The sequence below is a fragment of the Apostichopus japonicus genome, chromosome 9 (assembly GCF_037975245.1).
Source record: "Apostichopus japonicus isolate 1M-3 chromosome 9, ASM3797524v1, whole genome shotgun sequence".
NCBI lineage: Eukaryota > Metazoa > Echinodermata > Holothuroidea > Aspidochirotida > Stichopodidae > Apostichopus > Apostichopus japonicus.
The window spans coordinates 25178589-25250677 of record NC_092569.1 but is presented as its reverse complement, the minus strand read 5'-3'; the positions used below and the strand labels follow the sequence as shown (position 1 = coordinate 25250677).

The 72089-nt window shown below is 43.1% G+C and overlaps 1 protein-coding gene across 1 annotated transcript; it reads left to right on the top strand.

Moving 5' to 3' along the window:
* Positions 1–44448: 44448 nt before the first annotated feature.
* Positions 44449–70948, top strand: LOC139973436 (uridylate-specific endoribonuclease B-like). The gene is made up of 5 exons (XM_071980115.1): positions 44449–45039; positions 53506–53641; positions 55227–55429; positions 65339–65559; positions 70694–70948. Exons 1-5 carry the CDS (start codon positions 44778–44780, stop codon positions 70811–70813), a joined length of 942 nt encoding a protein of 313 aa, XP_071836216.1. The 5' UTR covers positions 44449–44777; the 3' UTR covers positions 70814–70948.
* The last annotated feature ends 1141 nt before the right edge of the window (positions 70949–72089 follow it).

The window sequence follows — 72089 nt, the reverse complement described above, 5'->3', positions numbered from 1 at the left end:
CTGTAAAAGATCGGCAGCAAAAGACGTCATCACCGGGGTTCGAACCACCGATGCAAAAGAGAGCCTCGCTCATCAGCTCGTACAGTGCGCCAAGCCATCGCGCCACTGTATGGACTGAGATATTAGGCCGATTAACTAATACATACAACTGCCCATGTAGGCACCCGCTGTAAAAGATCGGCAGCAAAAGACGTCATCACCGCGGTTCGAACCACCGATGCAAAAGAGAGCTTCGCTCATCAGCTCGTACAGTGCGCCAAGCCATCGCGCCACTGTATGGACTGAGATATTAGGCCGATTAACTAATACTTACAGCTGCCCATGAAGGCACCCGCTGTAAAAGATCGGCAGCAAAAGACGTCCTCACCGGGGTTCGAACCACCGATGCAAAAGAGAGCCTCGCTCATCAGCTCGTACAGTGCGCCAAGCCATCGCGCCACTGTATGGACTGAGATATTAGGCCGATTAACTAATACAGCTGCCCATGAAGGCACCCGCTGTAAAAGATCGGCAGCAAAAGACGTCATCACCGGGGTTCGAACCACCGATGCAAAAGAGAGCCTCGCTCATCAGCTCGTACAGTGCGCCAAGCCATCGCGCCACTGTATGGACTGAGATATTAGGCCGATTAACTAATACTTACAGCTGCCCATGTAGGCACCCGCTGTAAAAGATCGGCAGCAATAGACGTCATCACCGGGATTCGAACCACCGATGCAAAAGAGAGCCTCGCTCATCAGCTCGTACAGTGCGCCAAGCCATCGCGCCACTGTATGGACTGAGATATTAGGCCGATTAACTAATACTTACAGCTGCCCATGAAGGCACCCGCTGTAAAAGATCGGCAGCAAAAGACGTCATCACCGGGATTCGAACCACCGATGCAAAAGAGAGCCTCGCTCATCAGCTCGTACAGTGCGCCAAGCCATCGAGACACAGTATGGACTGAGATATTATGCCGATTAACTAATACTTACAGCTGCCCATGAAGGCACCCGCTGTAAAAGATCGACAAAAACGTCATCACCGGGGTTCGAACCACCGATGCAAAAGAGAGCCTCGCTCATCAGCTCGTACAGTGCGCCAAGCCATCGCGCCACTGTATGGACTGAGATATTAGGCCGATTAACTAATACATACAACTGCTCATGTAGGCACCCGCTGTAAAAGATCGACAAAAACGTCATCACCGGGGTTCGAACCACCGATGCAAAAGAGAGCCTCTCTCATCAGCTCGTACAGTGCGCCAAGCCATCGCGCCACTGTATGGACTGAGATATTAGGCCGATTAACTAATACATACAACTGCTCATGTAGGCACCCGCTGTAAAAGATCGGCAGCAAAAGACGTCATCACCGCGGTTCGAACCACCGATGCAAAAGAGAGCCTCGCTCATCAGCTCGTACAGTGCGCCAAGCAATCGCGCCACTGTATGGACTGAGATATTAGGCCGATTAACTAATACTTACAGCTGCCCATGTAGGCACCCGCTGTAAAAGATCGGCAGCAAAAGACGTCATCACCGCGGTTCGAACCACCGATGCAAAAGAGAGCTTCGCTCATCAGCTCGTACAGTGCGCCACGCCATCGCGCCACTGTATGGACTGAGATATTAGGCCGATTAACTAATACTTACAGCTGCCCATCAAGGCACCCGCTGTAAAAGATCGGCAGCAAAAGACGTCATCACCGGGGTTCGAACCACCGATGCAAAAGAGAGCCTCGCTCATCAGCTCGTACAGTGCGCCAAGCCATCGCGCCACTGTATGGACTGAGATATTAGGCCGATTAACTAATACTTACAGCTGCCCATCAAGGCACCCGCTGTAAAAGATCGGCAGCAAAAGACGTCATCACCGGGGTTCGAACCACCGATGCAAAAGAGAGCCTCGCTCATCAGCTCGTACAGTGCGCCAAGCCATCGCGCCACTGTATGGACTGAGATATTAGGCCGATTAACTAATACTTGCAGCTGCCCATCAAGGCACCCGCTGTAAAAGATCGGCAGCAAAAGACGTCATCACCGGGGTTCGAACCACCGATGCAAAAGAGAGCCTCGCTCATCAGCTCGTACAGTGCGCCAAGCCATCGCGCCACTGTATGGACTGGGATATTAGGCCGATTAACTAATACTTACAGCTGCCCATGTAGGCACCCGCTGTAAAAGATCGGTAGCAAAAGACGTCATCACCGGGGTTCGAACCACCGATGCAAAAGAGAGCCTCGCTCATCAGCTCGTACAGTGCGCCAAGCCATCGCGCCACTGTGTGGACTGAGATATTAGGCCGATTAACTAATACTTACAGCTGCCCATCAAGGCACCCGCTGTAAAAGATCGGCAGCAAAAGACGTCATCACCGGGGTTCGAACCACCGATGCAAAAGAGAGCCTCGCTCATCAGCTCGTACAGTGCGCCAAGCCATCGCGCCACTGTATGGACTGAGATATTAGGCCGATTAACTAATACTTACAGCTGCCCATGAAGGCACCCGCTGTAAAAGATCGGCAGCAAAAGACGTCATCACCGGGGTTCGAACCACCGATGCAAAAGAGAGCCTCGCTCATCAGCTCGTAGAGTGCGCCAAGCCATCGCGCCACTGTATGGACTGAGATATTAGGCCGATTAACTAATACTTACAGCTGCCCATGTAGGCACCCGCTGTAAAAGATCGGCAGCAAAAGACGTCATCACCGGGATTCGAACCACCGATGCAAAAGAGAGCCTCGCTCATCAGCTCGTACAGTGCGCCAAGCCATCGCGCCACTGTATGGACTGAGATATTAGGCCGATTAACTAATACTTACAGCTGCCCAGGAAGGCACCCGCTGTAAAAGATCGGCAGTAAAAGACGTCATCACCGGGGTTCGAACCACCGATGCAAAAGAGAGCCTCGCTCATCAGCTCGTACAGTGCGCCAAGCCATCGCGCCACTGTATGGACTGAGATATTAGGCCGATTAACTAATACTTACAGCTGCCCATGTAGGCACCCGCTGTAAAAGATCGGCAGCAAAAGACGTCATCACCGGGATTCGAACCACCGATGCAAAAGAGAGCCTCGCTCATCAGCTCGTACAGTGCGCCAAGCCATCGCGCCACTGTATGGACTGAGATATTAGGCCGATTAACTAATACTTACTGCTGCCCATGAAGGCACCCGCTGTAAAAGATCGGCAGTAAAAGACGTCATCACCGGGGTTCGAACCACCGATGCAAAAGAGAGCCTCGCTCATCAGCTCGTACAGTGCGCCAAACCATCGCGCCACTGTATGGACTGAGATATTAGGCCGATTAACTAATACTTACAGCTGCCCATGTAGGCACCCGCTGTAAAAGATCGGCAGCAAAAGACGTCATCACCGGGGTTCGAACCACCGATGCAAAAGAAAGCCTCGCTCATCAGCTCGTACAGTGCGCCAAGCCATCGCGCCACTGTATGGACTGAGATATTAGGCCGATTAACTAATACTTACTGCTGCCCATGAAGGCACCCGCTGTAAAAGATCGGCAGTAAAAGACGTCATCACCGGGGTTCGAACCACCGATGCAAAAGAGAGCCTCGCTCATCAGCTCGTACAGTGCGCCAAACCATCGCGCCACTGTATGGACTGAGATATTAGGCCGATTAACTAATACTTACAGCTGCCCATGTAGGCACCCGCTGTAAAAGATCGGCAGCAAAAGACGTCATCACCGGGGTTCGAACCACCGATGCAAAAGAGAGCCTCGCTCATCAGCTCGTACAGTGCGCCAAGCCCTCGCGCCACTGTATGGACTGAGATATTAGGCCGATTAACTAATACTTACAGCTGCCCATGTAGGCACCCGTTGTAAAAGATCGGCAGCAAAAGACGTCATCACCGGGGTTCGAACCACCGATGCAAAAGAGAGCCTCGCTCATCAGCTCGTACAGTGCGCCAAGCCATCGCGCCACTCTATGGACTGAGATATCAGGCCGATTAACTAATACTTACAGCTGCCCATGAAGGCACCCGCTGTAAAAGATCGGCAGTAAAAGACGTCATCACCGGGGTTCGAACCACCGATGCAAAAGAGAGCCTCGCTGATCAGCTCGTAGAGTGCGCCAAGCCATCGCGCCACTGTATGGACTGAAATATTAGTCCGATTAACTAATACTTACAGCTGCCCATGAAGGCACCGGCTGTAAAAGATCGGCAGTAAAAGACGTCATCACCGGAGTTCGAACAACCGATGCAAAAGAGAGCCTCGCTCATTATCTCGTACAGTGCGCCAAGCCCTCGCGCCACTGTATGGACTGAGATATTAGGCCGATAAACTAATACTTACAGCTGCCCATCAAGGCACCCGCTGTAAAAGATCGGCAGCAAAAGACGTCATCACCGGGGTTCGAAACACCTATGCAAAAGAGAGCCTCGCTCATCAGCTCGTACAGTGCGCCAAGCCATCGCGCCACTGTATGGACTGAGATATTAGGCCGATTAACTAATACTTACAGCTGCCCATGAAGGCACCCGCTGTAAAAGATCGGCAGCAAAGGACGTCATCACCGGGGTTCGAACCACCGATGCAAAAGAGAGCCTCGCTCATCAGCTCGTACAGTGCGCCAAGCCATCGCGCCACTCTATGGACTGAGATATTAGGCCGATTAACTAATACTTACACCTGCCCATGTAGGCACCCGCTGTAAAAGATCGGCAGTAAAAGACGTCATCACCGGGGTTCCAACCACCGATGCAAAAGAGAGCCTCGCTCATCAGCTCGTACAGTGCGCCAAACCATCGCGCCACTGTATGGACTGAGATATTAGGCCGATTAACTAATACTTACTGCTGCCCATGAAGGCACCCGCTGTAAAAGATCGGCAGTAAAAGACGTCATCACCGGGGTTCGAACCACCGATGCAAAAGAGAGCCTCGCTCATCAGCTCGTACAGTGCGCCAAACCATCGCGCCACTGTATGGACTGAGATATTAGGCCGATTAACTAATACTTACTGCTGCCCATGAAGGCACCCGCTGTAAAAGATCGGCAGTAAAAGACGTCATCACCGGGGTTCGAAACACCGATGCAAAAGAGAGCCTCGCTCATTAGCTCGTACAGTGCGCCAAGCCATCGCGCCACTGTATGGACTGAGATATTAGGCCGATTAACTAATACTTACAGCTGCCCATGTAGGCACCCGCTGTAAAAGATCGGCAGCAAAAGACGTCATCACCGGGATTCAAACCACCGATGCAAAAGAGAGCCTCGCTCATCAGCTCGTACAGTGCGCCAAGCCATCGCGCCACTGTATGGACTGAGATATTAGGCCGATTAACTAATACTTACAGCTGCCCAGGAAGGCACCCGCTGTAAAAGATCGGCAGTAAAAGACGTCATCACCGGGGTTCGAACCACCGATGCAAAAGAGAGCCTCGCTCATCAGCTCGTACAGTGCGCCAAGCCATCGCGCCACTGTATGGACTGAGATATTAGGCCGATTAACTAATACTTACAGCTGCCCATGTAGGCACCCGCTGTAAAAGATCGGCAGCAAAAGACGTCATCACCGGGATTCGAACCACCGATGCAAAAGAGAGCCTCGCTCATCAGCTCGTACAGTGCGCCAAGCCATCGCGCCACTGTATGGACTGAGATATTAGGCCGATTAACTAATACTTACTGCTGCCCATGAAGGCACCCGCTGTAAAAGATCGGCAGTAAAAGACGTCATCACCGGGGTTCGAACCACCGATGCAAAAGAGAGCCTCGCTCATCAGCTCGTACAGTGCGCCAAACCATCGCGCCACTGTATGGACTGAGATATGAGGCCGATTAACTAATACTTACAGCTGCCCATGTAGGCACCCGCTGTAAAAGATCGGCAGCAAAAGACGTCATCACCGGGGTTCGAACCACCGATGCAAAAGAGAGCCTCGCTCATCAGCTCGTACAGTGCGCCAAGCCCTCGCGCCACTGTATGGACTGAGATATTAGGCCGATTAACTAATACTTACAGCTGCCCATGTAGGCACCCGTTGTAAAAGATCGGCAGCAAAAGACGTCATCACCGGGGTTCGAACCACCGATGCAAAAGAGAGCCTCGCTCATCAGCTCGTACAGTGCGCCAAGCCATCGCGCCACTCTATAGACTGAGATATCAGGCCGATTAACTAATACTTACAGCTGCCCATGAAGGCACCCGCTGTAAAAGATCGGCAGTAAAAGACGTCATCACCGGGGTTTTAACCACCGATGCAAAAGAGAGCCTCGCTGATCAGCTCGTAGAGTGCGCCAAGCCATCGCGCCACTGTATGGACTGAAATATTAGTCCGATTAACTAATACTTACTGCTGCCCATGAAGGCACCCGCTGTAAAAGATCGGCAGTAAAAGACGTCATCACCGGGGTTCGAAACACCGATGCAAAAGAGAGCCTCGCTCATTAGCTCGTACAGTGCGCCAAGCCATCGCGCCACTGTATGGACTGAGATATTAGGCCGATTAACTAATACTTACAGCTGCCCATGTAGGCACCCGCTGTAAAAGATCGGCAGCAAAAGACGTCATCACCGGGATTCAAACCACCGATGCAAAAGAGAGCCTCGCTCATCAGCTCGTACAGTGCGCCAAGCCATCGCGCCACTGTATGGACTGAGATATTAGGCCGATTAACTAATACTTACAGCTGCCCATGGAGGCACCCGCTGTAAAAGATCGGCAGCAAAAGACGTCATCATCGGGGTTCGAACCACCGATGCAAAAGAGAGCCTCGCTCATCAGCTCGTACAGTGCGCCAAGCCATCGCGCCACTGTATGGACTGAGATATTAGGCCGATTAACTAATACTTACAGCTGCCCATGAAGGCACCCGCTGTAAAAGATCGGCAGCAAAAGACGTCATCACCGGGGTTCGAACCACCGATGCAAAAGAGAGCCTCGCTCATCAGCTCGTACAGTGCGCCAAGCCATCGCGCCACTCTATGGACTGAGATATTAGGCCGATTAACTAATACTTACTGCTGCCCATGAAGGCACCCGCTGTAAAAGATCGGCAGTAAAAGACGTCATCACCGGGGTTCGAACCACCGATGCAAAAGAGAGCCTCGCTCATCAGCTCGTACAGTGCGCCAAACCATCGCGCCACTGTATGGACTGAGATATTAGGCCGATTAACTAATACTTACTGCTGCCCATGAAGGCACCCGCTGTAAAAGATCGGCAGTAAAAGACGTCATCACCGGGGTTCGAAACACCGATGCAAAAGAGAGCCTCGCTCATTAGATCGTACAGTGCGCCAAGCCATCGCGCCACTGTATGGACTGAGATATTAGGCCGATTAACTTATACTTACAGCTGCCTATGTAGGCACCCGTTGTAAAAGATCGGCAGCAAAAGACGTCATCACCGGGGTTCGAACCACCGATGCAAAAGAGAGCCTCGCTCATCAGCTCGTACAGTGCGCCAAGCCATCGCGCCACTGTATGGACTGAGATATTAGGCCGATTAACTAATACTTACAGCTGCCCATGAAGGCACCCGCTGTAAAAGATCGGCATCAAAGGACGTCATCACCGGGTTTCGAACCACCGATGCAAAAGAGAGCCTCGCTCATCAGCTCGTACAGTGCGCCAAGCCATCGCGCCACTGTATGGACTGAGATATTAGGCCGATTAACTAATACTTACAGCTGCCCATGTAGGCACCCGCTGTAAAAGATCGGCAGTAAAAGACGTCATCACCGGGGTTCGAACCACCGATGCAAAAGAGAGCCTCGCTGATCAGCTCGTAGAGTGCGCCAAGCCATCGCGCCACTGTATGGACTGAAATATTAGGCCGATTAACTAATACTTACAGCTGCCCATGAAGGCACCGGCTGTAAAAGATCGGCAGTAAAAGACGTCATCACCGGGGTTCGAACCACCGATGCAAAAGAGAGCCTCGCTCATTATCTCGTACAGTGCGCCAAGCCCTCGCGCCACTGTATGGACTGAGATATTAGGCCGATAAACTAATACTTACAGCTGCCCATGAAGGCACCCGCTGTAAAAGATCGGCAGCAAAAGACGTCATCACCGGGGTTCGAACCACCGATGCAAAAGAGAGCCTCGCTCATCAGCTCGTACAGTGCGCCAAGCCATCGCGCCACTGTATGGACTGAGATATTAGGCCGATTAACTAATACTTACAGCTGCCCATGGAGGCACCCGCTGTAAAAGATCGGCAGCAAAAGACGTCATCATCGGGGTTCAAACCACCGATGCAAAAGAGAGCCTCGCTCATCAGCTCGTACAGTGCGCCAAGCCATCGCGCCACTGTATGGACTGAGATAGTAGGCCGATTAACTAATACTTACAGCTGCCCATGGAGGCACCCGCTGTAAAAGATCGGCAGCAAAAGACGTCATCATCGGGGTTCAAACCACCGATGCAAAAGAGAGCCTCGCTCATCAGCTCGTACAGTGCGCCAAGCCATCGCGCCACTGTATGGACTGAGATAGTAGGCCGATTAACTAATACTTACACCTGCCCATGTAGGCACCCGCTGTAAAAGATCGGCAGTAAAAGACGTCATCACCGGGGTTCGAACCACCGATGCAAAAGAGAGCCTCGCTCATCAGCTCGTACAGTGCGCCAAACCATCGCGCCACTGTATGGACTGAGATATTAGGCCGATTAACTAATACTTACTGCTGCCCATGAAGGCACCCGCTGTAAAAGATCGGCAGTAAAAGACGTCATCACCGGGGTTCGAACCACCGATGCAAAAGAGAGCCTCGCTCATCAGCTCGTACAGTGCGCCAAGCCCTCGCGCCACTGTATGGACTGAGATATTAGGCCGATTAACTAATACTTACAGCTGCCCATGAAGGCACCCGTTGTAAAATATCGGCAGCAAAAGACGTCATCACCGGGGTTCGAACCACCGATGCAAAAGAGAGCTTCGCTCATCAGCTCGTACAGTGCGCCAAGCCATCGCGCCACTCTATGGACTGAGATATCAGGCCGATTAACTAATACTTACTGCTGCCCATGAAGGCACCCGCTGTAAAAGATCGGCAGTAAAAGACGTCATCACCGGGGTTCGAACCACCGATGCAAAAGAGAGCCTCGCTGATCAGCTCGTAGAGTGCGCCAAGCCATCGCGCCACTGTATGGACTGAACTATTAGTCCGATTAACTAATACTTACAGCTGCCCATGAAGGCACCGGCTGTAAAAGATCGGCAGCAAAAGACGTCATCACCGGGGTTCGAACCACCGATGCAAAAGAGAGCCTCGCTTATTATCTCGTACAGTGCGCCAAGCCCTCGCGCCACTGTATGGACTGAGATATTAGGCCGATAAACTAATACTTACAGCTGCCCATGAAGGCACCCGCTGTAAAAGATCGGCAGCAAAAGACGTCATCATCGGGGTTCGAACCACCGATGCAAAAGAGAGCCTCGCTCATCAGCTCGTACAGTGCGCCAAGCCATCGCGCCACTGTATGGACTGAGATATTAGGCCGATTAACTAATACTTACAGCTGCCCATGAAGGCACCCGCTGTAAAAGATCGGCAGCAAAGGACGTCATCACCGGGGTTCGAACCACCGATGAAAAAGAGAGCCTCGCTCATCAGCTCGTACAGTGCGCCAAGCCATCGCGCCACTCTATGGACTGAGATATTAGGCCGATTAACTAATACTTACACCTGCCCATGTAGGCACCCGCTGTAAAAGATCGGCAGTAAAAGACGTCATCACCGGGGTTCCAACCACCGATGCAAAAGAGAGCCTCGCTCATCAGCTCGTACAGTGCGCCAAACCATCGCGCCACTGTATGGACTGAGATATTAGGCCGATTAACTAATACTTACTGCTGCCCATGAAGGCACCCGCTGTAAAAGATCGGCAGTAAAAGACGTCATCACCGGGGTTCGAAACACCGATGCAAAAGAGAGCCTCGCTCATTAGATCGTACAGTGCGCCAAGCCATCGCGCCACTGTATGGACTGAGATATTAGGCCGATTAACTTATACTTACAGCTGCCTATGTAGGCACCCGTTGTAAAAGATCGGCAGCAAAAGACGTCATCACCGGGGTTCGAACCACCGATGCAAAAGAGAGCCTCGCTCATCAGCTCGTACAGTGCGCCAAGCCATCGCGCCACTGTATGGACTGAGATATTAGGCCGATTAACTAATACTTACAGCTGCCCATGAAGGCACCCGCTGTAAAAGATCGGCATCAAAGGACGTCATCACCGGGTTTCGAACCACCGATGCAAAAGAGAGCCTCGCTCATCAGCTCGTACAGTGCGCCAAGCCATCGCGCCACTGTATGGACTGAGATATTAGGCCGATTAACTAATACTTACAGCTGCCCATGTAGGCACCCGCTGTAAAAGATCGGCAGTAAAAGACGTCATCACCGGGGTTCGAACCACCGATGCAAAAGAGAGCCTCGCTGATCAGCTCGTAGAGTGCGCCAAGCCATCGCGCCACTGTATGGACTGAAATATTAGGCCGATTAACTAATACTTACAGCTGCCCATGAAGGCACCGGCTGTAAAAGATCGGCAGTAAAAGACGTCATCACCGGGGTTCGAACCACCGATGCAAAAGAGAGCCTCGCTCATTATCTCGTACAGTGCGCCAAGCCCTCGCGCCACTGTATGGACTGAGATATTAGGCCGATAAACTAATACTTACAGCTGCCCATGAAGGCACCCGCTGTAAAAGATCGGCAGCAAAAGACGTCATCACCGGGGTTCGAACCACCGATGCAAAAGAGAGCCTCGCTCATCAGCTCGTACAGTGCGCCAAGCCATCGCGCCACTGTATGGACTGAGATATTAGGCCGATTAACTAATACTTACAGCTGCCCATGGAGGCACCCGCTGTAAAAGATCGGCAGCAAAAGACGTCATCATCGGGGTTCAAACCACCGATGCAAAAGAGAGCCTCGCTCATCAGCTCGTACAGTGCGCCAAGCCATCGCGCCACTGTATGGACTGAGATAGTAGGCCGATTAACTAATACTTACACCTGCCCATGTAGGCACCCGCTGTAAAAGATCGGCAGTAAAAGACGTCATCACCGGGGTTCGAACCACCGATGCAAAAGAGAGCCTCGCTCATCAGCTCGTACAGTGCGCCAAACCATCGCGCCACTGTATGGACTGAGATATTAGGCCGATTAACTAATACTTACTGCTGCCCATGAAGGCACCCGCTGTAAAAGATCGGCAGTAAAAGACGTCATCACCGGGGTTCGAACCACCGATGCAAAAGAGAGCCTCGCTCATCAGCTCGTACAGTGCGCCAAGCCCTCGCGCCACTGTATGGACTGAGATATTAGGCCGATTAACTAATACTTACAGCTGCCCATGAAGGCACCCGTTGTAAAATATCGGCAGCAAAAGACGTCATCACCGGGGTTCGAACCACCGATGCAAAAGAGAGCTTCGCTCATCAGCTCGTACAGTGCGCCAAGCCATCGCGCCACTCTATGGACTGAGATATCAGGCCGATTAACTAATACTTACTGCTGCCCATGAAGGCACCCGCTGTAAAAGATCGGCAGTAAAAGACGTCATCACCGGGGTTCGAACCACCGATGCAAAAGAGAGCCTCGCTGATCAGCTCGTAGAGTGCGCCAAGCCATCGCGCCACTGTATGGACTGAACTATTAGTCCGATTAACTAATACTTACAGCTGCCCATGAAGGCACCGGCTGTAAAAGATCGGCAGCAAAAGACGTCATCACCGGGGTTCGAACCACCGATGCAAAAGAGAGCCTCGCTTATTATCTCGTACAGTGCGCCAAGCCCTCGCGCCACTGTATGGACTGAGATATTAGGCCGATAAACTAATACTTACAGCTGCCCATGAAGGCACCCGCTGTAAAAGATCGGCAGCAAAAGACGTCATCATCGGGGTTCGAACCACCGATGCAAAAGAGAGCCTCGCTCATCAGCTCGTACAGTGCGCCAAGCCATCGCGCCACTGTATGGACTGAGATATTAGGCCGATTAACTAATACTTACAGCTGCCCATGAAGGCACCCGCTGTAAAAGATCGGCAGCAAAGGACGTCATCACCGGGGTTCGAACCACCGATGAAAAAGAGAGCCTCGCTCATCAGCTCGTACAGTGCGCCAAGCCATCGCGCCACTCTATGGACTGAGATATTAGGCCGATTAACTAATACTTACACCTGCCCATGTAGGCACCCGCTGTAAAAGATCGGCAGTAAAAGACGTCATCACCGGGGTTCCAACCACCGATGCAAAAGAGAGCCTCGCTCATCAGCTCGTACAGTGCGCCAAACCATCGCGCCACTGTATGGACTGAGATATTAGGCCGATTAACTAATACTTACTGCTGCCCATGAAGGCACCCGCTGTAAAAGATCGGCAGTAAAAGACGTCATCACCGGGGTTCGAACCACCGATGCAAAAGAGAGCCTCGCTCATCAGCTCGTACAGTGCGCCAAACCATCGCGCCACTGTATGGACTGAGATATTAGGCCGATTAACTAATACTTACTGCTGCCCATGAAGGCACCCGCTGTAAAAGATCGGCAGTAAAAGACGTCATCACCGGGGTTCGAACCACCGATGCAAAAGAGAGCCTCGCTCATCAGCTCGTACAGTGCGCCAAGCCCTCGCGCCACTGTATGGACTGAGATATTAGGCCGATTAACTAATACTTACAGCTGCCCATGAAGGCACCCGTTGTAAAAGATCGGCAGCAAAAGACGTCATCACCGGGGTTCGAACCACCGATGCAAAAGAGAGCTTCGCTCATCAGCTCGTACAGTGCGCCAAGCCATCGGGCCACTCTATGGACTGAGATATCAGGCCGATTAACTAATACTTACAGCTGCCCATGAAGGCACCCGCTGTAAAAGATCGGCAGTAAAAGACGTCATCACCGGGGTTCGAACCACCGATGCAAAAGAGAGCCTCGCTGATCAGCTCGTAGAGTGCGCCAAGCCATCGCGCCACTGTATGGACTGAACTATTAGTCCGATTAACTAATACTTACAGCTGCCCATGAAGGCACCGGCTGTAAAAGATCGGCAGCAAAAGACGTCATCACCGGGGTTCGAACCACCGATGCAAAAGAGAGCCTCGCTTATTATCTCGTACAGTGCGCCAAGCCCTCGCGCCACTGTATGGACTGAGATATTAGGCCGATAAACTAATACTTACAGCTGCCCATGAAGGCACCCGCTGTAAAAGATCGGCAGCAAAAGACGTCATCATCGGGGTTCGAACCACCGATGCAAAAGAGAGCCTCGCTCATCAGCTCGTACAGTGCGCCAAGCCATCGCGCCACTGTATGGACTGAGATATTAGGCCGATTAACTAATACTTACAGCTGCCCATGAAGGCACCCGCTGTAAAAGATCGGCAGCAAAGGACGTCATCACCGGGGTTCGAACCACCGATGAAAAAGAGAGCCTCGCTCATCAGCTCGTACAGTGCGCCAAGCCATCGCGCCACTCTATGGACTGAGATATTAGGCCGATTAACTAATACTTACACCTGCCCATGTAGGCACCCGCTGTAAAAGATCGGCAGTAAAAGACGTCATCACCGGGGTTCCAACCACCGATGCAAAAGAGAGCCTCGCTCATCAGCTCGTACAGTGCGCCAAACCATCGCGCCACTGTATGGACTGAGATATTAGGCCGATTAACTAATACTTACTGCTGCCCATGAAGGCACCCGCTGTAAAAGATCGGCAGTAAAAGACGTCATCACCGGGGTTCGAACCACCGATGCAAAAGAGAGCCTCGCTCATCAGCTCGTACAGTGCGCCAAGCCCTCGCGCCACTGTATGGACTGAGATATTAGGCCGATTAACTAATACTTACAGCTGCCCATGTAGGCACCCGTTGTAAAAGATCGGCAGCAAAAGACGTCATCACCGGGGTTCGAACCACCGATGCAAAAGAGAGCCTCGCTCATCAGCTCGTACAGTGCGCCAAGCCATCGCGCCACTGTATGGACTGAGATATTAGGCCGATTAACTAATACTTACAGCTGCCCATGAAGGCACCCGCTGTAAAAGATCGGCATCAAAGGACGTCATCACCGGGGTTCGAGCCACCGATGCAAAAGAGAGCCTCGCTCATCAGCTCGTAGAGTGCGCCAAGCCATCGCGCCACTGTATGGACTGAGATATTAGGCCGATTAACTAATACTTACAGCTGCCCATGTAGGCACCCGTTGTAAAAGATCGGCAAAAGACGTCATCACCGGGGTTCGAACCACCGATGCAAAAGAGAGCCTCGCTGATCAGCTCGTAGAGTGCGCCAAGCCATCGCGCCACTGTATGGACTGAAATATTAGGCCGATTAACTAATACTTACAGCTGCCCATGAAGGCACCCGCTGTAAAAGATCGGCAGTAAAAGACGTCATCACCGGGGTTCGAACCACCGATGCAAAAGAGAGCCTCGCTCATTAGCTCGTACAGTGCGCCAAGCCATCGCGCCACTGTATGGACTGAGATATTACGCCGATAAACTTATACTTACAGCTGCCCATGTAGGCGCCGCTGTAAAAGATCGGCAGCAAAAGACGTCATCACCGGGGTTCGAACCACCGATGCAAAAGAGAGCCTCGCTAATCAGCTCGTAGAGTGCGTCAAGCCATCGCGCCACTGTATGGACTGAGATATTAGGCCGATTAACTAATACTTACAGCTGCCCATGAAGGCACCCGCTGTAAAAGATCGGCAGTAAAAGACGTCATCACCGGGGTTCGAACCACCGATGCAAAAGAGAGCCTCGCTGATCAGCTCGTAGAGTGCGCCAAGCCATCGCGCCACTGTATGGACTGAAATATTAGGCCGATTAACTAATACTTACAGCTGCCCATGAAGGCACCGGCTGTAAAAGATCGGCAGTAAAAGACGTCATCACCGGGGTTCGAACCACCGATGCAAAAGAGAGCCTCGCTCATTATCTCGTACAGTGCGCCAAGCCCTCGCGCCACTGTATGGACTGAGATATTAGGCCGATTAACTAATACTTACACATGCCCATGTAGGCACCCGTTGTAAAAGATCGGCAAAAGACGTCATCACCGGGGTTCGAACCACCGATGAAAAAGAGAGCCTCGCTCATCAGCTCGTACAGTGCGCCAAGCCATCGCGCCACTCTATGGACTGAGATATTAGGCCGATTAACTAATACTTACACCTGCCCATGTAGGCACCCGCTGTAAAAGATCGGCAGTAAAAGACGTCATCACCGGGGTTCCAACCACCGATGCAAAAGAGAGCCTCGCTCATCAGCTCGTACAGTGCGCCAAACCATCGCGCCACTGTATGGACTGAGATATTAGGCCGATTAACTAATACTTACTGCTGCCCATGAAGGCACCCGCTGTAAAAGATCGGCAGTAAAAGACGTCATCACCGGGGTTCGAACCACCGATGCAAAAGAGAGCCTCGCTCATCAGCTCGTACAGTGCGCCAAACCATCGCGCCACTGTATGGACTGAGATATTAGGCCGATTAACTAATACTTACTGCTGCCCATGAAGGCACCCGCTGTAAAAGATCGGCAGTAAAAGACGTCATCACCGGGGTTCGAACCACCGATGCAAAAGAGAGCCTCGCTGATCAGCTCGTACAGTGCGCCAAGCCCTCGCGCCACTGTATGGACTGAGATATTAGGCCGATTAACTAATACTTACAGCTGCCCATGAAGGCACCCGTTGTAAAAGATCGGCAGCAAAAGACGTCATCACCGGGGTTCGAACCACCGATGCAAAAGAGAGCTTCGCTCATCAGCTCGTACAGTGCGCCAAGCCATCGCGCCACTCTATGGACTGAGATATCAGGCCGATTAACTAATACTTACAGCTGCCCATGAAGGCACCCGCTGTAAAAGATCGGCAGTAAAAGACGTCATCACCGGGGTTCGAACCACCGATGCAAAAGAGAGCCTCGCTGATCAGCTCGTAGAGTGCGCCAAGCCATCGCGCCACTGTATGGACTGAACTATTAGTCCGATTAACTAATACTTACAGCTGCCCATGAAGGCACCGGCTGTAAAAGATCGGCAGCAAAAGACGTCATCACCGGGGTTCGAACCACCGATGCAAAAGAGAGCCTCGCTTATTATCTCGTACAGTGCGCCAAGCCCTCGCGCCACTGTATGGACTGAGATATTAGGCCGATAAACTAATACTTACAGCTGCCCATGAAGGCACCCGCTGTAAAAGATCGGCAGCAAAAGACGTCATCATCGGGGTTCGAACCACCGATGCAAAAGAGAGCCTCGCTCATCAGCTCGTACAGTGCGCCAAGCCATCGCGCCACTGTATGGACTGAGATATTAGGCCGATTAACTAATACTTACAGCTGCCCATGAAGGCACCCGCTGTAAAAGATCGGCAGCAAAGGACGTCATCACCGGGGTTCGAACCACCGATGAAAAAGAGAGCCTCGCTCATCAGCTCGTACAGTGCGCCAAGCCATCGCGCCACTCTATGGACTGAGATATTAGGCCGATTAACTAATACTTACACCTGCCCATGTAGGCACCCGCTGTAAAAGATCGGCAGTAAAAGACGTCATCACCGGGGTTCCAACCACCGATGCAAAAGAGAGCCTCGCTCATCAGCTCGTACAGTGCGCCAAACCATCGCGCCACTGTATGGACTGAGATATTAGGCCGATTAACTAATACTTACTGCTGCCCATGAAGGCACCCGCTGTAAAAGATCGGCAGTAAAAGACGTCATCACCGGGGTTCGAACCACCGATGCAAAAGAGAGCCTCGCTCATCAGCTCGTACAGTGCGCCAAGCCCTCGCGCCACTGTATGGACTGAGATATTAGGCCGATTAACTAATACTTACAGCTGCCCATGTAGGCACCCGTTGTAAAAGATCGGCAGCAAAAGACGTCATCACCGGGGTTCGAACCACCGATGCAAAAGAGAGCCTCGCTCATCAGCTCGTACAGTGCGCCAAGCCATCGCGCCACTGTATGGACTGAGATATTAGGCCGATTAACTAATACTTACAGCTGCCCATGAAGGCACCCGCTGTAAAAGATCGGCATCAAAGGACGTCATCACCGGGGTTCGAGCCACCGATGCAAAAGAGAGCCTCGCTCATCAGCTCGTAGAGTGCGCCAAGCCATCGCGCCACTGTATGGACTGAGATATTAGGCCGATTAACTAATACTTACAGCTGCCCATGTAGGCACCCGTTGTAAAAGATCGGCAAAAGACGTCATCACCGGGGTTCGAACCACCGATGCAAAAGAGAGCCTCGCTGATCAGCTCGTAGAGTGCGCCAAGCCATCGCGCCACTGTATGGACTGAAATATTAGGCCGATTAACTAATACTTACAGCTGCCCATGAAGGCACCCGCTGTAAAAGATCGGCAGTAAAAGACGTCATCACCGGGGTTCGAACCACCGATGCAAAAGAGAGCCTCGCTCATTAGCTCGTACAGTGCGCCAAGCCATCGCGCCACTGTATGGACTGAGATATTACGCCGATAAACTTATACTTACAGCTGCCCATGTAGGCGCCGCTGTAAAAGATCGGCAGCAAAAGACGTCATCACCGGGGTTCGAACCACCGATGCAAAAGAGAGCCTCGCTAATCAGCTCGTAGAGTGCGTCAAGCCATCGCGCCACTGTATGGACTGAGATATTAGGCCGATTAACTAATACTTACAGCTGCCCATGAAGGCACCCGCTGTAAAAGATCGGCAGTAAAAGACGTCATCACCGGGGTTCGAACCACCGATGCAAAAGAGAGCCTCGCTGATCAGCTCGTAGAGTGCGCCAAGCCATCGCGCCACTGTATGGACTGAAATATTAGGCCGATTAACTAATACTTACAGCTGCCCATGAAGGCACCGGCTGTAAAAGATCGGCAGTAAAAGACGTCATCACCGGGGTTCGAACCACCGATGCAAAAGAGAGCCTCGCTCATTATCTCGTACAGTGCGCCAAGCCCTCGCGCCACTGTATGGACTGAGATATTAGGCCGATTAACTAATACTTACACATGCCCATGTAGGCACCCGTTGTAAAAGATCGGCAAAAGACGTCATCACCGGGGTTCGAACCACCGATGCAAAAGAGAGCCTCGCTCATCAGCTCGTACAGTGCGCCAAGCCATCGCGCCACTGTATGGACTGAAATATTAGGCCGATTAACTAATACTTACAGCTGCCCATGAAGGCACCCGCTGTAAAAGATCGGCAGTAAAAGACGTCATCACCGGGGTTCGAACCACCGATGCAAAAGAGAGCCTCGCTCATTAGCTCGTACAGTGCGCCAAGCCATCGCGCCACTGTATGGACTGAGATATTACGCCGATAAACTTATACTTACAGCTGCCCATGTAGGCACCCGCTGTAAAAGATCGGCAGCAAAAGACGTCATCACCGGGGTTCGAACCACCGATGCAAAAGAGAGCCTCGCTGATCAGCTCGTACAGTGCGTCAAGCCATCGCGCCACTGTATGGACTGAGATATTAGGCCGATTAACTAATACTTACACATGCCCATGTAGGCACCCGTTGTAAAAGATCGGCAAAAGACGTCATCACCGGGGTTCGAACCACCGATGCAAAAGAGAGCCTCGCTCATCAGCTCGTACAGTGCGCCAAGCCATCGCGCCACTGTATGGACTGAAATATTAGGCCGATTAACTAATACTTACAGCTGCCCATGAAGGCACCCGCTGTAAAAGATCGGCAGTAAAAGACGTCATCACCGGGGTTCGAACCACCGATGCAAAAGAGAGCCTCGCTCATTAGCTCGTACAGTGCGCCAAGCCATCGCGCCACTGTATGGACTGAGATATTACGCCGATAAACTTATACTTACAGCTGCCCATGTAGGCACCCGCTGTAAAAGATCGGCAGCAAAAGACGTCATCACCGGGGTTCGAACCACCGATGCAAAAGAGAGCCTCGCTGATCAGCTCGTACAGTGCGTCAAGCCATCGCGCCACTGTATGGACTGAGATATTAGGCCGATTAACTAATACTTACAGCTGCCCATGAAGGCACCCGCTGTAAAAGATCGGCAGTAAAAGACGTCATCACCGGGGTTCGAACCACCGATGCAAAAGAGAGCCTCGCTCATTATCTCGTACAGTGCGCCAAGCCCTCGCGCCACTGTATGGACTGAGATATTAGGCCGATTAACTAATACTTACACATGCCCATGTAGGCACCCGCTGTAAAAGATCGGCAGCAAAAGACGTCATCACCGGGGTTCGAACCACCGATGCAAAAGAGAGCCTCGCTCATCAGCTCGTACAGTGCGCCAAACCATCGCGCCACTGTATGGACTGAGATATTAGGCCGATTAACTAATACTTACTGCTGCCCATGAAGGCACCCGCTGTAAAAGATCGGCAGTAAAAGACGTCATCACCGGGGTTCGAACCACCGATGCAAAAGAGAGCCTCGCTCATCAGCTCGTACAGTGCGCCAAGCCATCGCGCCACTGTATGGACTGAGATATTAGGCCGATTAATTAATACTTACAGCTCCCCATGTAGGCACCCGCTGTAAAAGATCGGCAGCAAAAGACGTCATCACCGGGGTTCGAACCACCGATGCAAAAGAGAGCCTCGCTCATCAGCTCGTACAGTGCCAAAGCCATCGCGCCACTCTATGGACTGAGATATTAGGCCGATTAACTAATACTTACAGCTGCCCATGAAGGCACCCGCTGTAAAAGATCGGCAGCAAAAGACGTCATCACCGGGGTTCGAACCACCGATGCAAAAGAGAGCCTCGCTCATCAGCTCGCACAGTGCGCCAAGCCATCGCGCCACTGTATGAACTGAGATATTAGGCCGATTAAATAATACTTACAGCTCCCCATGTAGGCACCCGCTGTAAAAGATCAGCAGCAAAAGACGTCATCACCGGGGTTCGAACCACCGATGCAAAAGAGAGCCTCGCTCATCAGCTCGTACAGTGCGCCAAGCCATCGCGCCACTCTATGGACTGAGATATTAGGCCCATTAACTAATACTTACAGCTGCCCATGTAGGCACCCGCTGTAAAAGATCGGCAAAAGACGTCATCACCGGGGTTCGAACCACCGATGCAAAAGAGAGCCTCGCTGATCAGCTCGTAGAGTGCGCCAAGCCATCGCGCCACTGTATGGACTGAGATATTAGGCCGATTAACTAATACTTACAGCTGACCATGTAGGAACCCGCTGTAAAAGATCGGCAGCAAAAGACGTCATCACCGGGGTTCGAACCACCGATGCAAAAGAGAGCCTCGCTCACCAGCTCGTACAGTGCGCCAAGCCATCGCGCCACTGTATGGACTGAGATATTAGGCAGATTAACTAATACTTACAGCTGCCCATGTAGGCACCGGCTGTAAAAGATCGGCAGCAAAAGACGTCATCACCGGGGTTCGAACCACCGATGCAAAAGAGAGCCTCGCTCATCAGTTCGTACAGTGCGCCAAGCCATCGTGCCACTGTATGGACTGAGATATTAGGCCGATTAACTAATACTAACAGCTGCCCATGAAGGCACCCGCTGTAAAAGATCGGCAAAAGACGTCATCACCGGGGTTCGAACCAGCGATGCAAAAGAGAGTCTCGCTCATCAGCTCGTACAGTGCACCAAGCCATAGCGCCACTGTATGGACTGAGATATTAAGCCGATTAACTAATACTTACAGCTGCCCATGTAGGCACCCGTTGTAAAAGATCGGCAAAAGACGTCATCACCGGGGTTCGAACCAGCGATGCAAAAGAGAGTCTCGCTCATCAGCTCGTACAGTGCACCAAGCCATAGCGCCACTGTATGGACTGAGATATTAAGCCGATTAACTAATACTTACAGCTGCCCATGTAGGCACCCGCTGTAAAAGATCGGCAAAAGACGTCATCACCGGGTTTCGAACGACCGATGCAAAAGAGAGCCTCGCTCATCAGCTCGTACAGTGCGCCAAGCCATCGCGCCACTGTATGGACTGAAATATTAGGCCGATTAACTAATACTTACAGCTGCCCATGTAGGCACCGGCTGTAAAAGATCGGCAGCAAAAGACGTCATCACCGGGGTTCGAACCACCGATGCAAAAGAGAGCCTCGCTCATCAGTTCGTACAGTGCGCCAAGCCATCGTGCCACTGTATGGACTGAGATATTAGGCCGATTAACTAATACTAACAGCTGCCCATGAAGGCACCCGCTGTAAAAGATCGGCAAAAGACGTCATCACCGGGGTTCGAACCAGCGATGCAAAAGAGAGTCTCGCTCATCAGCTCGTACAGTGAACCAAGCCATAGCGCCACTGTATGGACTGAGATATTAGGCCGATTAACTAATACTTACAGCTGCCCATGTAGGCACCCGCTGTAAAAGATCGGCAAAAGACGTCATCACCGGGTTTCGAACGACCGATGCAAAAGAGAGCCTCGCTCATCAGCTCGTACAGTGCGCCAAGCCATCGCGCCACTGTATGGACTGAAATATTAGGCCGATTAACTAATACTTACAGCTGCCCATCAAGGCACCCGCTGTAAAAGATCGGCAGCAAAAGACGTCATCACCGGGGTTCGAACCACCGATGCAAAAGAGAGCCTCGCTCATCAGCTCGTACAGTGCGCCAAGCCATCGCGCCACTGTATGGACTGAGATATTAGGCCGATTAACTAATACTTACAGCTCCCCATGTAGGCACCCGCTGTAAACGATCGGCAGCAAAAGACGTCATCACCGGGGTTCGAACCACCGATGCAAAAGAGAGCCTCGCTCACCAGCTCGTACAGTGCGCCAAGCCATCGCGCCACTGTATGGACTGAGATATTAGGCCGATTAACTAATACTTACAGCTGCCCATGTAGGCACCGGCTGTAAAAGATCGGCAGCAAAAGACGTCATCACCGGGGTTCGAACCACCGATGCAAAAGAGAGCCTCGCTCATCAGCTCGTACAGTGCGCCAAGCCATCGCGCCACTGTATGGACTGAGATATTAGGCCGATTAACTAATACTAACAGCTGCCCATGAAGGCACCCGCTGTAAAAGATCGGCAAAAGACGTCATCACCGGGGTTCGAACCACCGATGCAAAAGAGAGTCTCGCTCATCAGCTCGTACAGTGCACCAAGCCATAGCGCCACTGTATGGACTGAGATATTAGGCCGATTAACTAATACTTACAGCTGCCCATGTAGGCACGAGCTGTAAAAGATCGGCAAAAGACGTCATCACCGGGTTTCGAACCACCGATGCAAAAGATAGCCTCGCTCATCAGCTCGTACAGTGCGCCAAGCCATCGCGCCACTGTATGGACTGAAATATTAGGCCGATTAACTTATACTTACAGCTGCCCATGAAGGCACCCGCTGTAAAAGATCGGCAAAAGACGTCATCACCGGGGTTCAAACCAGCGATGCAAAAGAGAGCCTCGCTCATCAGCTCGTACAGTGCGCCAAGCCATCGCGCCACTGTATGGACTGAGATATTAGGCCGATTAACTAATACTTACAGCTGCCCATGTAGGCACTTGCTGTAAAAGATCGGCAAAAGACGTCATCACCGGGGTTCGAACCACCGATGCAAAAGAGAGCCTCGCTGATCAGCTCGTAGAGTGCGCCAAGCCATCGCGCCACTGTATGGACTGAGATATTAGGCCGATTAACTAATACTTACAGCTGCCCATGTAGGAACCCGCTGTAAAAGATCGGCAAAAGACGTCATCACCGGGGTTCGAACCACCGATGCAAAAGAGAGCATTGCTCACCAGCTCGTACAGTGCGCCAAGCCATCGCGCCACTGTATGGACTGAGATATTAAGCCGATTAACTAATACTTACAGCTGCCCATGTAGGCACCCGCTGTAAAAGATCGGCAAAAGACGTCATCACCGGGTTTCGAACCACCGATGCAAAAGATAGCCTCGCTCATCAGCTCGTACAGTGCGCCAAGCCATCGCGCCACTGTATGGACTGAAATATTAAGCCGATTAACTTATACTTACAGCTGCCCATGAAGGCACCGGCTGTAAAAGATCGGCAGCAAAAGACGTCATCACCGGGGTTCGAACCAGCGATGCAAAAGAGAGCCTCGCTCATCAGCTCGTACAGTGCGCCAAGCCATCGCGCCACTGTATGGACTGAGATATTAGGCCGATTAACTAATACTTACAGCTCCCCATGTAGGCACCCGCTGTAAAAGATCGGCAGCAAAAGACGTCATCACCGGGGTTCGAACCACCGATGCAAAAGAGAGCCTCGCTCATCAGCTCGTACAGTGCGCCAAGCCATCGCGCCACTGTATGGACTGAGATATTAGGCCGATTAACTAATACTTACAGCTGCCCATGTAGGCACCCGCTGTAAAAGATCGGCGGCAAAAGACGTCATCACCGGGGTTCGATCCACCGATGCAAAAGAGAGCCTCGCTCATCAGCTCGTACAGTGCGCCAAGCCATCGCGCCACTGTATGGACTGAGATATTAGGCCGATTAACTAATACTTACAGCTGCCCACGTAGGCACCCGCTGTAAAAGATCGGCAGCAAAAGACGTCATCACCGGGGTTCGAACCACCGATGCAAAAGAGAGTCTCGCTCATCAGCTCGTACAGTGCGCCAAGCCATCGCGCTATTGTATGGACTGAGATATTATGCCGATTAACTAATAGTTACAGCTCCCCATGTAGGCACGAGCTGTAAAAGATCGGCAGCAAAAGACGTCATCACCGGGGTTCGAACCACCGATGCAAAAGAGAGTCTCGCTCATCAGCTCGTACAGTGCGCCAAGCAATCGCGCCACTGTATGGACTGAGATATTAGGCCGATTAACTAATAGTTACAGCTCCCCATGTAGGCACGACCTGCAATAGATCGGCAAAAGACGTCACTGGGGTTCGAACCATCGATGCAAAAGAGAGTCTCGCTCATCAGCTCGTAGAATGCGCCAAGCCATCGCGCCACTGTATGGACTGACATATTAGGCCGATTAACTAATAGTTACAGCTGCCCACGAAGGCACCCGCTGTAAAATATCGGCAAAAGACGTCATCACCGGGGTTCGATCCACCGATGCAAAAGAGAGCCTCGCTCATCAGCTCGTAGAGTGCGCCAAGCCATCGCGCCACTGTATGGACTGAGATATTAGCCCGATTAACTAATACTTACAGCTCCCCATGTAGGCACCCGTTGTAAAAGATCGTCAAAAGACGTCATCACCGGGGTTCGAACCACCGATGCAAAAGAGAGCCTCGCTGATCAGCTCGTAGAGTGCGCCAAGCCATCGCGCCACTGTATGGACTGAGATATTAGGCCGATTAACTAATACTTACAGCTGCCCATGTAGGAACCCGCTGTAAAAGATCGGCAAAAGACGTCATCACCGGGGTTCGAACCACCGATGCAAAAGAGAGCCTCGCTCACGAGCTCGTACAGTGCGCCAAGCCATCGCGCCACTGTATGGACTGAGATATTAGGCCGATTAACTAATACTTACAGCTGCCCATGTAGGCACCGGCTGTAAAAGATCGGCAGCAAAAGACGTCATCACCGGGGTTCGAACCACCGATGCAAAAGAGAGCCTCGCTCATCAGCTCGTACAGTGCGCCAAGCCATCGTGCCACTGTATGGACTGAGATATTAGCCCGATTAACTAATACTAACAGCTGCCCATGAAGGCACCCGCTGTAAAAGATCGGCAAAAGACGTCATCACCGGGGTTCGAACCAGCGATGCAAAAGAGAGTCTCGCTCATCAGCTCGTACAGTGCACCAAGCCATAGCGCCACTGTATGGACTGAGATATTAGGCCGATTAACTAATACTTACAGCTCCCCATGTAGGCACGAGCTGTAAAAGATCGGCAAAAGACGTCATCACCGGGTTTCGAACCACCGATGCAAAAGATAGCCTCGCTCATCAGCTCGTACAGTGCGACAAGCCATCGCGCCACTGTATGGACTGAAATATTAGGCCGATTAACTTATACTTACAGCTGCCCATGAAGGCACCCGCTGTAAAAGATCGGCAGCAAAAGACGTCATCACCGGGGTTCGAACCACCGATGCAAAAGAGAGCCTCGCTCATCAGCTCGTACAGTGCGCCAAGCCATCGCGCCACTGTATGGACTGAGATATTAGGCCGATTAACTAATACTTACAGCTGCCCATGTAGGAACCCGCTGTAAAAGATCGGCAAAAGACGTCATCACCGGGGTTCGAACCACCGATGCAAAAGAGAGTCTCGCTCATCAGCTCGTACAGTGCACCAAGCCATAGCGCCACTGTATGGACTGAGATATTAGGCCGATTAACTAATACTTACAGCTGCCCATGTAGGCACCGGCTGTAAAAGATCGGCAGCAAAAGACGTCATCACCGGGTTTCGAACCACCGATGCAAAAGATAGCCTCGCTCATCAGCTCGTACAGTGCGCCAAGCCATCGTGCCACTGTATGGACTGAGATATTAGGCCGATTAACTAATACTAACAGCTGCCCATGAAGGCACCCGCTGTAAAAGATCGGCAAAAGACGTCATCACCGGGGTTCGAACCAGCGATGCAAAAGAGAGTCTCGCTCATCAGCTCGTACAGTGCACCAAGCCATAGCGCCACTGTATGGACTGAGATATTAGGCCGATTAACTAATACTTACAGCTCCCCATGTAGGCACGAGCTGTAAAAGATCGGCAAAAGACGTCATCACCGGGTTTCGAACCACCGATGCAAAAGATAGCCTCGCTCATCAGCTCGTACAGTGCGCCAAGCCATCGCGCCACTGTATGGACTGAAATATTAGGCCGATTAACTTATACTTACAGCTGCCCATGAAGGCACCCGCTGTAAAAGATCGGCAGCAAAAGACGTCATCACCGGGGTTCGAACCACCGATGCAAAAGAGAGCCTCGCTCATCAGCTCGTACAGTGCGCCAAGCCATCGCGCCACTGTATGGACTGAGATATTAGGCCGATTAACTAATCCTTACAGCTCCCCATGTAGGCACGAGCTGTAAAAGATCGGCAAAAGACGTCACCTGGGTTCGAACCACCGATGCAAAAGAGAGTCTCGCTCATCAGCTCGTACAGTGCGCCAAGCCATCGCGCTATTGTATGAACTGAGATATTATGCCGATTAACTAATAGTTACAGCTCCCCATGTAGGCACGAGCTGTAAAAGATCGGCAGCAAAAGACGTCATCACCGGGGTTCGAACCACCGATGCAAAAGAGAGTCTCGCTCATCAGCTCGTACAGTGCGCCAAGCAATCGCGCCACTGTATGGACTGAGATATTAGGCCGATTAACTAATACTTACAGCTCCCCATGTAGGCACGAGCTGTAAAAGATCGGCAAAAGACGTCATCACCGGGTTTCGAACCAGCGATGCAAAAGAGAGTCTCGCTCATCAGCTCGTACAGTGCGACAAGCCATCGCGCCACTGTATGGACTGAAATATTAGGCCGATTAACTTATACTTACAGCTGCCCATGAAGGCACCCGCTGTAAAAGATCGGCAGCAAAAGACGTCATCACCGGGGTTCGAACCAGCGATGCAAAAGAGAGCCTCGCTCATCAGCTCGTACAGTGCGCCAAGCCATCGCGCCACTGTATGGACTGAGATATTAGGCCGATTAACTAATACTTACAGCTGCCCATGTAGGAACCCGCTGTAAAAGATCGGCAAAAGACGTCATCACCGGGGTTCGAACCACCGATGCAAAAGAGAGCCTCGCTCACGAGCTCGTACAGTGCGCCAAGCCATCGCGCCACTGTATGGACTGAGATATTAGGCCGATTAACTAATACTTACAGCTGCCCATGTAGGCACCGGCTGTAAAAGATCGGCAGCAAAAGACGTCATCACCGGGGTTCGAACCACCGATGCAAAAGAGAGCCTCGCTCATCAGCTCGTACAGTGCGCCAAGCCATCGTGCCACTGTATGGACTGAGATATTAGGCCGATTAACTAATACTAACAGCTGCCCATGAATGCACCCGCTGTAAAAGATCGGCAAAAGACGTCATCACCGGGGTTCGAACCAGCGATGCAAAAGAGAGTCTCGCTCATCAGCTCGTACAGTGCACCAAGCCATAGCGCCACTGTATGGACTGAGATATTAGGCCGATTAACTAATACTTACAGCTCCCCATGTAGGCACGAGCTGTAAAAGATCGGCAAAAGACGTCATCACCGGGTTTCGAACCACCGATGCAAAAGATAGCCTCGCTCATCAGCTCGTACAGTGCGCCAAGCCATCGCGCCACTGTATGGACTGAAATATTAGGCCGATTAACTTATACTTACAGCTGCCCATGAAGGCACCCGCTGTAAAAGATCGGCAGCAAAAGACGTCATCACCGGGGTTCGAACCACCGATGCAAAAGAGAGCCTCGCTCATCAGCTCGTACAGTGCGCCAAGCCATCGCGCCACTGTATGGACTGAGATATTAGGCCGATTAACTAATCCTTACAGCTCCCCATGTAGGCACGAGCTGTAAAAGATCGGCAAAAGACGTCACCTGGGTTCGAACCACCGATGCAAAAGAGAGTCTCGCTCATCAGCTCGTACAGTGCGCCAAGCCATCGCGCTATTGTATGAACTGAGATATTATGCCGATTAACTAATAGTTACAGCTCCCCATGTAGGCACGAGCTGTAAAAGATCGGCAAAAGACGTCATCACCGGGGTTCGAACCACCGATGCAAAAGAGAGTCTCGCTCATCAGCTCGTAGAGTGCGCCAAGCCATCGCGCCACTGTATGGACTGAGATATTAGCCCGATTAACTTATCCTTACAGCTCCCCATGTAGGCACGAGCTGTAAAAGATCGGCAAAAGACGTCACCGGGGTTCGAAACACCGATGCAAAAGAGAGTCTCGCTCATCAGCTCGTACAGTGCGCCAAGCCATCGCGCCACTGTATGGACTGAGATATTAGGCCGATTAACTAATCCTTACAGCTCCCCATGTAGGCACGAGCTGTAAAAGATCGGCAAAAGACGTCACCTGGGTTCGAACCACCGATGAAAAAGAGAGTCTCGCTCATCAGCTCGTACAGTGCGCCAAGCCATCGCGCTATTGTATGGACTGAGATATTATGCCGATTAACTAATAGTTACAGCTCCCCATGTAGGCACGAGCTGTAAAAGATCGGCAAAAGACGTCACCGGGGTTCGAACCACCGATGCAAAAGAGAGTCTCGCTCATCAGCTCGTAGAGTGCGCCAAGCCATCGCGCCACTGTATGGACTGAGATATTAGCCCGATTAACTAATCCTTACAGCTCCCCATGTAGGCACGAGCTGTAAAAGATCGGCAAAAGACGTCACCGGGGTTCGAAACACCGATGCAAAAGAGAGTCTCGCTCATCAGCTCGTACAGTGCGCCAAGCCATCGCGCCACTGTATGGACTGAGATATTAGGCCGATTAACTAATAGTTACAGCTCCCCATGTAGGCACGAGCTGTAAAAGATCGGCAGCAAAAGACGTCATCACCGGGGTTCGAACCACCGATGCAAAAGAGAGTCTCGCTCATCAGCTCGTACAGTGCGCCAAGCAATCGCGCCACTGTATGGACTGAGATATTAGGCCGATTAACTAATAGTTACAGCTCCCCATGTAGGCACGACCTGCAATAGATCGGCAAAAGACGTCACTGGGGTTCGAACCATCGATGCAAAAGAGAGTCTCGCTCATCAGCTCGTAGAGAGCGCCAAGCCATCGCGCCACTGTATGGACTGAGATATTAGGCCGATTAACTAATAGTTACAGCTGCCCATGTAGGCACGAGCTGTAAAAAAACGGCAAAAGACGTCATCACCGGGGTTCGAACCACCGATGCAAAAGAGAATCTCGCTCATCAGCTCGTACAGTGCGCATTGTATAAATTAGTGGTAGCAGTATGCTGTAGACAATGGGTTGTAGAACTATTATTTGCGAGCGGGTCACAGATATGGTCATGTGCGAAGAAAGTTGGAATTTGATTTGATTTGATTTATTTATTTGTTTTTATTTGTTTTTTCACATAAATATTACAATGTGAATGGAAGTCTTCTGAAAAGCCTATGCTGGCTTAACTTTTTCACGCGTAAATTTACAGTGTGAAGGAAGTTTTCCAAAAAGCGTACAACAGCTTAACAAAGTAGAAGACTCCCTGTATAAAGGAAAGAAGAAAAGTATTTACATAACAATACAAAATAGAATAATTCGACAATCAATGAATACTATATATGGTGATAATATTTACGATAATAATTTGCAAATGAATGTATGACTTATTAATAACTGGATATAACGTCTTTGGTCAGATGCTTTTTGAATATTTTACTGGATACTTTGGTTTTGAAGCTCTCTGTTATGGAATTCCATGTCTTTATTGCACGATTTCTAAGACGAAGCCTCCCTATTGATGTTTTATAAGAAAAGTAATGTGCATTATCAGCATTCCGTGTGTAGTGGTGATGTATCACACTGTTACTAGTTAAAAAATCATGAAATGTGTTTGGCAATAAACCATTCCATGCCTTATATGCAAACGTGGCAAGATTTACACGAAAAATGTCGGTAACTTTTAATAAGTTGAGATTCTTGAAAAGTTGATTTGTGTGTTCACGAGGTGCAACACGTGAAATGTGGCGCATGGCTTTCTTTTGGAGAATAATAAGAGGATGAAGATTGGTTTCTGGGGTGCCAGACCAGATAATTGAACAATATGAGATGTGTGGAACGACCAAAGTTTGGTAGAGAGTCTTTAATATGCGCTCTGGTAGGAGAAATTTCAACTTTGATAAAATCCCAACGCTTTTCGCTGCTTTCCTGCATACTGTAGAATGTGCTCATGCCACGAAAGCTTATTATCAATATATACACCTAAAAACTTAGTAGTATAAACTTGTTTTAGAATTATACCACCCATGGTGATATCTTTATCCCAGCTAAAATTTCTGGAAGTATGAATTTGAAGTATGAAGAATGAATTTCAAAACTAACCAATGAGTCTGTCTTGAGTACAAAGATTTACTTCGCTGCTAAATAAACCCGAGCGCGTTTAGCAGGAGTGTCAAGCATAAATCAGGGACGTTAAAATGTGGTCAAAATGTTCTATTTATGGTTGTTTGTAAGCGAAGATGTTACCTAACTCATATGGAATTGATACCAAGTTTTTGTATTGAATTAGTGCAGTTGTTAATTTTTTTGTCCCCGCCATCCCCACCCCACCCCCTGAAAGAAGTATCCCTAATTGTGATGAAATATCACTTAGTAATATTCAGTCTTACCCAAGGCGATGGAGTACAACAGAGTTGAGGAGAATGGAATTTTCGGAAAGTTAAAGAATACATCAAGTTTATTTCCTTCATCCTCATATGTAGTGTAAATTTAAGTTGTATTTTTTTTTTGGTGAATATTGTAAGGATAACAAGCTCGAATTCCTTTTTTTCCTAGAACTGAATAAGTATTCAAGCAAAGGAAATCGCTCTTTTTTGTATTGAATGAGTGCAGTTGTTAAATTTTTTGTCCCCTCCATCCCCACCCCCGGAAAGAAGTATCCCTAACCGTGATGGAATATCACTTAGTAATATTCAGTCTTACGGAAGGCGATGGAGTACAACAGATTTGAGGAGAGTGGAATTTTCCGAACGTTAAAGTGTCACTGTTCCCCTGACCAACACGGGAATAGTGCTAACTTTGTTAATTAAGGCGAAGATAACAGCTAGGTACTTGACTCCATAAAGAACTCGGACATGTGGGTGTATAGAACAGAAAAATATAGTGATACAATTACCGACTGAAACACCCGTTCATATAGAACTCGGACATGTGGCTGCATGTATAGAACAGAAAAAATATAGTGATACAATTAATGACTGAAACACCCGTTCATATAGAACTCGGACATGTGGCTGCATGTATAGAACAGAAAAAATATAGTGATACAATTAATGACTGGAACACCCGTTCATATAGAACTCGGACATGTGGCTGCATGTATAGAACAGAAAAAATATAGTGATACAATTAATGACTGAAACACCCGTTCATATAGAACTCGGACATGCGGCTGTATAGAACAGAAAAATATAGTGATACAATTACCGACTGAAACACCCGTTCACGTTAATCACACCCTTCACATAAATCACAAATTAGGGAATGATTGAAATTATAACATTAGGAAATTCTAGAAACTTAAGAAACTTGATCTCTTTTCACGTCTTCTGATACTTAAAGTTCAAATGACAATTTCAATCCAAAAGTTAGGTAAGCTTCAGGTCGCTGTCACTGTTTCACCAACTCCCATCTTTTGGGCCACTTTCTCTTTAGGCCAGCGCTCCTTGTCTCTCTTGCTCCGCTGATGATGGTCGAGAACTGCAGGGTACAAAATACGTTAACTAGTATTTTGTCTATACATGCTCTGGAATTATCCCGAGGGAATTTGTAATACGAACCCTAACCACAGTGAATCTTCCTGCAGATGTGAATTTCCCTTTGGGAAATTGAAATTGCATAACACATAATAACATAAATAATAACATAAACCCACCACCAAGTCATAAATAATCACAAGGCTCCCAATTCTATAATGCCCCCACTAACTGCTCCAATACAACACTTACTAGATATACATACTATCTCTACCCCTAGGGCAGCTTCAATGGCCAGGATTATTCTGAACATAATGTCTGTATCTAAAATATCATGCCATACCCCAAGACACAATTCTCCTCTCTAAAGTGATCCCTGATTGCATTATCTTGTAACACATATTACTAAGTATTATTGACATATCCCCAAGGCTAGAGCCAAAGTTGCCTAGGTCAGGATACAAACCCCCACAATAACATGGACTCTTCAATAAGCAATGAACAGAATAAACACATTCTAATACCTTGAAACATCAGTCCCCACATGTTCCTAACAAGGATAAATAATGTGACTTACTTCATACTGGGCTTTGACTTGCTCCTGCTCTCCAGGTACAGACTGGCACCACGATACATCCACACAGAACAGGTTACTGGTCAAATTAACTCAGGTGGTGACAATAAATAATATATGTTTTTGGGGGTATAAAATGTTGGCCTCGCAGGCTAAGCTTCAAGCATCTCAACATCAAGCCTGAATACAACTTAGTGCCCTCACAGGGTCCTACCACAACAGCAAAAATAACCAACACACCACGCCCACAGAGGACACAGCCAGTCTTGTACAACTGTACCTTTCAAACCCTGGGAGTCAAGTGAGGAATATTCTCCAACTCTGAAATGAATGCATACCATGTACTGCTCAAAACAATACATAACACAAAACAAGACACAAACAAGACAAATATACAGGACACAAAGGGGTAAAGCTACTACCTTCAAGTCAGGTTCAATCTAGCTTGTGCCATTCACAGTCACTCAAGTGATACATAAGGCAATACAATAGGGACTTGTATCTGCTGTGACATAAAGAATACATCAAGTTTATTTACTTCGTCCTCAGATTTAGTGTAAAGTATTTTCTTTTGGTGAATATTGTAAGGATAACAAGCGCGTTACTTTTTTCCTAGAACTGAATACGTATTCACGCAAAGCAAATTGCTCTTTTTACCCATCATCAAAGTAGCTGTGCAGTTACTAGTGTATTGGAAACAATATTATACCTGCCATTAGTTTTGCCATATATGCAACTGTGCATTATTTTTTTTGGTAGGAGGGGGGGGGGGGTTCCCTTAAATTGTATGTGCATTGTGTCACGTTTGTTTTGACAAATATGGCTTAATTGTTCTGTGTAGTGATAATCTGTTCCTATAATCCCAGAGATATAAATACAAATGTATTTAGAGGAAAATATTGAAAAGGGTGTAACAAAAGTAACGCCAGGTCAGGTCAGATCTTTCTGGAAACCCTACACGTAATGAGACTAACAGAGAATTGGTCTGGGAGGATGGGAGAGGGGGGAGGCGGGTCTTAGTGGAATATTTAGGAACTTTGCCGTTTTTGTGTGTTGTTCTCCATCTCAATTAAGACCTGTTATTTATGTGTAAATTAACACCAAGTTACTTAGTATTTTGCTGTTTTTGATGCAGCCAGGGGTGGGACATTGATTCCTTATATCTTAGATTTTGTCTGTAACCCCACCAAAACACATATCCAGTACCCCTAATCCCACTCCGAACTCTGTTGCTCCATTTACCAGAGCGAATGTGGCTATTTTGACTGACTTGCTACACAAGTACAAAGATATTGGGCATTTTTTTTTCCATTAACAGAAACTCTAGTGTTATCATCAATATAATGATAAACAAAATGGAGAAACTTTCAGCACATGTATTCAAAATAGTAAACACTTACTTATTGCCTCCACTCCACCCTCCAGTTTAATATTCTGGCTTTGCTTTCTGATTATGTGCAGGTTTGAGATGTAGTACATTTCTCCATCCGTATTATTGTCAGATAATGAAATGAGAATAAGAATTAATAAAATTGTAGAAGAAATGTTTCCTTCCTCCACAGCATGACTTCATATCCGTCACTTCTCAGTATCTATAGACCTAAATGACAGATGTATGATGAATTTAGGCACAATAATGTTGAAGTCCACCAGAACAAGGTTAATTTGAGATTTTACACTCACACACTGCTAATCCAGTTCCAAGCTATTCACCTTTAAAATATGCTAAACCTCCGGTATGTTCCTATAAAGGCTAACTTGATGATGTTATCAGCTCTTCTAGAACGGGCTTTAATGTTAATGTTAAGTTTTGTTAACCCATTGCTTTACATAAATTCTCAGTCAACCAAAGCATGTTCCTAGTAACTTCATATTAAAATAACAACACCCTTGCACCCATTGAATGAAAATTAAATATCATCTATTCAAAAGTTGACAAATTTGTACTACCACTGTAAACATGTCATTTGAGACAGGTAAATCTCTTTTTGTGGTTTTGTGTTGGATCTGAGGAACTGAGCTAATTGGTTTAAGTATTAGACTAAATATTCTTGTCACTCTAAACCGATGAACCTCGGCAAATTAATGGGTCGTTCCCTTAAAAAATAAAAGTGGCATAAAAAATCCAGCCTGGCCTTATAGCGCTGTTTTTCAACTGTTCACAACAAATTAACTGAGGTTTGTTAAACTTTGTTTCTAAAGTCATCTTTTTTATGAATTTTTCCTTCATGTCTTTCGATTGTAATATAGCTTGTAAATCTATTGCAATCAAAAACATTTTTGTTAACATTTTTTTTACATTTTATAATAATATTCTGTAACTGCTGTAGTTGATACAACAATACTAGACATTTTACTAGTAGATGGGTTATTAATGAAAGCAAAATTAATTGACATTTCTGACATTACATAAGTTAGGGAAATCATTAAATGTTCTTAGATCTCTGTCTGTGGCTCTGACCCCCTTCCACCAAGAATGTGTTAATCCCCCCACCCCCTCCCATCACCCAAAGCAATCCGTTCTCGCCCTTAAAATTATTGGCTATCGTTGACTCATTTGAGTCTTCAAATGTAACATGCATGATCTACACTTTATGCAGAGTACAGTACTTTCGTCTAAATGGCTTGTGTAATTCCTATCTAGTAATTTTCTTTCATACTCGTTTATGGACAGAACCACCTACAGTATGGTGTCCACCATGGAACAGCTCCCCAAGAGACCTCCAGAAGACTTAAATTTGGAAGAGACTTGGTAAGATGACGTAACATCAGACAGAGACAATAAATTGGAATCCCAAGCCCTTGTAGCCGATTCAGATCCCTTCTCTAGTCTCATTATGGACATGAAAGCCTCCATCTTACCATCTCACCAAAGGGATTAGAAATAGGAGTAAAGTTGAAGAAGAATCGGAAAGTGATTAGATCCAGCTACCAGACAGTCCTGCCGGTCTCGAACTTTCAGGATCACAAACTTTTTGAGCCACCGATGTTGCAGCTTTTTAAAAGATATATTTATTATTATTATTATTTCTTTCATCACATAGTATAACAAGGTGAAGAAGACAATACAATTACAAATAAGTAAAAACTGTGAAAGGAAGTCAACTAAGAAACCCTTTTGGGCTTAATCGGATAGAGTACTCCCTATATATATATATATATATATATATATATATATATATATATATATATATATATATATATATATATATATATATATATATATATATATTTAAAAAACATATATATATAGAAAAACTCTCAGCCTCCACCGGGATTCGAATATAAATATATATATATATATATATATATATATATATATATATATATATATATATATATATATATATATATGTATATATAAACAGATATATATATATATATACATATATATATATGTACACACACATACATATATATATATATATATATATATATATATATATATATATATATATATATATATATATATATATATATATATATATATGCATATAAACTGTATATATATATGTAAGCTTTTCTACTCTTTTTTTTTTGTATCACCATGTGTGTAGATATTGAAGCACTGAGATATGCAGACTTCTTGAGCCACCGATGTTGCAGCTTTTTAAAAGATATATTTATTATTATTATTATTTCTTTCATTACATAGTATAACAAGGTGAAGAAGACAATACAAGTACAAATAAGTAAAAATTGTGAAAGGAAGTCAACTAAGAAACCCTTTTGGGCTTAATCGGATAGAGTACTCCCTATATATATATATATATATATATATTTAAAAAACATATATATATAGAAAAACTCTCAGCCTCCACCGGGATTCGAATATAAATATATATATATATATATATATATATATATATATATATATATATATATATATATATATATATATATATATATATATACATATATATATATGTACACACACATACATATATATATATATATATATATATGTATATATAAACAGATATATATATATATACATATATATATATGTACACACACATACATATATATATATATATATATATATATATATATATATATATATATATATATATATATGCATATAAACTGTATATATATATGTAAGCTTTTCTACTCTTTTTTTTTTGTATCACCATGTGTGTAGATATTGAAGCACTGAGATATGCAGTTTTTTTTTTCCTTGAAATAGCAAGAGATAAAATGGAGAACACTGTTATGAACGCTGTACTTAAAACACTTGAAAAACTGCTTTCCTCAATTTTAAGGAACAATTTGGCAGAATTTTTTCTGGGGAAATCTATCTTTATTTCATGCATTGTCTTGAATACTTCTGCAATACCATAAGACCATCTCTGCCCTGCACCTAAAAATACTGGGGTTTTTTCTCTCTTGCATGTTTTCAAAAGTGCTTTTCTCAAGGGTATCATGTTGAAAATTTTCTCAGATTTACAGATGGAAATTATGAAAGGTTTTTCGTTAAGGATGGTCATGTGATGATGCAAAAAGATAATCTAATGCATAAAGAGTCTCTTTTTTCGTGTGACGCACATTTTCTGGCGCCCTCCCCCTCCAAAAATCCCTCCACCAGTGGTGATAGGACTGGACCATGCACACTACGTTGTAAGAAGTCGCGCTTCGCGCTTTGTTTGCGCTCCGCTCGTTGACGGATATGTCGGCACACAGCTCAAGTTTAGTCGGTAAAATTATACCCTACACCCCCCTAAGAAAAACACAATCGTGCAATCCGTTTCTCCGTATCTCGTTCCGTTTTGAGTCATTATTTATTTTTAAAGTTTCGATTTATAACATATTTCTGCTGGCCATAACTTAATAACGCAATATGCTACGAAGTCGGGACATGGCGCAATCTACCCGACGCGGAGGGTTCTATCATATATGTCCCAACCCAGGGGCGTCAATCCGATTTGAAACTTGGGGGGACGTGATCGATTCGAGTATTCCGGCCGTAAGTACTATATAAGCGGAGCGCCACCATCAGTTGGCGCGCAGAGTACAAGAAAAATTTTCTTCTGGCAGCCCCCTTAGATTGCAGGAAACGGCACTTCCGGTGCATTCTGTCAGTAAGCAACACCCCTAAAATTGATAAAAATTTCCGGCAATTTTTTTTATTTTGGGAAATATTCTCGAAGGAAGTGATCGCCATTTATTCCTCAGTTTACCAATTCCTCGTCTCCCAGAAGCGCCCAAAATTTAAGAAATGAAAACATTTTTGTGTTGGCTGATCCATGATCGCCGCCCATGGCCGTGAGAAGTGGTGACTGGGTGAATAAAAAGATATGCCGTTTGAAAACATGGGCAGAAAAAGCGAAAGTAGCGAAACCTAAGGTAAAACGCGCGATAACGAAGTGATTATTTTCCAGGTTGTAATTGAGACTGTATCAAACGCGAGCTTAGGACAAACATATTCAAAGGTAATGGCATTACTAATCCCGATATGTCGTCTTTGAGGTGTGTGGAAAATCCGCAACGACCATCAAAGAGTAATTGAATATTTAGTCTACTTTTCGATTTCGAAAACACTTTTTTTTTTAAATTATGACAAAATTTTATGACACTTTTGACAACAACAAAAAATTGGGGGGGGGGCCTGTGCCCCAATGGGCACGACGCCACTGACCCCAGGGCCTCAGATATAGGCCTATTGCAGGGGTGGGCAACCTTTTGAATGGATGGGCCAGATTTTAGGAGTGAAAGATTGACAGGGCCGTACCTAACCAACGACCTGCTGTTGATTTCAAACCTTTGATTCCGAGGACGTTCAAGCAATAGGTGTGTGTACTTAATCTGTATTCACAAAACCATAATGTCAATGCAGTCCAGTTGATAACTAATGGGGATAATAGGCCTAACTGACAGCATCATTAGTGTAGATAAATTCTAAGCAGCTAGCTCGTTTTTGGTGATGATGCAAATTAGATTGATTTTTTTCTTTTCTTGAGACATCTCACGGGCCGCAAAAAATCACTGGCGGGCCGCATGTGGACCGCAGATTGCCCACCCCTGGTCTATAGGAACGATGTCCCAAAATTTCCCTGGACATATAGGCGAAGGAAGCTATCTGCCGCGACTGCATGTGAGTTTCTCGACTTTCCGTCTTGGGAGTCTTACCACAAAATGGTGCATTTCCTCATACGCCATTTTTAATAATTTAAATAACCAACTAATAAGGCACAGCCCAGATCCGAGTTCGTATAGCGAACTTAGCGCAAATTTGGCCAAAAGTCGTCAAACGCCAGCATGTTAAACCAGGTTGCTAGGTCTACGAGAATACATTTATATGAAATTTAAAAACAAGGATAGCAAGACAAACCACTTTTATTATGTTTTCAGGACCTCACACATGCGCATGTATCGTCAAACTTAGAAAAGGTCCCATGTGAGTGGTGGCTAAAGTGATGAAGGCATGAAAATAAATCAGTGGTTGTTCGTTGGAGTCCTCAAGCAAGTTACCTCGGTTGCTAGGTGGATCTGCATCTGGTTATCGGGTGAATTCTGGTCGGAGCGTACTATGTAACCACCATGTACCCAGGGACGTAGCTAAGGCCTGATGATTGGGGGAGAGGGGGTGTAGTGGCTGAAAATCGGTTTTGAAGCCAGAAAATTCCGACTGCTGCTTTGTACCCCCCACCCTCGCGCTACTCGTCAACGATACGGTCAGTGTCAGTCAGAAAACCCAATCTTTCGCGACTGCACTTCTGTTACGAACTTGTTGCGATACGTTTGTACTCACTGGCACTTATTTCACAAACTTATTGCCCCCCCCCACCCCAACCAAATATTTTTGTGAAATTCGGACAATATGCTGATAGCTTTTGGGCACCTTCTGAAAGAAAAATAATTTGCAATACGTTTTTCAGTGGTTAAACTGATACTATTATTACCCAACAATTCTCACCAATACGGAAGGGTAATAAGACGGAAAATGATTGTATGCTATTTGCATGCGATGTAAAAACCGATGCATTTATTTATGATATGCACATTATCATGTGGAATGCGCGCGTAGCGCGCGAAAGATTTTGGTTATATTTTTCGGGCAAGTCTTTGCAACCCCCCCCCCTCACCCCACAAATCAAATTGGGCTCCTACGCCTATGACGGTAGTTCTATTAGGCATTTTTTGTAGTATTCAAAATCATACGAAGTTTTGTACGGTGGAGTATAAGAATCGCCGGATACAATTTCCAAAAGTGGCAAGGAAAACGTGGTAAATATAACAGGTCAATTTTGAACGAAATTTTTAAAAAATGTTAGGTCATGCACAATCACAGGGATAAATGAATAGATAAACTAGAGTGCGACAGTCGTAAATTCCGACTGTCGCTCTCCAATTTTCTAACTAGCGTCAGCTTTACCAAGTTTAGGGGGTGAGACACCCCCATACCCCCTCTAACGACGTCCATGCGCGGTGAATATGGAACACGATCACATGGTTCAGCCTCTGTAGAGTCATGGAACTCCGAAGCCTTGTCTTCAAACGCCTCAGAGCCCTAAAAGATCTCTTGGCTTCCGTCGAACTGACGGAGGAGACGAGGAGCAACCGCAAGAGAGCTTCGACTTCACCAAACATAGCCCGTGCCGCTGGATTCATCGACTTGAATATTTGTATATACCCTTCAACCGACGACGAATGGAACTGGCCTCGCAAGAAAGGCAGACTAAGCTTAAGATTATTGGAGAGCTCAGGGTACCAACTCACGAGATCTGGGTGGAATTCTCCATTCAGCAACATTGAGTGATATTCGAGGATATGAATCCTAAGATGTGTAAGCCGTAACCAAATAGAGCCACGACACTACTCTTTTTCCAAATGTGTGTGGGGGTCATTTGATATTGTTTCCCCCATCCATCGAAATGTGGGGGACGTGTCCCCCCGTCCCACCCCCCCCCCGGATTGACGCCCATGAAACCAATTCAGTTCTTAGAAGAAAATCCCAAAACGGCGTTTTATGCCTTTCCGAGTCTCAAATCGTCCGGAAAGTAGCAATAGTGCGGACTTATTAACTGCAAATTCAGGCGTTAAATGTAACATGTACGCGTCTTGGTGTTCAATTCATATTTTGAACGCTAGTGTTAAGATTCTGAACACATTTCTCTATTTTTTAAACGCCCGGACGCTTATTCGAACACTAAGTTATTGCTTCATTTTGGAACGCCTGGACGCTTATTTGAACACCTTACCGTATTTCAACGCCTTCAACTTCGGACGCCTATAGTGTTCAATTTCTGAACGCCAATTGTTCAAATTCTGAACGCTTAATGTTCTATTTCGGAACATCCCGTGTTTTATTCTCAGAAATAGAGCATTAGACGTTTGGATATAATACACCAACGTTCAGAAGTTGAGCACTAGCGTTCAGGAGTTGAACACAGTGGCGAAGCAAAGAGGGGGCCAGGGAGATATGTGCCCCCTGGAAAACATTGTGCACATCTGGCTGTCTTACAAAATATGAAAGTTTATATTGTTCATCAGTTAAGTTTGTCAAATGTATATAAGTCCAGACAATGGACAATAAACAAGAATCATCCTATTGGAAAAATTGTAAAAGAGCACTATGTTTGTCTTTCTGATATATTATGTAAAAGAACATGTAAAAGAATTCAAACAGGAAATAAAATCTGCTAATAATATGATATCATATATGATAATGATGAAACTGGCAAAACATTGCACCTGATCGCATCTAAGGACCTTCAATTGTTCAAAAATATCTCAAAGGGGAGGGGGACACCTCCACCATATCAATCGCAAAAATAGTGCTCCCCCCCCCCTTTCAAATTCATGGCTACGTCGCTGATTTGGGCCACAACTTCTGGTTGACAGCAGAAAGTTGATACTGGAGTTCGCACTTCCAGCTGTAAAGCTTGATGCTTATCACTCTTGTGTAGGCCTACACAAATTGCATTGCCAGGCAAGACCACTGTTTATTACGCTTGGATAACTTCAGAGATGGCTTCTTTTGCATTTCAAAACTTGTTTGTAACCATTAATGATAAAAATTATTTAGCCTAGGAGCTGACTTGCTGGTAGTTGCATGCCAGTTCATAATGGGTTACAGCTTTGCACGTTGCATTTAATGATACTAAAATATATACCGATAACCGACAGTGAAACAGTTAGTTTCACCATGGAGGTAAAACAAGACATCAATGGTTATACACTAGCCCTTGCACTAGCCTCGCGAAATGTTGACGGTAGACTAGTACAAAACAAACAAGCTAACAGAAAGTTTTTTTAATTTTTACCAATAATTTATTAAACTCGTTGTTCTACAACGGTAGTTAATATGGCGCTATACAGATTCATCAGACAAACGCGTGCAGTGACCGTTTCAATCCGGTGATGAATCTGGTGATAAATCTGAATCCTGGGATGAATGCTGGGATGAATCCTGTGATGAATCCTGGGATGAATCCTCGGATGAATCCTGGGATGAATCCTGGGATGAATCCTGTGATGAATCCTGTGATGAATCCTGTGATGTGCGATACGGTGTTTATACAGGGGGGGGGGGCTTAGTCATGATCAACTATGCATAGTTGATCTCCGTTTTCGAACACTGTGTACACGTGTTTAGTCAGGGTTGGACTTGCTGTTCTGCATTTTCCGATGCCATACCCTTCTCCTTGTTTTGGGAGGTAAACATTATGTCGCTCAAAAGCCAATACCACCGATAAAAAAAAAATAAAACGGGAAAATAAAAAAGAAGGGACGGAGGGACGAAGGGACGGAGAGACAAACACTATCAAGTAATCTCTGAAATACTGTATACGACGGTGAGTGGTTGAATCAATCGGAAATTACGTGAATTTAGAAGAAGGGCGCCGTATAGCTATAGACTTTTTTTTTGTTTTTTTTTTGGGGGGGGGGCGGGTGCGGGGATGCATTTCTAAGGGGCATACATTCAGTATTTCTAAACACGTTTTTCTGACATTTGTAGGGGGTGGGGACTGTTACGCCACTGATTAGAAGAGTGAACCTTTTGCTATATTGACTGTCGTATATAAACGAACACTCCTTCCGTGTAACTCTCTGTAACATATATAAGTATATATATCGAGTAATATATATCGGGTAAACCCTGGATACCACCACCCGTGTATAGTTCTCACTGGTACACGTAATTCTTCGTTATACCATTCATGGCAGTGTACATTGTACATTTAAACCACACCGAGAATTTACGGTAAGCGAACGTTGAGAGGATTAGTTGCATATGTCCTTACCACAAATTGAGGCATATTTCGCATCCATTCGATAAAACTAGCGGTACTAAGCGAGGTATATTTGGGAGGGGGAACTTCCTTCCCTGCAATTATCTAGTTCATGCACGTGAACAGACTTTGAAGACCAGTGCATGGGACACGGACTGAGACTAAATATATGATTTGCGGGAATACTACAAATTCACCTCCAAACGTCCCGACAAGAACCTTAGGGCCCTCTTTGTGACCATGTCATTGTATAGGACAAATACTATAGTGTTTCATTTGAGAGGAACATGTGGACAAACCGTTAGTCGGAACACATACTCGTCAAGGACTCTAGTGGTGTACACAGCTCAAATTAAACAGAGCAAGAACGTTGCCATGGACTATACTAAATAACAAGCAGAGATTTTTAATGTCACGGTCTGGCCATCACCTCTTTTATCTGTTGGTTTTAATTAGTCATTGTTGTTGAGGATGACCCAGTAAATATCGCTCAGTGGTCGTACATTATTAAAGTATTTCAATATGCTGCTTTAAGATATGTGAATTGCGATATATTGCTTTAATATATTAATCACATCGTCTGGATTGGAGTTATATCTGTCTAAGTTAATTAAAATGTCAGGAAGAGGACGTTAAATGAAGGGTGACATTCCGACCTTCACCTATCTCTCAGATTTAAGCCCAAAAACATTGATTTCTTCGTTGTCTTAATCAATATATTTATCACACACGGTCCATATTTCAATTTTGTGGAATTTGTAACGTCAGAGTGTAATACATATAACACTTCAATGCATGGCAGTTCGGAGTACTATAGGCCGCCTACCTCACAATCATACACATGTTAGAGATTTGGATTAAGAGAGGAAGCTCACCGTGACGTCATTAAAACTGAAATAAGAGTAATCCGATGCAGACTCGTTTTTTTTTTTCACATATAACCTAATTTCTGTTGAGGATAATATAGTCTTCACGGTGTTGTTCATCACAAAGGACTCATATATTATATCAGTGGTCAACGGAAAGCTTTTACCATAGACATTTTGATGTTAAAGTTTCTACAAGTTATTACACTTTTCATTTGATAAAATGTCTTTATTACATTATATTCAGTATTTCAACGAAAAGATCATAATGAGTGCATGTGCTTGACAACGAATGTTTTGTTTTAAACCTTCATGTAATATTTACATCTCACCAAACGACGATAAATCAATCAAAATCACATCAAAAACTTAAACCAAGATACTAATGTACATTCCTCATAGTGGTTTTTTTTTATATTTAATCTATACTTTGCATAGTTTGAGGATTTGGTAAATTTCTCTCTATTTTTCACGCAAACTTTTACAGTTTAATTGAAAATAATTTCTTTTTAATGATTACGTTCTTCTCTGTCAATCAAACATATCAGTGATTTCTTTCAGGATTTGTGGCAAGCAAATCAGATTTACGGGAGGAGATTAAGGCCATCTGGTGTACTTGGTATTCAAGACACGCTGTAAAAGACTTCTCTGCATTCGAGCAGGTCTTCTGTGGAGAACTCAAGCATATACCTACGATAACCATTTATAAACATATATGATAACCACACACACACACAGACACACACACACACATATATATATATATATATATATATATATATATATAGGCCTATATATATATATATATATATATGTATATATGTATATATATATATATATATATATATATATATGTATATATGTATACATATATATATATATATATATATATATATATATATATATATATATATATATATATATATATATATATATATATGAGATGACCTGCTGTCTTTTCTCTGTACATTGTAATTCAATATTGAAGCCCGGTTATCGTAGTGATAGACTTGAGTTATCCACAAAAGACATGCTCGAATGCAGAGAAGTCTATAGAAAACAATGTAGTCTGTGTTACTTCCTTTCTGTTAGGACCCCTGGTATATAGAATTGACTGAATTGTGGAAAATCTCCCATACATCTTTTTTCTTCGCGGTTCTTAGGAAAAGGAAAGCTAATGTGGTTTCTTCGACTATAGCCATTGTGAACACCGCAACAATCGAACATACATAATCTTTGCTATCATAATTATATCAACGGATACAGCACTTAAAGAATTGCCATTTGTGCGCCTAAAGTATATCAACCGGGTAACCGAACAGGTTGTTATTCTTAATATGGTAGATGGAACAAACGGAACAGTCTGTTTCCGTTGTCGTTCATAAGGTTAATCGTCTATACCAAGGGTACAATAGGATTATAGTATCATCACTATATATTGATCAAACATTGGTTCACCTCTCGACCTTGATCGAATTTCGTCTATTTAAGGAGCCTTTAATCCTAGATAAGGTAAACCATTCTTAACAAGTCACATTCTTTGTTTGGAAAGTCAAAGGTGATGTTGCCGTTAATTTCGTTGTCTAGCTAGCTAGCTTCAACTCGACAAGAGCAGTTTAAGACTATACTGACCAGAAATCGCCCAATTTTCAGCTTACTGTTCCTTGTTTGACAGGTTATAGACGCGGTGTTGCTCGTATATTATAAATATTGTAACAATACATTTTTTACCAAGTTTTCTCATTTCGGTAGTCACTATATTCTGTCGCACATCAAAGTATACCTTTTCAGTATGGTCATCATGGATGTGTATCTCGCCGCGATGATGGGCCTTATTTTATCTATTTGTCTCCCTACGATGATATCAGCGGCACCGCCAACTGTCGATGCTCCCCACTGTCGTAACATCGGATGTTGCTCTGGCAGGGATGATAACTGCTATGTCCCCATTTCCAATTCTGAATTCGGTATCGCGGTTTGTTACTGTGACGATTTTTGTCTTCGTTCGGCATCATCGGATTGCTGTACAGATTTTCCGCTACTCTGTGTTCAAAGTAAGTCACGTGTTACCTATTAGCTTTATTTTAAACTTTTGTTTCTTTGAAAATAAGGTATAGAATATTAAAAGCTATACGTAAGTATAGGGCACAGCAGTATGCTTTATGAAATATTTGTTATCTTAATGTATAGGCCCTGTTGTAATTATTCTTAATTACGTCGTATAGTTCTCTGCATGGTTGTATCCTTTTTCAATCGCAGTTAGCTTCCAAAAGTTACTGCTCTGTAGTAGGAAATACCCATCGCCTCCTCCTCCTCCTCCTCCTCCTCCAAACACAGAGTATTGTACATTCCATGATACTTTGAAAAGCATCTCAGAGCAGGTATTTAGTTTTATTAAAAGTATGATTTGACATTAGATGTATTATATACCTCGAGCCTTGATGAGACACCAGCGGTCCCTCGTAATGAACAATTAGGGTGGGTACAGAATAATTCGTCGTCCGTGCCATTAATTGATACAATAAACTCACTGCGCATGCCCACCCCACCGCATCTCACCCATACAATCAACCAGAAAACATTTATGTACGTATGTATTGTATGTATTTTAGATCCTCCTGCAAGCAAGAACTCGCGAAGAGTCCTCATTGGCTCATCAAAGCCGCAAGCTGACCGAAGTCAGTCTCTGACATTCATATTTAACGTCCGTGATTATGAACTGCCAACTGTCAACAACTCTGTAGCTGGACGACGTGCATTAATCTTGGAGTGAATCGATCCGGGGACATTATGATTGGAAGGCACCGGCGTTAACCACTGAGCTAACACTCCACAACTATACAGCGCCAATATCAACAACAGTTGTTCAAATGCACCATTGCAAAAGACAGTTACATGAAATAAATTACAATACATTTGTTCAAAGAGACAACATTTTTAGCAGTTTTCTTGAAGGCCGTGCATGCGGTCAACAGACAGCGATGGGAGTCCCCACGCACGCGCAACTTCCACTACGTATTGAAATCTCCATACTTCGAAAACGACCATTGTCGATCACGACTTTACTCTATATAGACTGTTTTTAAACCACCAAAACTATATGTATACATTTGAAATCATATCATCAATAAGTTTATGAATTAAAACACGTCTGTTGTATATATGTCACGAATTGCAAATATTTTCTTGCAAATTGAACCTCTTGTGGTAGCCTCGCAATCGTACCATTGAACAATTGAAATATCTATACAAAAAGGAATATTCTATGATTTTCAATATATGTTTCTTGGCCGGTTTTACTATTTGGCTGATTGAGTCAGTCCGAGTTCACAGATCTCGGATTGAAGAGGGGTGGTAATCAGATTTGGATGACCGGAAATCATTCGCATTGATTGTATCTAGTAGTATCGGTCAATATGGTCATTTAGACACGTGACCTCGTATAGTCGTAACGGCTAAACAATATTGCCTGATTCAATTGACAAGCTCATAGAGGCAATGAGTAGTCAAAATTCATTCTGCCACGGGAAACTTCTCCAGAAGGAATTGAACGCTTTTCAATATATATGCATATATATATTACGATTTTCATATATATATATATATATATATATATATATATATATATATATATATATATATATATATATATATATATATATATATATATATATATATATAAGCACTTTGACAATTCCTATCGACTCTTTGCCAGCCGTAACTGTTGCACGAGTACTTATGCGAAGATTAAAATAAATAATTGATTACATTTAAAGAAATCTTTCTGAGCGCCTTAATTGGGAATTACTGGTCTTCTTTTTCCGGCAAATACTTTGACTTGTTATAATACAAAATGAACTTATACAAGACATACACAAAGCCTGAATATTAGAGTGGGCGCTGTGTATTTGCCAGCTTAACATTATTGAACTTCATATCATTTTCAGTTACGGAATATAAGCCATTATAACGTATTAACAAAAGTGAATTTGTTCACCTTATATGTCATAAGTTTGGTTGGTACTTGCTTGTTATGCAACAAATATTATAGCAATGCGTACCAATTCACGTGACCTGAAGTCTTCGTCAACTTTTCCACAACATGCATCCGGCATTCCGTCTTTTCGAAATTTCGGCACAAATTATCGTAATTTCGAGCACGTAGTAATAATAATAATCAGCAGTTAGTTTTACGACGCTTAAGCGACCACAAATGTGAGAGACGCCCGCAAGGCCTTATGGATTACAACTTACACGTCGGGTGGCTTCCAATTCAACATTTTAACTCAAATTTGGAATCTTTTCAATTTAGAAAGTCATTTCAGATGGGAAAACCGTAGATTGCTCTTGGATGAAAAACCCATCTTACTATGACCCGGCCGGGAATCGAACCCCGAACCTCCCGATTGCTAAGCCTCATTGCTTCAAATGCCACCGCCTTTATCCACTCGGCTACAGCAACGGTGAAGAAATAGTTGAAATTGGCAGGTCGATACGAAACGAGTTATTTCTTGACCATTTTCGCCATTTTATAAAAAGTGTGTCACGATTTTTAGACCAAATAGTCGAAATTTCGGAATAAAGTCAACTTGTTTTCAGGAAATGGTTTCAATTAACGCCACAATTCGGTATTGAAAATCGAAAGTTAGAAGAAAAAGTTGATCGAGATACTGAGAATATTGTTGAAATATGAGAGAGAAAGTTTAACTTAAAAATTAAAATAATTACAATTTCCAATGAGCTACTTTGAACACCGTTGCGATCTACGACAGTGAAGTTCTCTTGGGTAAGACACCAAAACTCCACTGCCCCCTCCTCCCCTCCCTCTCCATTGCCAATTGTCTCTGTAAAATTGACTCTTCTGAAATGGAAATGTGGGAGCTTTGACTCTTAATGAAAACATATTCGACTATGTCTGTGAGTGATATCTACGCTAAATATTACACCACTTGTCTCATACCCTCGCGAAACAAAGAAAGAAACCGATAGGGAATCGTACACAGTCGACAGAGATTGCGCGCCTACATTTAACTATTGAACCCGACTCCCTCATTGAAGCGCTAGCTACGCCACATGGTACTGATACGAAGATATGCAAGCTAGACCACTAACGGTGGTAGGGGGGGGGGGGGTGTCGGTTGAGAAAACGTTAACCAGTCTAAGCTTCTTCACAATGCAAATTCTACTTTTGTTGACGCAACGATGGCCGGGCTCGAGTGCGACTCAGTAAATTTCAACATTTCATATCAAACTTTTCGACTTTCAGTTTGTCTCGAAATTTCCCGCTATCCTCAGAGTATTTTCTCCAACTGTCAATATTTATTACCAACATTTATGATTTCTATCTCAAAACTCCGACCTATTTCGGCATTTTTCTAGATTAATTTTCTAAGTTAATAGATAAATAGTTGCAATTTTCAATGGGCTACTTGGGACACCGTTTGATCTACGATAGTAAAGTTCTCTTGGGTAGGACACCAAAAACTCCACTGCCCCCCCCCCCTCCTCCCCTTTCCTTCTTCTTCTTTGCAAATTGTCTCCGTAAAATTGACTCTTCCGAAGTGGAAATGTGCATTCTCGCAAGCCTTGACTTTGCTCCCTGTGGGAGCTTTTGACTCGTAATGAAAATATATTCGACAATCTCTGTGAGTGATATCTACGCTAAATATTACACCACTTGTCTCATATACCCTAGCGAAACAAAGAATGAAACCGGTAAGGAATTGCACAGTCGACAAAGATTTCGTGCCTAGACTTTACTATTGAACCGGGCCCCTCATTGAAGAAACGCAAGCTATAGCACACTAACGGTGGTAAGGGGATGGGATGGGGAGGGGGCGGGGGAACGATGGCCCAGATGCGACTCAGAAAATGTCAACATTTCATCTCAAACTTTTCGACTTTTAGTTTGTCTCGAAATTTCACTTATCCTCAGAGTATTTTCGCCAACTGTCAATATTTATTACCAACATTTATGATTTCTATCTCAAAACTCCGACTTATTTCGGCATTTTTCTAGATTTCTTTTAATTAAATAAAAGGAACAAAATAAGAACTTTCGCCTACGTGCCCCAACTTTCCACTTATTTCTGAAAACTTCGAATTATATATCTCGACATTTCGATTCGTTTCTCAAAATTGCAATATTTTTATATCAAAATTTCGACATTTCTCACCAGCGTTTCGTTTCTTATTCTCTGAATGTCAACCACTTTATCCCAAAACTTCCGCAATATCCTCCAATAATGTCGACGTATTCCTTCATAGGCCTATTGTATGTTGACATTTTATCTGTTTAATTTAAAAATGAGTCATTCAAGTGCCCCTTAACAAAGCGTTTCACCTGCTTTACTTGGAACGACATGTGAAAAGCCAACGTTCGTTATTAATGTTAGAATTTCCTCCAGCTGTTCAATTCAACTGTTCCAGCTAGTCAGTTCTCACCGTTGTTGCTAGCGTAAGTAGCCTGATAGGGCACTATTCTACTTATATCGGATGTACGGACGCCTTTAAAGGACATTGTATAGTATTTACTATAAATAGCATTGAGTTGTTACCTAGCGCCATCTCTTCTCCTGAAGCGATTCTGTTCTTGGTTCGCTAGTCATAGCTCGTTTGACACAGTGTGGAGGGAGGGGGGGGGGGGTTCAATGCATCTTTTATAGTTGGCCAGACAAAAGGCATAACTATGTCAAGGGGATGCACAGGCCCAGGGACTCCAGGAGCCGTAGTAAAATAGTTCATTCGATATATATATAGATACGCTAGTGAAATTATGTAACATACATTAGTTCACAATCCCTTTCCTCAGCCCCCCCCCCCCCCAACATACAAATATTAGTTTCGTTCAAAATATTATTCCAAACTTAAAGAAAGCTTTTCTATTAGGGTTAACTATATATTTATCAATAGAATGCACGGAGCTACACGTTTATTGAGATTCCATTACGATAGCTTAATTTGAACGACAAAACTCTCTGTCATAATTCATTACGTTAGCCTGGATGATACTTTTTAAGAATATTTACTCAGGAAAGAACCTGGGCACGGAAACCAAACTACCGAACGACTGATTCGCTCTCAACCCCAGACCCCTTGCATCGGGACTGTGACTGTGTGATCATCGTCGGGTGTGTATCACAATTCCCCTCGAAAGGGAACAGATGATACACATGATCTTAGCCAAAAGGCCTGGATGATTTCAAATGGTCTATGTAAGCAGTTGTCCCTGTTGTTGTGTAGTCATCAAACCTTGCTATTGACAGAATGTCACAGAGTTCTGGTTACTATTGTATTGTATAGTCAATGGATTTACATTCTGATGAACAATCGAAAGCTTCTTCTGTAGAATGTCAAGTTGCAGAGCAGAGGTCGCAGCCAACACGTAATACGAACCACTCTACGATGCCAACACGAACCACTCCTTGTCGAGACACGTTTTAAATATTTTGTTTGGAACCTCATTCATTGTTTTCTTTCCTTCAAACTGGAGAATCAAAACGATGTGTAGCTAGTGTTAGATATTTTACGTACAGGGTTCATTTCCTGAAGTGTCATGTTGTATTGTTCAACGGTGTACGACAGGAAATTCTTGTTCCGAGTACTGCAGAACTTGCACTGAATCTTTCACATTAAAATTGCTTTCAGTAACCTTGTATATTCGTTCTAATATTGGACAGGGAACAAAGGCAATGCTACAAACTTGCGAACACAGTTAGTTCTTCCTTTTTTTAAGGAAATTGTGTTCGATTTCAGTTACTTTCAATTAGCTTACAAATATCGTTTGTCTTGAATTTGTCGAAATATAGTGATGCAAATCCCGACCACTGTAAGAAAAGCCATTTGTCCCTAAAAAACAAAACACACATAAGCATGTAATTTGAAAGAAAGGTTAGGCCTATGTCCCTAACAACAAATACCAATTAATGTTATTCCATCGAAAAGAGACTGGGAAAAGATGAAGTAGATATCTTTCCAAATGAAAAAGTATAGAAGATAAAAACGAAAGTTTTATGCCTTTCATTAAACGGTTAATAACTTCTGCTTCTTGGCATGTGCCAGCCGATTCACACAGAGATTACAGTAACTACTGTAATTCTTGAAGTTCTGTACCAGAGTAAAAACTGGATCGTGCTATCAATCAGTACTATGTGCTATTAGGATTACAGTAAGAACTAAGGATATGTGTAATCCCAACAAATGCATCAACAAAAACTGCCAACAAATGCAACAAATGGACCAAACAGTCAGTTGGTGTTCATCATTGTAATACAAACTTGAATTTATTGAAACAAATTGTGTTTTGTATCGCGGCTGGTTATTTGTTTTCGTTAATTGCTTTCACAACTTTTTTTGTTTGAAAGACAAACACAGTTTAATATAACGTGTCATTCCATTATTATATTTATTTATTTATTTCAACTTTTATTTTGAGAGGGTAACACGGTTAGCCGAGGCTAATCTTTCCCGAGCACCCCTTAAATAAAATTTGTCAAAAAAAAAAAAAAAATCTGTGTAAATGAAATAATAAATTTGAATGAAAGAACTAACCGTTGTAAACAAGATTACAAAAAAAAAAGGATAACTTAAGCGTTAACGATTAAATTATGCCCATTGACAAATTTCGCACAAAGTATTATATAATAGGCCTATTATAAATATAATCGACACAACAAAACGTTTCCATTTCATTTACCTTTACTCAAGTATACAACTGTAAATCAATGTATTGGTTTGATTGAAAATTGTGATTATCTTAGACTGGGAAAATAATACAGTTCAATTATCATTTAATCTTAAGTCTAGATCATCGAAAGAACTTGAGATTAAATTGGAAGAGCGGGGAGTTAAATGAGTGAATGGTGTAAGCTATGACTGCATACGTTATGCTGGCAATCCTCTTGAACGTCTATATCAGGGTTTCACTAACTAGGGTGCATGAACCCCCAGGGGTGCGTGAGTCCAACCCAAAGTGTTCGTGCATGAGACGTTTCTGAAAGTCTAGAGTACTTTTTGTTGAACTGATATATGTTATATTGTATAATTTAGTAATGTACAAAAATCGAACCTAACGACAATCTTTGCGCGTTCCATACGTATATGTTGTCGTACCATGCATGTGATAAATAACTGAATTATGAAACAGACGTTTTTTTTTTCATTACAATATTACACTATGAACTTGATCTTTTACGAAGCACTGTTGTGCGTATTAAAGTAGCCTATAATAATGACTCAGATCGTGTCTCGAAAAGTTGAGGGTTCGTGGACAATTCTGACATCCACAGGGGGTTCGTGGGGGGATAAAGTTAGGGAATCCCTGGTCTATATAGACGATATATACCAGTGGCGTAGGAAGGTACTTTTGAGTGGGGGGCTGAAGACTGATGGCCGGCCTGGGGGAGGGGTCTAAGGGGAGGGGGTGTCTCCCTCCCCTTTGGAATTTTTTGCATTTCCAGGTAGCCTCAGATGCAATTTGGTGCAATATAGCACACTTCAACACCCACTCCATTTTGTAAACTTAATTTTGTATTTTCACCAGGCCTTAGATGCAATTTGGTGCTCCAAATGAGATTTTTTTTCTCATTTGGAAATGAAAAAGGGGTTTTCTGACTTGCGAGGCGGGGGGGGGGGGCGGAATGATACTTCCGCCCCTCCATATTTTTCACTGGGGGCTGGCGCCCCCCCAGCCCCCTCGGTTCCTACGCCCTTGATATATACCATCATTTTGGGTGGTGTGCTTGGGTAACCATTACAATCAAAATGTCTTTGACTGATTCTTTACGACAGTACCGCCGTGTGCGATACAGTCCGGCATGCTCGTTGCACAAATTTAATTCTGTTCGAATTAATGTAGAGGCCTGTATAATCTGTCCTGAGTTTTATGTCTAGTGTTTGCGTATCTTTTTGTTTTATGCACATTTTTAAGACATGACAAAATGTCAGAGATCGAAGGGGTATAATTTCAACAAGGCCTTTTTTATGGACTGGATAATCAAGATAATCATATCACGAACACGGTATACTCAACATGCCGTCTGTCGACCTAGTTTTCTTCCTCCTAAACAGATATGCTTATGATGCAACAATTATCTTAACACCAATAAAAATGCTGCACGACCACTATATATACGTTTTCTATGAGACTCTTTCCTTTGACAAGCCTACATTCATAATGTCGAACAGTTTCAGCAAACATAATATAGATATCGACAGAGACTACATGATAATTAACTATAACATGCCCACTACACGGTTTGGTCCATGTAGCTTACAAAAAGAACACATACATCGTATACACGTGAGAGCTTCGCCACTGACGAATGGAGCCACAATGAGGTATAGATGTGGCATTGACGTGATTCCATTGATCAGTGATTCTATTTCGATCTATATTATCATATATAAAGCTTCGATCGTTACATGATATATCATTAAAATATGATTTCTGTTTTATTGTACAACTTTCCCTTTGTTTTGTTTTTTAATATAATTTTTGTAATAATCTTTTTTTTTTTTAGGGCAAATTGATATGGGGACGCTCTTTTCGGAGCTCTGGCAGGCGGACGACAATCGGATTGACGAAAATCAATATAGTTACGAGCTTCAGTCGTCGAAAAGAGATTTTAAAAACTACACAGATTTATCAGCTGGAAGGTATGATGTATGTAGCTATACTATAGCTGAAGGTATTGAAGGATAAATTTGAAAGTATCTGGGTTTTGTTTCCAGTGTAACATCTCTTAGAAATAATATACATAATGAGAGAACGAATGATATTTTTATTGTAGCCTGATCCACAAGAAGTATTCTTAATCTCATCGAGGTCCCCCCCCCCCTCCTTTCCCCACTTGATCTCCGTATCATCTGGAAGAACTGATGAGATTGCCAAACGTTTTAAAACTCACCTTTATTCTATAGACATACAGCTTACGGTATGCTAGATCTACACAGGCGCGTAGCCAGGAATTTTCCAAGGGAGGGGCGAAACTGTAGATTCGGCATTGCAAACTATCTAAGCGTAGCGCCACCATAAGTTGGCGCGAAACGTACAAGAACATTTTGGCTGAAAATGCCTCCCAGATCGCTGGAAATGGCACTTCCCAGGCCTTGTAAGTTGCATCTTAGCATTTTCTCTTTTGAAAACACTAGCGATATCATAAAAACATTAACAAATTTAAAAAAAATATGCTCACGGGGGGGGGGGCGGCTGCCCCTTCGCCCCCCCCCCCCCCCTTGGCTACGCGCCTGGATCTACATGGGTTCTTTTTAGCTATAACCAAGTACTGTATAATGCAAAGGACAATGTTTTGATTTTTTTTTTTTTAAATAAAAAATTTACGAACAAGCATTTGTTGTAAATTCTAGCGAAGGTGTTTAATGATGTTTTTGATTGTCTGTTCTTGTCTGTGTAACTTATAACAAACACTGTGACATATGTTTGGATCTTATGCATACAAACTGTTACCAGCATATATCTGTGACTTTCCGTGTCACGATATTAATCTTCACGCTTCATAAGCAATGACGAATCGATTACGTCATGTTCTATAAATATACATGCACTTCCGTTGTTGTTGATGTGTTTTTTTTGGGGGGGGAGGGGAGTGGTGGGTGGAGGAGGGGGAGGTGGCAATTTCACAGCTCCTGAACCCATCTTCGTTGTTTTTGAAGTTTGCCTTTTCATTTGAGTGGGAAAGGGGTGTGGGGGCTTCTATACAATTTCTGAACAATAAAATCATACAACAAAATATTCCATTATTTTGACAATACAAGATGGCTTCCAAACTTGCAGAAAGGGTAGAAAAAATCCTAAACATATCGTACCGTGTCTAGCCTATACTACTCAAAGTAAGATCCAAGACCAAATACCTCCCGCCATGAAACGTTTTGTTTTACTAAAAGAAGGTGACTGTTCGATTCCCAGCTGATCCCGATTCGAACCTCATCATTTCGTCACTCAGACGATAATTAATAATTGTATAGTACATCATGGCGATTTTGTACAATCAAAGAACATCAAAAATGTTATCAAAATGTGTCTGCAAAATAACTTTAAGAAGGTTTATTTGCATTATAAAATAGAAATGTTGATTAACAAATATGAATTATAAATCAAAACGAAATAATTCCATCTCTTCTACTCCTAAAATAAAGATTGCAAATTAACGAAGACGAAATCAAGAACCATGAAATTGTTTCACACTTTTTTTTTTTTTTTTTTTTTTCTTTCTTTGAAAAGTTTATTCACCTCTTTCAACGAGGACCACATATTCAACAAAGGTACGTTCAAGTCATTCTTACCACTGTGTGGTTACTACGAAGTGATGCAAGGCGTGAGTGAAAACGATACTTCAAACTACTTGGAGCAAGTCCAAACCTATCTGGATGACGTCATGGATACGCGCGTTATGACCATAGCAACCCGTCACCTGAAAGATGCAGGTGAGATGTATATAGGTCTGTGTACCCGATACTCATAGCTTGTACAGTAACTATACTGTTCATTTCCTGTAACACATGTTACCGTGTTACGAACACAAAGCAGTAATTACTGTTGCACGGTTGTGGGACATGAACAGTATAGTTGCTGTACCAGATATGAGTATCGGCTGGTCTGTACAATGTAGTCCCCCGTGTCTATTGTGGTCTGTTTCTTTGCATTTCATGTTTAGTAAACCGTGGTTTGATTCTTCCTTGTGCTAACCCCATTACAGTTTATGTTTGTATCTCCAAACAATATATCCATAGGTTCAGAGGAAGTACAGATCGAACAGTCGTTGCGTAATTTGAGAGGGAGCGATGGGTGTGGGGGGGGGGGGAAGAGCCCGTGGATGGTGGGTACACACAAGAGTCCACCAAGGCATATAGTGATGTATACACCATGAAAATCGCACATCACAAGAACGCATCCATGAACGATTTTGAAAGTCAAGCTCTGGCCGTCATCTCTTTGTTGATCCAAGTATTTTTTTTTTAATTGGAAATTGTATTAAGTAACTCAGTAAATATCTCCATACACTATTCACAAGGAAAATTTGTAATGCTGCCCTTATATGTCTATCTGTTTACCCGCAGTTATATGCAAACATGAAGAAGAAAGAAAAAAACTCCGTTTAATGAACTCTTCTCACGTTTACGTGATTATATGAGCGCGTATTCGTGTATTAATTAATGCCGGTATAAAGTTTAACGAACTCTTCTCACGTTTACATGATTATATGAGCGCGTATTCGTGTATTAATTAATGCCGGTATAAAGTACCTTCATTAAACTATGCTTTTCAGTGGCTTAAGTCTGACGTGTATAGCACATGTTGTTGATAATAATATGCGCGTGTACTGTTAACACAAATGAAGTTGTGGGGAACGGGTTGTATACTAAACAACTGCGTGGGAAACGCTCGTTAAAGGTATAATCATAGCTATAATGTAATCTTCCAGGGCCAAAAAAAAAAACCCACCCATCATCGTTAATCTAAGAAGACAGAGACAATAATCAGGAAAAAATGCTTGACTAGCTACAAAAAAAATCAACTAGAACTGCATTTGCCTTCAAATACGCAGAATTGTAGTGCGCGAGGTGTGCTTTGTAGTATTAGAAAGAACTATGCAAATATGCAGTATTGTAGTGCGCGTAGAGTGCTTGCAGTATTACGAAGAATTTTCGGTTGTTGGTGGTGTTATTTGTTGACTGACAACACACCAATAAGTATAGATATATAGGTACCTTCAAAGTGAGGGCGCTTGTGAGCGCCGTGACATGCTCAGAAATAGTTGGCTACGCAGCCAGCCTCTGAAACTTCAAATGAACAGAGACTATATGAAAATGTAAGTTTCAACGTAGGTATCGTTCACTTGGCCAGTAATGCCAATATTGTAGCGCGCACGCGCACTACCATAATAAATAATGACAGCGAATCTTGTTAACACAATACTCAGTCGGATATCCATGATTTCTTGGAAAGAGAGGCCCCACTTAGGAAACAAGTATCGCTGTCACTGGATACCGAAATAACGGTGCATACGAACACATCGGTAGGAATTCAGGAATACCAGCTCTCAAAAGTGTGCTAGCTGTCGCTACCATGTAGCTGCCACTTATGTTGAGTCTAGTTAATAGTGATACTACTGTCAAAAGAATTCAATGAGGGTGCCCAGGCCGTAGGGCGCCCTCACTAGGTCCGGCAATGATGACTAAACCTTTACATTGTATTCTATAGACAATACTGTTTGTTTACGTCATTACTATATGATAAGAGATAAAGGACAGTTTGGATTATGCGATATGATTCATCCTGTATAGGATCACTTTAAGAAAACACACATTGACAACATGAAGGCAGATTATATTATTCCTTGTGGAAGGGGAGGTGGATGATTGATGATAGACGAGTTTAAAGGTAAAATCTGAGGTTGTTATGCCCCTTTAAATGGACACATTTGCCTGTTTCTTTGTGAATGCATGTAATAACGTTATATACCTGTTAGTAAATACTGGGTTTATGCCATACACCTTGATTAGTTCCATAATGTATACTGGGTAATAATTAAGCAAGTTTATGCTACTAAGTTTTTAGGTGTAAATATTGATTGTAAACTTAGCTGGCACAACCATATTTCAACTATATGCAGTATAATTGCACGGAATGTTGGCATATTATCTAAGTTGAAATATGATCTATCGGAAAACATACTCAGAACACTATACCAGACCCTGATTGTCCCGTATCTCACTTATTGTTCCATTATTTGATCTGGTACATACAACACCAACCCAAACAATCTTATAATACTCCAAAAGGCAGCCATTCGCCACATAACACACTCAGCCCCACGTGAGCACACCAGTCCCCTATTTAAGAAACTCGACTTACTAAAATTACACGATCTCATTAAAGTTAAGCTTTGCATTATTTGCCTACAAGACCTGGAATGGATTACTACCAGCTGCCTTTGACTATTTTTTTAACCAGTAACAGAAATGTACATCATCATAACACGAGGCATGCTAATCATGCCCACTATAATCTCTACAATACCACAATTGGAACTTAAAGCCTACAAAACCGTGCAACAAAAACATGGAATCTTCTAACGAACGATTTAAAGAGTAAAAAGTCAGTCACATCCTTTAAGAAGTGGTTTTGTTAGGAAATAATAGCTAGTTATACTGACTAAAACTAAATTATACCTGTATGTAATTACTATATATATATATATATTGAACATTTAATTTGTACTTATATTTATGTAAATGTATTTATACACACACACACACACACATATATATATATATATTTTTTTTTTCTTTTCTTTTCTTTTCTTTTCTTTCTTCAGGGAGTCTTCCACATTGTTAAGCTTTTAAGCTTCATGGAAGAATTCCCTCCACTTTGTACTTTTGTGGCAAAACAAATAAAGAAAAATATAATGACTTTCCTTTCTTCACCCACTTAGCAGTAAATACTACACGGTTCACTGATAATCATCTGCGTAGTGAATTAAATTTTTATATTATGAATATTCAACGAGACAGTCTGTTTTCTTTCCTCATTTGATGTAACAAAAATTATGTTGTGTAATCATAGGCACATGAAATGAAGAAGGGGATGGCACTGTCGGAGGGGAGGTAAGTTAATGAGGTGAGGGGATTACTCGAATCCCCGTTGGAATTTGGAGGAAGAAGATAGAAACCAATCTGGGTATCAGTTTTCGATTTTGGAGGATGCATGATCAGGCTAATGTCCAACTTTATTTTTCTTTGGCAAGAGTTTCTTAATCTACCCACACAGTTTTCTCCACCGACCCTCAACCGACCCCTACCCTTACCCCGTCCCCTTTCCCAACCCCTCCCCGTCCCCTCCCCTGCCCGTCCTATGTTAATATCCTTCAAAGAATGGTCAAGTGTCAGAATATGAACTATTAAAGTTTCATTGTTACAATTAATTGCACAGCATATGCACGTTCGAGAAGCATGCATGATCAAAATGTGAGAATTGTGCCCTTTTGAGTATCAACCTAGTTTTGAGGTGAACATAACGAGGACAGATGGTCAAATTATTTCGACCGTGTATTTCTCAACGAAGACATGAATTGAACGCATGTGTTTCGTTTACGGTTGATATTCAATATCTGTCAATTGACCTTAAATGTAAGTCACCAAACTTCCGTATATGTTTATTTACTAGAACGTTGCGTTGTTGTTGAATAGACAGTTTTTAATGTAAAATACTCAAATTTACAACAACAAAAAACATTCGAGACCCTGTTTTATTTTTGACTTCATTACGTGAAATGAAATGGGATGTTTGAATGAACACTGGCGAAACATTCGATAAATCATCAAAAGAAAAACCTACATATATATATATATATATATATATATATATATATATATATATATATAATAAGCAAATATTTATAGAGCGCTTTATGCAAAGGCCTCAAAGCGCTTAAACAAGTACACAAAAATGCAAGTCAAATCACTATAAATTTTTGGAATAAATGAGTTTTTAAGAGACGCTTAAAACAGTCAACCGATGGTGCATTGCGAATTGAAGATGGTAGATTGTTCCAGAGATGAGGTGCAGCAGAGATGAAGGCTCTTTCTCCATAAAACTTTGTGTTTGGGGTATGGCTGGTGGCAAGAAGACACTTTGTAGACGATCGAAGTTGGCGTTGAGGATGATACTGAGGAATTAAATTTGTAATGTAAGCAGGGGCAAGGGAGTGTTGTGATTTGTACGTTAAGAGGAGGAGCTTGTAAATTGACCGTTGTTTTACTGGAAGCCAATGGAGTGATTGAAGCACTGGAGATATGTGATCATGACGCGATGAACATGATATTTACCGGGCAGCAGAATTCTGAACAGTTTTTCAGTGTAGAGTCAGGAAGGCCAAATAAAAGGGAGTTACAGTAGTCAAGCCTGGGCATTATCGGGGAACATACAAGTTTTGTAGTTATATCGTTGGTTAAAAACTTCCGTATCCGGCTGATCTTCCGTACGGCATTGTATGATGATTTACAAACAGCATTGACTTGTTGTTTCATGCTTAGATGGGGATCCAGTACAACTCCTAGACTTTTGACGTGCGTGGACGGAGTGATAGTGGTCTGATCAATTTTGACTGAAATAGATTTGATTGTTGTGGATTTAAATTGCGAGGTAACATGGAGGATTTCAGTCTTTGAGTCATTGATAAAAAAATTGTTTGATATAGCCCATGATTTTACATCTGCAATACAGTTTTGAATTTTTTGAATAGCATCGTAACAATGATCAGGATGAGAAGATGTGAATAACTGAATGTCATCAGCATAAATAACAGTTTGCATATTAGCTGAAATGATTAAATCATGCAATGAAGTTACATACAAGGTGTAAAGTAACGGCCCCAGAACTGAGCCTTGTGGGACTCCAGTTACAAGCGTATATATATATATAGGCCTATATATATATATATAGGCCTATATATATATATATATATATATATATATATATATATATATTGTATAGAGTTGGAAAATCCAGAACAGTGCAAAAACTTCCATATATATATAAATATATATAAATGTATATATACTTACATACACCTATATACGTATAAATGTGTGTGTGTATGGGCATGGCTTATACGCAATGCCAATGGTACATAACGGTTGTCGTAAACATAATACACTATGTTTGTTTATACCGATTTCAATCAATTTTAATCGCTGATTGCTAGCAGTAACCGTTATATCAGCACTGTGAACTGTGTTTATCGCTACAAAAAAAAAACGTTTTTTTCTTTATTTTTCATTATCACGAACTTGTGCAAGTATGCTGGTATAGCTAGAACTGTAGCTATCTATTATGAAGATATATCCGCCAACCTGCCCTTGATTTGTCTGATTTATTAAGATCCGGCAGAGCTTATTTCCTGTAATTCAGCGGTGATCTGTGGGTGGGCATATGGGGGAGGGATGAGGGTAAGTAGGGCTTGTAATGCAAACTATACTACGGAGCATAGAATGTTCGTCACTTCACCCTTAATTTGTGTAAAACCTTTAGAAAAAGTGTCTCTTTGCATAAATCAGAAGTGCCTTTATGGTTGATATAAACTAATGGAAAATGCCTGCATTCGTTTCGACGTCTCTAGCTCTATAACTCAGTCCAAAGAAGGTTCACAGTGTAGTGCAGAACTTATCAGTGTTTTAACTGACCAGAACCGTATACGGTGATATGACCAGACTCGCTATTTATTTTTCCTTCTTTGTCTTTTAACTGACATATACAGGCAGATATTGCGCTATCATGGATAAAGCGTATACAAATCATATAAACATACGTATAGACGATCCACTGCCAGTAGTACTTTCCTAGACTATATACAACTGGAAGATACCAAGTCTGTGCACGCAGGCTGTCTCATGCATGGATATATATACTTTTCAAATCAGTGATTCTTAAAAAAAATCGATAAGTAAGATAATATTGTCAAATCATAAAGGTTCTAGCATCGAAGTAAGGTTCAGAATTATATGCCAAGGCTCCTTAATGGATCTTCGAGGCCCCGTGTGTCAAAATTAATTTTTATGTGTCTTATTTGGTTTACGACTTTTGCCGTATGTACAGTCGGGCTATACATATACTGAAACGCCGTGGAATACATGGGTGGGGTTGTGCTTGTGTAGATGTTTGTGATGGGGTATGATGATTTTTGGCGGTTAGGGGGGGGGGGGGTGATGATGATGATAGGTGAAATAAGCGCAATCAATTATAAGTCTCGTAGGAAGGAAGGTGGGTGAAACCTTTATATGTCTCACATACGCCCTGTTTGTATCCCCTGGTAGCGCATATTTTGTGTTTTACGTCCATGATTCTCCGCTCCCCATTACTGAAAACTTGACATTATGTATACGTGCGCTGCTAAACACTGACTTTGAGAGAATTAACATATCTGCAGTTTTCATTCCATCTCGAGGGTTTCTCAACTTTGATAAAATTTCAATCATCACAAAGTGATATATATTTATCCCGTATATTAAACCAGAATATCGATGGAGTTTCTCCTTCTTTGTTTTGTTGTTGTTGTTTTTGTTGATAGAGGACAGTGCTTAATTCCTCTTAGCATCAACTTGATTACGTCTGCCCTATAAGACTAAGCTATATCGCAGCTGTATATTCCGTAGCGATCTCTTCAATTAAGGACGAACGCGATAGATTCACGAGGATCAAAACTCTTATTAACAGTTGACCTACTCTCGCTATATTGCTCTCGGTATCTGATCTATACACACTGCCGATCCAAAGAAAAAAAGTAATATGATCTAGAACTGCAAAATGCCAAACAAGGATGTGGTGAAAGGATATGCAACACCGGTGTCGTCGTTCTCGGTAGTGTCGAAATTAAAACTTCTGTTTCGAGGGCCGATTGAGGTTGCATGCAGCGACGCAATGCCCAAAGGAAGTCAAATTTATTTCAAAACATTATGATCGGAAAAATCTGTCATATTTATTATACTTATTTAAATAATTTATTACGGTTTTCTGTTTGGCTTATTTATTTGGATTTGTTGGATTTATTAGTTAATTAATTTATCAAAAGTTTTAAGAGGTTACATAGAATGGGTGTTCAGTACTATTCCAAGGCAAAATATAATTACATCAACGACGTGTCGCCAACGGGTTAAGGGAGGGCGAAGCACCGGAGCTTTAGGCACCCCTAGCCTACAAAAATCAAAATAACAGTATCAAATATGTTTCTAGGTTTAGCGTGCATGATGTATGACCAGATTAATTCACTTTGGCTTCGGCTTTGAACACAACGTCTCTGTTTACTGCAGTTTTTGGACAGATCTTACAGTAAAAGTGACATCGACTTTACGATCCGCGTAATATATAGTCATATGTCATATTAAATTGACATATGTAAGTTTCCGGGGCTCTCATTGGACGATCATTGTCACACATCGTTTGCCTGTGCTCTGATTGGACGAAATTGACATATGTCACCATAGACGAATATCATATTTTATCAAATATCAAGGTATCATCTATGCGTAACAGAGAGAGAGTCTGGTGGGCTTGTCGAGCAGATAAAACTGTTCACTTTTTTGACATATTTGGCACAAATGTTCTCCACCCACTATATATGAATATATGAATATTCAATCATATATATGTAATAATGTCTCTTGCATCGATACGACCCTAGCCAAGCACAGCTGATGACGCCACGATCAGTAAACTAAATCACAATATGTCTTAAAAATATAATTAAGACAATTCTATTTAGGCTTCATCATTCTCTAGCCGCCATTGTTTCCCTCGAGTGCACGCAATGGCCTTCATCTCTTCATTTACTTATCCCGTTTAAAATCCAATTACTTGTAATATAATTATCATTATTATTATTTCTAATATTATTACTATTTTTATCGTAAAAACAGGAAAAGAGATCGCAGAACATGCTATTCTCGTAACATTGTAATTCGTTTTTCCTTCCGTTTTTTTCTCCCTGACACGACCTATCCATAAATTTGAATTTGTTTTTACGGATAACATTATATTAACTTAAGAAAATGTTAATTTTCATCTTACTCTAAAGAAACTGTTTACGAAACATCAGCGACGAGGTAAAACATATTTATGATACTGAGTAGAAACAACAAGTTTATGATATTTGGTAGAAATGAATTGGTTTTAGGGTTTTTACTTACATTGATAGTGTGTTTATATATATTTTCGATGATAAATAATAGTTATTGGTCCAAACATGAGATGGAAATCGTCCACAAGTTACTTGGTAACGAAAATTAGCACGGAGGAATCAGGGGTGTGTGGGGGGGGGGGGTTAACGAGCAGCTGCCCCTACTATTCAGAGAGGGGAAGGAGTGTGTTTCTTCACCCCCCCCCCCCCCGCCCCCTTCGCCCTCCATGTTTCAAATGGGAATAATTTCCTCGAATTTCCTCTTGGTCACGAAATGTATTAGTTTCGGCCAAGGCCCCTAAGTACGCAGCTTATGTCAAGACCACAACGCCATGGGTTGGATCATTAAGCCCGTATTAATTCATGGACCGGTCCATAACTGAATAAAGCATTTTTTAGACGATTTATGATTCCTGATGTATATTTCGGTCTCATTCCTCGTGATCCTACATTATATTATTTCGTTATGTTACTTTAAGATATGTGAAATGCAATATATTGCTTTAAAATATTAATCACATCGTCTGGATTGGAGTTATATCTGTCTAAGTTAATTAAACGCTCAGGAAGAGGACGTTAAATGAAGGGTGACATTCCGACCTTCACCCATCTCATATTTTAAGCCCAAAACATTGATTTTCTTCGTTGTCCTTGCAATCAATATTCTTTAATCACACACATATTTCAAATTGTGTGGCGTCTATGACGTCATGAGTGTAATATACCAAAGCATATCACATTTGCAGTTATCCTATGGTATCTATATGTGGAGTTTAATAGATAATTATAATTCATCCATACGCCTATATGGGGAAGTTAAGTACAAACAAATCAAAAGATTTTTTTCTCAGATCTGACATACAGTGGACACCAACTTAATGAGATTTTTATTGTCATATAGAAGATATACCTTGATTTAGCTATATATAGATACAATGTATTGACCTTGCTACATTTTCAAAGAAGAAAATTATAATATATCTATGCAGGACGGTTCACAGTACTATAAGGCTGAATTTATATATATATATATATATATGTAAACAGTTGGATTGAAGGGAACCCAATGACGTCATTAAGTCTAAAATAACAGTTAGGCTAGCTGGTGACCAATTTTTCCCTTCAGCTATCAAACGCCTTTTACGGGTAATATTTCTTTATCGTGTCTTTTATAAATAAAAGGGAATTGTAGTATCGTTATGTCATGTAGTAAAAGGTAATCATACTTTGATATTCATTTTTTACATTTACTACAATTAGCCAATAATACACTTTTTTGTAGGGAATTATGTCCTTAATTTATTGTTGACATAATATTCAGTATTTCCATTAAGAAAGATGATAGAAAGTGTTCTTGACGACCAATGTTTTTAACATCATTTTATTATTCATCTAACGGCAATCAATTAGGGAGATCAACATTTTTAAATAAGCAGATATGCTCCTTCCCCCACTCCCCCCCCCCCCCCCCCCCCGGCCGTCCAACTTGTTTATTGTTACATTCGTAGGTTTTGCATTCTCTTTGATGTTGGTTTGAATTTCTCTACATTCTAGGCAAAACATAATGTAGATGAAATGTCAAATAATTTACTTTTATGTGTCCGTTTTTATTGACTATTTTTCCTCACTGGCAATCGATCATTTCTTCAATTATTTTCAGGATTTGTGTCAGACAAAACAGATTTACGGGAGAAGATTAAGGCCATCTGGTTTACTCGATACACCAGACAGGCTGCAAACGACACCTCTGCATTCGAGCATGTCTTCTGTGGAGAACTCAAGTCAACCTCTTCGGCAAGCGGGTTACATAATTGGATTACACTGTACAGAGAAGAGAAAGACGGCCATCTTGATTACCATGGTTACACTGGCCTGAGTGTGGTAAGTGGTTTGTTCTTCCCGACTTTCACATTACAGTGAATTCGCTCATTGAGTAATCCTCTCCCTCCCTCCCTCCCTCTCTCTCTGTCGAAACAAATATATATATATATATATATATATATATATATATATATATATATATATATATATATATATATATATATATATATATATCAACTCTCTCATCAGTCTTGACGCTGAGCTGCCCATCCATTTTATTAACCCAAGAAGTAAGCATTAAACTGGTTTACAAATTCTCTATTTAATCAGTTAAAATATAAAGGTGCCTTTACAATTGCACCGTAAGAGAGGAAATTTCTCTTGAAATCCTTTCTCTGCCCTCCTGACTTCTATTCAACTATAGCTCGATCGTGTCGTGTTACAATGTTCAATTAAACTAATGTGACGTCTGCCTTAAGCATATCAGCTAACAAATGGTAAACATATTCCCAGTGTCACCTCTTTAGGGACCTATTTCCTGAGATTACTGTCAGGTTCGCTCCCCCCCCCCCCCCCCCCACACGGTCTGTAACTACTACAACTCTTTTTCGCCAAGTTCTGTAACAAAATTTCCCGCTGTCAGTGTTCTGTCTATTTCTATACTTCTTTATCAACAGTGTCTAATTTTGTCCTCGTTAGAAAGAGTTCATGTTGAGGCCGTTGCTATGACAACTAAAACTGTATAAATAATTTCTGTAGTTAATCCAGCAAGTACTCTTTACGCGCCCTTTTAGCTAACGTGATATACTATATTGTTATCTGCACTGCCCTGTTGTACAACCATGGTATAGAAAACGTTTGTAACGCGATCATATCAATTCTTTTCTTTAGGTATAAGAACTCGCTCTTCGCGAGTGAAATAAATACGGCCCTCAAACACTCTTGAGATGTTTCTGCCAAATAATACCCGCACTGTATAATCTTATAACTGACAACTACTGGAGGGTATGCAACAGAGTATAGCTAGAGAACGCTGAAGAAAATAGTAAAGAAATCAGCTGAGGATAAAACAAATTATTCTATTTTTTACCCCATATTCACTGTAAAGTACAAATAACGCAATTAGTATACACTCACTATGAATGCTCAGTTCGCGTCCCATGTAGGTTCAACCGGTCGACAATTATCTATATTTCCTTGGGTCCGCTAATTGACCCAGACCACGGGCTGTACCCCGCCCACTCCGCCCTCTTGTCAGGCCTTGTCAGGTGTACGGCTATTTTCTAAGCGTTGGCTACTTTACTGAACTGTGTCGTAGGGACATTCTTAGGGGGGGGGGGGGATTATATCTCGGCAATTGCATACATAAAGCAACTGTAGTTGTGTACAAGTGCTCGGGCGACGCGAGTGATGCTTCTATAATCTCCAGGGTTTTTGGACTTGTTGTGCAAGTACGTATTACATGAATCGTTTAACGTTTCAATGTGATATGCAACTGCAGACTCGCATCTAACTATCTTTGTTTGTTTTTTTGCCCTTACGTCACTAACATCCTAATTAACGCAATGACCTATTCAAAACGATTTCGTGCCGCAAGAAAAATGTATTTCGAGTTATAAAATGATCATATTTAGATACCTCATAGGTTCACATGTTTGTTCTGTGATATATATACAAACTCAATGTCTCTTCTTTGATACCGTAGAACCGTAGAACCGTATAACCCGTGTTACTTACCGTAACACTTCTAACTTATGAATTTACGTATGGTATGTTACATAGTGATGAAAGGCATACACCGGTGGGCTGTGGCAGTTAATGTGTTACTTATAATGAAAGAAACATCTCTACACTGAGAGTTGAAACCTCCAATACCTTGTCCCTATGAAGATACGGTAAAATATGTTGCTGGCTAACGCCTTGACTCTTCTAGGCAGTGGATCACAAAGTATAGTTTGTTTCTGATTTTTTGTCCTATCACGGTATAAGTGTTCTTCACACGGGTTACTTTCCTATTATAACTTATTATATTTGGAATCTTTGCATCTCTGGATTTTGGATTTTATCAAAATTCATTTTTGTGTGTTAAAGAAATAGGCCTATAATTTTTCATAGTGAATATCTATTAGTTAAATTATAAAAAAAAGTTATAATGAAAAGGGGAAAAAATAGAATGATGTGATGACGTCGTTCACTCTGCTGTTGATAATATCGTTGACCAAATGCACGCTTTGTTTTCTATCACATCAATTATCCGTAATCGCCCAACCCCCCCCCCCCACCCCCCCCCCCCAAAAAAAAATGCAAATAATCATTCATATTCCGTCTCTCGTTTTACCGTCGAAGGACAACATTCTAGACATTTTTTCGAGTGGCTTTATGAATATTTCTTCCTACCCGACCCTGATCATACTATAAAATAAATAAATAAGAAAAGAAAAAAACGTCAAAATAAAAACGTTTTATCTGAAGTGGAAATATGAGTTATGTTTTCCATTAAGTATTTGATAAAACATTATGAAATATGATTGGAACCCTTTTTGCCGTATAGTAAATTTTGATCTTCGTGAATGTTGTGTCCTTCGTCATTACGTGACCAACATCATCGTCGTTCGAAACTCACGCAAGGTGGCTCAACATGCGTGTTCAAATGTTGGCTATACGTATAACCATTTGGATCTACATATGCATTGAGCTGTTCTGCATGCGTTAATTGAGTTATAATATCTACGAAGAAGGCTACGAAACTAAACAAAAAAACAAACCCCAAAACAAAGAAACTAGGGCGCTATCGTAACTCCGTGGCTTATACGAACCCAAATAGGTAAATGTTAGTGGATGGGGGAGGTAGGGGGTTTTTGGTCGGAGGTTTTGCTCAGAAGAATGTTATAGTTTTGTAGATGGTATACGGTGGCTCAGTTGGGACACTGTGAATTTGGATTATTTTCTGTCCAAATTTCTACTTTTTTATGGTTTCCGGAAAGGGAAAACTATTGAGCCACTTTGGGGGGGGGGGGGGAGAGCTGGGAAGGTTCGATTACCCCTCTTCCCCATGTTCCTAAGCATATACTTAATTGATCAGTTGATGATCGAAAGTTCTTTAGGTGCATAATTATTATTTTCTATTAGCAGAAAATTTCATGTTCGTGAAATAATCAGTAGAATGAGCTCTTTCTTTCAAAATATAGGCTACTAAGTATTTTCTTATTCAAATTATCAATATTTATAGTCATTTAATAGAAATTGAGTAGGTACAAAATATAAATAACTTAGCTTCAAGGTTAGTCTACAAAATATGGAAGTATACAATTTGCATACTATTTAAATATTTTAATGTTTGTCTCTATGCATATCATTATACAGCTTCATCGTGTAGCCAGCCAGCCTATACTGATGTATTATGCAAGATCACATTCTTGTAATCATAATAATCATTGGCTTTATTGGATGACTTGATTGATTGATTAAAGATCATAACAAGATCTATAGATTTCGTTGCCAGTCTTTGCATCATTATGCGCAAGCAATCAACAATCAAATTAATAAAAGTTAGCCGTATAATACTAGATACAAAACTGAAATATTCATAAACTAAATAACACATAGATAGATCACAAGCCAAGAGGTACGGTCTAAATACGGTCTAAATGAAATCCTAAACGCACTAGCAATTGTAATGTCAATATATACCCCCCTGCCTTTATGGAAAGCCCTCTGTGACATTAATTACTTCTGTCAATGACATTTACATGACTTTCTGTGTCTACTACGAATGTCAATACATAGATGGTGCATTGTTTCTCAATGTATAAACACTGCAAAAATACTGCAGCAGTGAATAATATATGTAGCTGTCACAGGGGCATTATATTTCGTTTTGACTTCTGTTTATTGTTTTAAAAACGAATTGTTAAGAAAGGTATATATATATATATATATATATATATATATATATATATATATATATAATATATATATATATATATATATATATATATATATATTATATATAAGGAATATGTCAGTTTTTAATTTCTTTCTCGGTCTTAACCGAAAATGATAAATATCTCCTACATTCATTAAATGATGACATTGCAGGCATGATTTTAGTCTTGCTGTACTATAATCTAATTAAAACGAAAATAATGAAAGTTACATTGTATACGTTGCTTTACCTGATTCTTTTTTAAAGATATTCAGTTAAAATTTTCCAATATCTGTGAAATGATCCAATATATGGATAGAAATAGATAATGATGATGTCAGCTCCTAAGTGCAGGGCTAGATGTTAATATTAATTCATTGTTTTAGAGAGCTCAAGCAAAAACATGTAATTTTTAATTTCATATGCATGGACAGAGCACCGCTGGATGTCATTCAACACTTTTGTCCTTGACGATTTGAAAGACACTGTAAAAACATGTTATTTATTGTTATAAAAGTGTAATGTTTCCTTCATTGAGTATTGTGTTGCATCTGAGGAACTGACTGGTCTGTATGTTAAAGGTTTAGTCCATCAGCAAATTACAGGCATTGATTAATACTCAGCTTAACAATGCTTTCAGCTTAATAGAGGATGTACTTATAGCCTAACATACTTTGTATATAACAAAACGTATAGCTAGGATATAAACGTTGAGGTTAATTGAGAAGTAGAATAACAACGGGAATGGATTATGTTACAAGTACCGAGGGAGTGGATGGGAAGGAGTTAGAAGAGACCCATGATGGGAGGAGTGGTTCAGGGAGGACACGGCCGGGTAGAGTTAAGGTAGAAGGGTATTAAAAGGTCAGGCGTGAGGGGTTGAGGTTAGGGTAAGCTAGGGCAAGGGTGATAGTGTGAGCAAGGTGAACTCCAGGAATTTGTAAAGGATTGTATATGTGGTCGTAGGGTCGTTGGGGACGTGTCCCCATGTAGGGAGTTCTGGGTCGTTGGGGACGTGTCCCCATGTAGGGAGGTCTGGGTCGTTAGGGAAATGTCCCCATGTAGGGAGGTCTGGGTCGTTAGGGGACGTGTCCCCATGTAGGGAGGTCTGGGAGATACCTCCTACTCCCACATTCCAACCCAGAGTGTTCAGTGGAACTCTGTTATCATTTTTCTTATTTGTTGTAATATTTCAGTTGAAAAAGTCTACAAAATGATGTCATATATATTTCTTTACTATCAACTCTTCTTATCTTGTCTCTTTGACAGCCCAATCAGATCGGTGTACAGTACACGTGGTATGACGCCATCAAACCGAGAACCTCCGTCATGCTAGGTATCAGCACAGAATTCGAGCTGGCAATTTTTCACGGCAGCGTGGCTCTTTAACCCTGACGAGGTGACGTCTTTCAACTACGTGGAGGGGGACGATGTCTTCCAAGTAGATCTACAAACATGGACCTCGAAAGACGGTGATGGACAAATAAGTTCTGCTTACTTCCTTGCTTGATACATACCGATGCGAGTGGGTGGGTGGGAGGGGGGGCTGGTGGTGTGGGTGGGAAGGTAACAAGAAATGATGGACACTTATCCAATATTCATTTGCACATACGGAGGATGACGATATTTGAACATGTTTCATTTAGCTGTAGAGGGTGGAGGGGAGGAGTGGTGGTGAGGAGGAGAGGAGGAGGGAGGGGAGGAGGGAGGCGGGAGGAGGAGAGGCGGGGAGGCGGGGAGGAGGAGGAGAGGAGGAGAGGAGGAGAGGAGGAGAGGAGGAGAGGAGGAGAGGAGGAGAGGAGGAGATGAGGAGAGGAGGAGGGGAGGAGGGGAGGAGGTGAGGAGGGGAAGAGGGGACGAGGAGAGGAGGAGAGGAGGAGATGAGGAGAAGAGAAGAGGAGAGGGAGAAGAAGAGGAGGGGATGAGGGGATGAGGGGATGAGGGATGAGGGATGAGGGAATGAGGGAATGAGGGGCGGAAAGGGGGAATGGGGAAGCGGTTAAAGATGAAGGGAAAAGGGTTGAGTCATGCATGGTATTTCCCTATGTATCCATGTAGGGCTGCCACTTTGCAAGCCCCTATAACTATGATGAGGGTCAAGAAATAAAGTTTGGAGGGCGGAATGTGACATGGGCATGATATTAAAGATAAAAATAAATAAATAAAAAAATAAAATTGATTTGTAGAACAGGGCAAATGCAGACATTCCAATTGATGATGAAAATGCTAAATAAATCATCCCAACAAGTTATGATATTGTTTAACATTATTTATCTACCTGCACAAACAAAAAAGATGAGGGAAGCTTAGCTCGATGTAAAATTTGCTCTTAGTGTTCAAAGTCCAGTGAACAGTTTTATACATGAACGGATTAATAGTTTCTTAAAGGAAAATTCGGTGACTGCCATGATTGAAATTTTAGTTTATTTTAGCTCATTATAGAGCAAGTCAGATATATTTGTGACGGCTGGAATATAAGCAAATGCGGCATATGGAGGGACATCTTAATGATCTCTATAGTAAAACTTATAAACAATACAAACGTTAATGCAAATCCAGATCCATAAGTGTCAAAAGCTGGTCACAGGTTAACAAAAATGAAATTCAAAATTCAAAATTCAAAATTGAACCGAGCCTAAAAATATGATGATATATGTTTTTGTAC

Coding starts and splice junctions, on each gene's coding strand:
- LOC139973436 (XM_071980115.1), top strand. CDS start 44,778: ATGGTCATCATGGATGTGTATCTCGCCGCGATGATGGGCCTTATTTTA. Junction 53,642..55,226: donor ACAGATTTATCAGCTGGAAG/GTATGATGTATG, acceptor TTCTTTGAAAAG/TTTATTCACCTCTTTCAACG. Junction 65,560..70,693: donor GTTACACTGGCCTGAGTGTG/GTAAGTGGTTTG, acceptor TCTCTTTGACAG/CCCAATCAGATCGGTGTACA.